Source organism: Onychostruthus taczanowskii, unplaced genomic scaffold (assembly GCF_017590055.1).
Source record: "Onychostruthus taczanowskii isolate IOZ18803 unplaced genomic scaffold, ASM1759005v1 scaffold155, whole genome shotgun sequence".
Lineage (NCBI taxonomy): Eukaryota > Metazoa > Chordata > Aves > Passeriformes > Passeridae > Onychostruthus > Onychostruthus taczanowskii.
In genome coordinates, this window is record NW_024498741.1 from 502,367 (window position 1) to 574,249 (window position 71,883).

The 71,883-nt window shown below is 47.6% G+C and overlaps 1 protein-coding gene and 1 long non-coding RNA gene across 2 annotated transcripts; one reads left to right on the forward strand and one right to left on the reverse strand.

Moving 5' to 3' along the window:
- Positions 1-3,327: 3,327 nt before the first annotated feature.
- On the reverse strand, positions 3,328-33,742 carry ZBTB40 (zinc finger and BTB domain containing 40). The gene is given in 15 exon segments (XM_041399132.1): positions 3,328-3,331; positions 4,605-4,689; positions 7,049-7,137; positions 7,139-7,230; positions 16,462-16,505; positions 16,508-16,603; positions 17,105-17,330; positions 23,608-23,692; positions 23,694-23,739; positions 24,336-24,876; positions 24,878-26,071; positions 26,345-26,617; positions 27,090-27,438; positions 27,533-33,510; positions 33,704-33,742. Coding segments are annotated over 11 exon segments (1,497 nt in total). The 5' UTR covers positions 25,067-26,071; positions 26,345-26,617; positions 27,090-27,438; positions 27,533-33,510; positions 33,704-33,742.
- Positions 33,743-40,717: 6,975 nt separating this feature from the next.
- LOC121333064 lies at positions 40,718-56,097 on the forward strand. The gene is made up of 3 exons (XR_005952237.1): positions 40,718-40,844; positions 55,778-55,912; positions 56,006-56,097. It is a non-coding gene; the product is annotated as an uncharacterized LOC121333064 (long non-coding RNA).
- The last annotated feature ends 15,786 nt before the right edge of the window (positions 56,098-71,883 follow it).

Consider the following 71,883-nt stretch of genomic DNA (forward strand, 5'->3'; position numbering starts at 1 on the left):
TTTTTTTTAAAACAAGACCATGGGGAGGAAAAGCCTTTTTCATAGAGCTCTTGACACATTTCTGATATTTGAGAGTAAGACCAATCTTGACAAACATGATCTTCTAAATGATTGCAGAGAGCTCTGGAAAGCAGATGGCTAGGGAGGAGGTTACAGAGTTGGCTGAAAGAGCCAAACCCTGCCCTTGCATGCACCAGCTGCCAAGAGTGACAGTGCTCTGACTACAGCAGGGTTCAAACAAGAAGCCAAGAGATTCCATGTTGTACCTCCACCAAAGAAACCAATCCTTTACTTGCAGTGCTGAGCATGGTTGGAGATGGATGCAGTTTCTTCTGCAGGGATGCTCTGTGCCTTCCAAGTGCTTTGGTTCACCTAACTTTACCAGATTTTTTTTCAGGTTTTTTTTGCAATAGAGAAGCAAAAGCTGTTGTTTTCCTGTGGATGTGCAAACGGAACATATCTCCACGCAGCACATACATTCTCAGAAATGTAAGGTCTCCTCAGATTTAATAGGAAGCTCACACCTCCCTGACATGAGGCCTGCCATTATCTGTCATATCTCATGCCAAAAGCCACAAGGTCCATAAAGTCACCTGCCATGTGTGGGCCTGGTAAGCAGTGATGTCAGAGCTGAGTAGACTGGCCTCAAAATTAAGATATGGAAATTCAGTGCAAAGATCTGTAGGACGCCAGAAAGAAGCTGGTATCTGGCAATCCTACTCTGGACACGTCATCTAGAATAGATGTTTTTGCCAAGTAAATAACATTTTCCAGGGCTTTTGTTTTTGATGATGCTTCTTGCTTGATTTTATCTCAACCTTGGCTTGAAGCCCTGAAAAGCCACTCAGTGGCAGCAGTCTGCTCTCTTTGATATTGCTGCCAGAGAGGCGGCAGCTGCCAGAGCAGTCACATTGACTCCCCAGGCCCCTCTGCTACACACGCCGAGGTGTCCAGGAGTTCACTCGGGCTGTGCATTCACAGACACATGAATTGTTGGCTCATCTGCTCCAGAGTCATGAGGGCATCAGCCCTGGCCCACACCATGGACACAGAGTCAGGGGGAGTGGGACAAGTGTCTGCAGCATCAGAAGGTGACAGAATCAATGGCAGATAAGAAAGAATCACCCTTTCACTAGAAATCAAAGCCATGACCAGGTAAAAATGCCAGCTGGATTGGTGGCAGCTCTTGGTACGGCTAGAAGAGAGGATGTAGATCTGAACTGGGAATGAATTTTGGATTTGCAGCGTAGCACCTGTTTCAGGAGACCACTGAGGCAAGGAATGGGAGTGGAGCATGTGCTGTCATCCTCCAAGCCCTACAAGTACAGCAGTCATCATGTGTTGAATATAGGTAAAACCTTATAAAATAAGGGCTTTGTTACCCTTGTAAAATCATGGCTCAGACCTGCTACTTTGGCTAAGCAGAAGGGGACTATGGGAAAGTGACTCAGCTGAACTGGAGGTAGAAAAACAATTTATATAACCATTATGTGCTCACATCGTGGCTTATGGTGGTTGGTTGAATTATATTTGCTATACTTCAATGGAACGTAACTGATAATGTCCTAACTGCTTAAAAAGGCCTGGTTTTAGCAATGAAGCAGCTCTCTTTGCACCTGCTGGGGACTCTGCATCATGTTGCTTTGTACAATCGAGATCCTTGGTTTCTTCTACCTGTGCCCTGCTCCCAGTCACCCACTCCCACCTTCCATCCAGCAGCATTTCCTCACTGCTCAAGACCACAGGCAGGCCAACAAGCCCAGGGTTCAGAGGGTGGCCTGCCCCCAGCACATGGGAGACAGGCTTTGCCTGTCCATTCCACACATGAAACAATGGCAAGTGTCAAAGCCATGAGGCTTGTGCTCATTCAAAAAGACTGATGGCCTTGACCCAAATTTGCATATAAAGTAATCAAACCTTCTATCCCTAAAAAATCCCAACACATTAACAGCAAACTGCTTTTTGCTCTAACTCCCCAGCAATCTGATGGCATTTCCACACTTCTTGTCAGCTAAGCAGCTCTGGCACCATGAGACAATAGGAATGGATTGGGCCGGTACTTGGCTAAAAACCCCACTGTGCCCATCCTAGAGGACTCTGCAGTCCAAATAATCTGGATATGCTGAGAAACAGATGAAAATATATATAAGCAAACAGAATAAGCAAGTCACATTTGCATCCTTTCTGGAAGAACACACACCTGCAATTACCTTCCTGACCCTCTGGTATCCTTGTATGCTTGTCATTAAAGCACCAAATTCAGTTAAGCGTTTTTCCTTCAAATAATGGATGCAAAGTTACAACTGGGCTCAGCTGGAAAGCCTCCCACAGCTCAGGGCAGGACTCACATGTGGTTATTGCTCTGCATTCGTTCTGGAGTTAACAAACTTCTGCTGTCAGACCCTCACAGGGAGGTATTTATCTGTAAAGTGCATACAGAGCAAGACCAAATTAAAGCATTCTAAGAAAATTAACTCAGAAAATAGTCTGGGACTACAAACTGCATTGTCATGGTCATCTTTGCACTAGAAGAGTGTGCTCTGCCATGACCTTTCCTCTGCACATCTAATCTGAATCTGCCTTCTGTCAGCTTAAGGCCATTTTGGCCTGGTCTTGTCACTGCTTGCCCTTACAAAAAGTCCCTCTCCAGCCTTCCTGTAGGCCCTCCTTTTTATAAAATACCCAATAAAATATCCGGCACACTCTCACTTCAGCAAGGGGGCACTTCCAAATTTGGATGGCTTCCCCAGCTTAAGCAATGACCCTTGATCTCAGGGGACACTGGGACCTGTCCACCCTTTGAGCCTCAAACCATGCCCACTATGAGAACATCCCATCATGCCTCTTCCACTGCTTCCCTGAGCCCTGCCTACCCCAGAGCCAAGCCCTTCAGGTCCTCTCTTTGCTGGATGGCTTGAAGATCAGCTTGTGATGCCACAGGATGATCTCAATGGCTGTGTTCTCACTGATAGCTGCTGAAGGTGAAAATAAAAAGCAGAGGTATTAAGAACACAAACCCAAGAGGAACCCGAAGCTGAGCTGTTAACAGAAGTGACTTCTTCATGGCACAGAAAACTACCACATTCAAGCTCTGGTTGTACTAACTGCAGCACTGACAGCCAGCATGAGGTACTTGCAGACCTTCCTTCTCACTGTTTGTCCAACTTTGGGCAAGAAGATCAGGTTTTCCAAAGTATGTTGCTGAAAGAGACAGTGACAACTTCAAAAGGCAAGGCATGGTTCTCCCAAGACTCAGGATTTCTTCTCTCCATGGTTATAGAGATTCCAACTTCTGCAGAGAACAGGCACTCCTAGGCACAATTTGCCTCATCTGAGGACAGACACATGAAAATTGGCTGGATGCACGGGGGATCAGAGGCACTGGTTTTTCCAGTCAGAACACAGAGGGGAGAGGGGAGTTCAGATGGAGGCACCTGGCTGCAGGTGAACCCCAGCTCTGTGCTCACAGGGCCAGCACACAAAGTCAGGCTCTGCTGCAGAGACCACCAAACTGACTACTCCTCACACTTGTGTGAGAGTTTGACAACAATTCAGAGGTACAAGCACAGTTTAGGTTTTAAAGCAGGAAAACTGAAGGCCAAGGCTATAGGGAGGAGAGGATGGTGGCTGCACAGAGACCTCTGATCAGCCCTGGGCTCTCAGACTGATGTGCCTCCAGCTGACTGTTACCACAGAATGGTGGCCAGCTCTCAAAGGTTTGCTCATTATAAAACCTGCACACACAGAGCCACAAGCAAAGCAGCTGTGTTTTCCAAAGTGCTTTTCCAGCTATAACTGGAAAAGTTATAGCTGGAAAACACCAAGGACATGGGTGCTGAGAGCCACTGTAAGAAAAGAGGTTACTGGCCAGGGAGGGATGAGGAGTTAGAAAGCAGCTGCTGCCAGCAGCAGGAGAAACTCAGGGAAAGAGTAGGAGGACACTTGTGAGGAAGAAAACTTCTGAGCTGGGTTGTTTCTAGATCTACTTCATGAACAGTTTCAGGGATGCAGATTCCTGCACAGCCATCAGCAGCTGCCAAACAGCAGAGACAGACAAGGACTGCTGCTCCAACACAAGGCAGGTGAAACCACCACCTGCTACTCACAACCTGCTCCATCACCTTGGAGAGACCCTTAGGGAGACACTAACAGGGACGCCATCCACCTGCTTCCTGCATCACACTCAGACACAGAATCCCCGAGAACTACAGAATATTCTGACTTGAAAGGAACAAGGGCATGACCGAGGCTCACCCAGACCCAGCCTGCCCTTGCTCCCACCTGCTGCAGACCTGGCTCACAGTGCAACTGAAGTGGTGACCACTTAGAACCTAAACACATCAGGCATTCCCTCAGCTTGCCGTGAACAAGCATCTCTCCTCAGAGCCCAAATCAGCCACTCTTAGTTGCTAATCTTCAGCTTCATATACATTACCCTGCCTCACTCCCACTACAGAATACTAAGGAATCATTAAACCAAGTCCTGCTGGAGGACTGCCCCAAACCCAGAATGGCAGATAGTAAATCAAGTCCTTAGGAATTCCAGTATTTCCCCCCAGATGGGGATGAAAACTCTGTATCTGCTTGCATAAGTGCAGCAGTACCTCAGTCTGTCTGTCAGGAGCTCCACAAAGCTCTCTTGGTATTGTCACAACACTTTGGCCCTATAATCCTCTGGGCTCCCTTTGCCTGAATTCAGTGAATGGAAAAACAAACAGCTCAGCTTCCAGCACCTTCTCAAAGGGCTTCAAAAGTAGGGGAGACAGGAAAGGTCCAGGCACCCAGTCCTCCCTAGGTCACTAATGCTCAGGGCCATATGCTCAGCACACCCGGATTCACCTTCAAGCAGAGGACGAACATGACAAATCAGAACTTCTCCAATGCAGAGACAATACAGAATATCTTCTACCCCCAAATGCAAACAGAAATGCATCTTCGGAACCCAAATGTCTCCTGAGTATCAGTCCCAGTCTGAGCCCAGAGGAAGAAAGTCTCAGTGCTCAGCAGATGAACATGTGGCCTTGTCTGTGAAGGCAACACCGCCAACACCTCAAGACATTTACCAGCTTCTTCTGATACCCTGGAATCACAAAAACTGACTCTTAACCAGAGTTTCATTGTAGGAGGTCTGTAAGTCAGTGTTTGATCCACTCCACCAAGAAGGAGCTTGGAAATGCCCTGGCTCATGTCCCTCTCATGCTCTTGTATGACTGCCAAACACACCAACATTTTACACTCAGGTGGTCCAAGGTAATCAAGAACTCAGTTGCCCTTGGTTAAAATGTTAAAGGCACACAAACCAGACTTACGATTGCAGAGCAGCTGTAGCACTTTCTTCTCCCTCTTACACAAAAAAAAATTTGCAACTTTAACCTTATTCCTTTCTTCTATCTAATTCTAATCTGGATCTGCTGAGTTTGCCTTGATGAATCAGAAAAGTGATGACTCCAGAAGAAAACCCCAACTCTTTAAAGACACCCCAGCATCAGGACATGTTTTATTCAGATAATGAATAAAGAAGAGTTTTATTCAGGATAATGAAGAGACTTGGGCAAAATCTACTGTGTCTCAAAAGTAATCTAGGATTGTACTTGTCACTTGATAAATAAAATTGGAAATTGGCAAATATATTAATCTGAAAGGGATTTTTTTACCATTGCAGTTACTAAGTTGAAGAAGATGCACAGTTATACTTCAGTGGGAGAAACCAAACCCAAAACCTGTAGTTCATCCCAGACATTCATGCATGATTTTTGTGCTTGTGTCTTTTAATCATTCTGGTTTGGTATCAACCAGAACAATCCATCATTCCCACAGCACTACCTGGGAGAAAAGCAGGAAGCACAGCTTGGGGAAAAAAGGTAAAGTCTCTGGGACCCAGAGAATACACAGTGACATGTAAGAAGAGAAAACTTTCCGGGATGAGAAGGAAGCACTAGCAGGCTGAGGGGATATTCAGTGGAAGAGTCTGAGCTACTATGAACAGCTCCCTGAAAAAAGGCTTCTTGGAGACATCAATCTGATCCTCAGCAAAGCCAAGGGAAATTCACAGATGAAATATTTTCCTTCTTCTCCCATTGGAATGTTTCGGATTTTATGACACAAAAGTGAGTTGTTATGAATACACTCACTGCTCTGCCACCATGCCAAGGTGATCTCGAGAACCAGCACATGCCATGTGCCACAGTGCAGGACCTCCTGCTCCCTATTAGCTGGACAGCATGGGACACCAAAGGTACCACCAGTTAATTCATCAGTTGCCAGCAGAGTCAAATCATCCTCTCTCTCTTCATTTTCATCATAAGAAATATCTGTGCTTCTGTTTGTTCAAACTGCAATTTGAGGAAATTCAGTTCTGTGTAATTAAGTAATGCTCCTCCTTGGAATGGGTATTACCACGAGATAATTAACCATGCTGGGAATCTGGTGTTTTGAGAAAGCAATCATGCTTAACAAATGACAAAGCCAAGTGCCTGTTGGGAATATTTGCTACAGAGGAAATTATCAGCATTATGAGTGCAGTTTTGCTTTCTATTAAATCCTCATTTACATTTCACTGCATGTTAATTTAGTTTTAAATTTTATATGACTTCTGGGTCTCTTGATCTGAATTGTTCAGGGTGTGCCTAAACCCACCTAAACTTGGAAGGTTGTCCCACCAGGCAAAAGATGGGGGCTCCTGAGTCCCTGAGCCATCACAGGCAGGCAGCAAATAATAAAATCCCACCAAAATGAGTAAGAGGAGTCATCCAACAGAATGATGTGTAATGGGGACACTAAGTGTAGGATTTCCATCAGCACACTCTGCTCCACACAGGAGACCATGAGTCAGTGACCAACACAAGCAGAAATGCTACCTGGATCGAGGAAAGAAGCACAGGCCAAATAAATTTTCAACCCCATCTTCCTCAATCACAAGGAATTCCAAGTAAGACACTGTATTTAACATCAGGACATCTCCAGCTTAAGGGAAGTTTTAGGTATTTGTTTTCAAAGGCAGTCACTACCATACAGTAAAGTCACCAGTGGAAGTTTAGTTTACTCCTACCTTTACCATCAGAGACGTTTGCTCTTGCCACCAAGTTGTCTGGCAGAAGCTGGAGTCCAGGGAAGGATGCTTTCACAGCCTCCAGAAGATTCCACTTCCAGGGTTTTCTCTTCATCCACCTTCCTGATCAGATTGTCCATGGCTTCCCTCTGAGAGCTGCCTTCACAGCCATCCAAAGCTACCTGTAACAAAGAAACAGCCACAAAACTGTGACAGCATCCTATGAACTCTTGGATCTGAACAGAGATCAGAAAAACAGCAACAGTACCACAATACTGCACTAGATCCCTACCCACTGGTTACACAATTTAACTGGAAGGGTTGTAGGGTGGCAGTTACAGAACACCCAAACATGGCTGAGGTGTAACAGACATGACACCTTGAAAACAAACCTGGTGGGTTCTTCCACCAAGTCCAGCTCTTGGAAGTGGCTGACAAGCAAAAACTACTTTAAAAAACCCCCAAAAGTAAACTTAAAGAGAGTGTTCAAAACAACATTTCATGTAATATTTTTAGCGAATACTTTTTAAAACTGTCAGTCTCGTTTCACTTGTCTCTGCAATTTTTCTGCTTGCCATCAAAAAATTGATGGCCAGAAGAAAATACTCGTATTATTTAAATAAGCACCCATTAACTGAATTATTATTTCTGTGACAAGGCCACGTGAAACATTTCTTATATGAGATGCAACTGCAGTAGTTTGGAAAAGCTCTACGAAGCCAGTAAAATACCTAGAAGGCTCCTACAAGGGAGAGGCACTTGTCAAATACAGGCTGACCTCCTTTCCACCAGCACTGTGCTCCTGAGCAGAACCTCTGCAGGACACCAGTCCAGCTCCCTGATGTCAATAAGCACTACAGAGTCCTAGCAATAAAATGATTAATATCTGTCCTAAAACTAGTTACATTTTTGCTCCCTTTCCCCTGGTTGGTAAGCTATTCCACAGCCTCATTCCCCTGCTGATTTTTCTAATTTTCAGCTGAAATTTATTCATGGCCAGTGTATGTCTGTTCATGTGCCAATATTATCTTTTAGCTTTAAAAGCCTTTTAAACTCTCTGAGGTGTTTACCATACCCTTCCTCTTTGATTTCATTATAAGAGCATGATCATATTCCCTCTCAGTCTTCATTCCCCTTGTCTTAATAAGGCAGCTCCTCTTATGAAACAGCTTCTACACCCCCCTGGACTTCCCACTGTAGATCTGTCAAGTTCCAGTATGAATTCACCTTTTTTGAACCAGACTGGAATAGAAGTTTTCAAGGAGGTCTTTACTATTAGTTCTTATTACTGCACCCAATGCACACCCTTCACTTCATACCACCACATCAGTCAGTTCTCACTACTCAGCTCTCCAGCCATGGAACTGGAGAATTGGATTAATGGAATATAGAATCATAGAATCATTCAGGCTGGAAAAGCCCTCTAGGATAATCAAGATCAGCCATCAACTAGCACCACCACCATGTTCACCACTAACCCATGTCCTCAAGTTACCACATCCACATATCTTTTAAACCTCTCCATGGATGGTGACTCCACTATCCCTGCCTTGGGCAGCCTATGCCAATGTTTGATAACCTTCACAGTGAAGAAAATTTTCCTAATATCCAATGTAAACCTCTCCTGGCACAACTTGAGGCTATTTCATCTTATCCTGTTACTTGTTACATGGGAGAAGAAACCAACTCCCACCTGGCTTGGACCTCCTTTCAGGGAGTTACAGAGCGTGAGAAGGTCCCTCCTGAGCCTACTTTTCTCCAGGCTGAGCTGCCCCAACTCCCTCAGCCACTCCTTGTGTTCCTTCTCTGAACACTTCAGCTCTTCAGTGACTTTTTTGTTATGAGGGGCCCAAAACTGAACACAGTTCATTCTTGTCTCTCTTGCAAATCCTCCTCTGTGTAGGCAAAAGATTTTGATTGTGCTCATTATCAAGATTTGCTAAACATGCCGTGGTATTTTTGTGTCCATAAGATCAGTGTTAATATTAAGTATCAAGAATTCCACTAGTGACCTTGCTACAAGTTGTGAGTCCTGCCTTCAGCACAACCTGCAGATGTTTACCAAAGAAATGCATCCTTTTTAGCATCACTGTTTCTCCTAGTTTAACAATTTCCGTACATGAAATTCAAATGCTTTGCTCTAGATCTAGACCAAGGCATTTTTACCTCATCAAATAAAGAACCCAGGTCAAGCAGAAGCAATTTAGTGAACACCTGAGAGGGACCAATCTGATTCTTATTTATGCCTCAACATATGTTATGTTCTTATAGAGGCTGTACATGCGCTTGCAACCCTGTCCCCAAGAAGGCTTCGCCTGGCAGCCAGTCAAGGCTCCACGGTCGGACTGTCAGTGACACCGCCCCCGCCACTTTGCCAGCGGGGCAAATGCCCGGAAGGGTGCCCGTGAAGGATGCCCAGAACATGAGACTGTGGGAGGAACGGCAACACAACAGGACCCATTTTCTTTGGGTATCTTGGAGGGAGCGGGGGTTTGCCTGTAGGGTCCGCTCAGCCCTTCTCCCTCCTTCTCGCCTTTCCCTCCCTGTGGTCCTGCTTCCCTGCTTCACCGTTCCCGAAAAACCAGCTTGTCATCGCGACGACCTCGTGCTCTGCTGCCTCCCCAGTGAAGCAGGAGCTGCTGCAGCCAGCTGGCCCGCGTGCTTCCCGGGCCCAGCCTGCCCGCAGCCGCGCCCGCAGCAGCGGTCCGCTTGCCGCTGTGTTTCCTGCGCTGCCGCCGCAGCACAGCCCGGCACTGCGGGGAGCGGCCTGTCGCCGCCGCCTCACCCAGCCGCAGCCATCGCCCACGGCCGCCGCGCCCCGACCCTGAAAACCCGTGGCTGCTCCAGGGGGGTGCCCGTGGCCACGGCAGCCCCCTCTCCCCGACGGAAGGAACAAGCAGTCTGCTACTGCTCGAAATTCATGCCCAGCCCACCACAGGAGCTACGGAGACGCAGCGCGGTTCACAGCACACGCTCTGCCTGCTAAGCTGATGCCGACAGACCACCTGGCTTCTTGCGGTAACGCTGTCCCTGTCTTCTGTTTCTTTCTCCTTCTTTCTTATCCTCTCTCTGCTCCTTTTCCTATCCGCCTTACTAGGAACACTTAACATTTTTTATCAATAAACAATTCTTTGATATACTGCTGCGTTTGTATTTTATTTTTGTCCAAGAAATGTATCAGATGAATCCTCCCCCTTTTATAGCAGAACAGGATGACACCCTTTACTGCATTTGCTCCTTTTTTTTTCTTTTTCTTTTTTTTTTTTTTTTTTTCCCTTACAAGTTTGACCTATATGTGCTCTCCTGCCTGTCCCAAAGAGATCAAATCACTGCCTTTCTCTCCAAAATGTCTGGTCCTGCTCATCAACTGTCGGGACCACTCTTAGCTTGGAGAACAATAAGTAAGCAGCCTTCTGTCACTTGCATGACACGGGTGTCAGTTCTTCCCATCTGTTCACAGAATCACAAGATAGTTATGGTTGGAAGCGACCTCTGGAGATCATTTAGTACAACCCCCCTGCCATGGCAGGATCACCCAAAGCAGGTGACACAGGAACTCATCCAGGGGGATTTGGATTGTCTCCAGAGAGAGACTCCACACCCTCCCTGGGCAGCCTGTTACAGTTGTCTGCCATTCTCAACGAAAAGAAGTTCTTTCTCATGTTGAGGTAGAGCTTCTTATGTTTTATTTTATGGCCATTGCTTCTTGTTCTGTCACTGGGCACCACTGAACAGTCTGGCACCATCCTCCTGGCAACCTCCCTTTGAGATATTTGTGTGCATTAATGATCCATTCTCCATCTTCTACAGACTATCCAGGTCCAGCTCCCACAGTCTCTCCTCAAAAGAGAAATGTTGCAGGCCACTCATCACCTTTGTAGCTTCTGCTGGACCCCCTCCAGTAGCCCCTTGTCCTTCTTGGGCAGAACTGGACACAGCACTCCATATGCTCCTCACCAGGGACAAGTGGAAGGGCAGGATGACCTCCCTTGACCTCCTGGTCACAGTCTTCCCAATGACCCCCAGGATCCCACTGGCCCTCCTGGCTGAGAGGACACACTACCAGCTCATGGACAACTTGTCACCCACCAAGATTCCCAGGGCCTTTTCAGCAGAGCTGCTCTCCAGTAATTCAGCCCCCAAACTGTTCTGTTACTGGAGATTATCCCTCCCTAGATGCAGGACCCCACACTTGCCATTACTGAACCTCATTTGGTTTCTCTCCACCCAGTTCTTCAGCTTATCAAGGTCCTGCTGAAGGGCAGCTCAGCCTTCAGGTATATCAGTCACTCCCTCCAGTTCTGTATGATCAGCAAACCTGCTCAGGGCCCGTCTATCCCTTCATACAGGGCAGTGATAAATAAGTTGAATAAGTGTTGATCCCTGGAGAACGCCACTCACTACAGACCCTCAGCTGGATTCTATTCCACTGTTTACAACCCTCTGCCATTCAGCCAGTTCTTGATCCATCTCACTGTCCATTTATCTAAACCACGTTGCCTGAGCATAGCTTCGAGGATGTTGCGGGAGACTGTATCAAAAGCCTTGATGAAGCTGAGGTAGACACCATCCACTGCTCTCCCCTTGTCAACCCATCCTGCCTTGCCATCATAGAAGGCTTTCAGATTGGTCCTAATGGATTGTTGAGAGATGTCATTTCAGTTGTGATTTTCCTTCACATGCAGGAAATGTGTGTTTCTGTGTTTCTCCTAGATCAGGCTCCAGGCTAAGCCATGAATTTGCAGGTCATCTCCTCTCCTTATTTTTTTTTTTGGTCAGACAGTATCTGCTGTGATGCCCAGCGCCCGATGTGCCACAAGCCTCTCCATAGCTCCACAGTACATTTGTTTGCCTGTCAGACATTTCAGCCATTCCCTGAACATCCTAAAGCTCTTCCTCAAGTTATTCACTCACTCAGGTATATAACCTCTCATATAAGATCCTCTCTCTCTTTCAGGATGCAAACGTCAGACAGTTCCCCTACCTTAAACATAAAAGAAACTAATCCAACAGCTCCTCCTGTGCTCTAATGAGCACCTGAACTCCTTAATTAGTTTCTCTCATTTCTAAAGATCTGTCCTTTTATAGACCAAACTCTGCTAGTGAACCTGCTGATGTGTTTTCCCCTTCAATTCACACCAACCTACCTCTAGATCCCTTAGTCTGAAGTCCTCTTCTGAAAAAACACAAGAAGAGGTACAAGAGCAGCATCCTTTGGGGAGCTCTTGCAGTAACCTACCACTGCTCCCAAACAGAAGAGATGTCCCTGGCAGTGGGAGATGCAGTGGTGATATTATAAGACTTATTTTGACACCACCAGGTGAGACAATTAGAAAACATCCCCCAATTCTGCTTGCAGTAGGATTTTTCCATCCCCAGTGTACCCAGTTAAGATTCCTGCAGTGGCCAACAACCTGCTTGTACTATCCCTAATACTTGTCTGAGCTCTGAAGCAGCTTGGTTTGAGCATCAAGGTTTGCAGGCACTGGAGTCAAAAGGGAGAGAAACCACATAGCTCAGAATACCCAGGTGCCTTCTAGAAGAGAGCCTAAACAGAAGGAAAGGGCTTATGTTTCTACTACCTACTCTAAGACTCTGACTTTCTGGGTTCAGTGCTGTGTTGTGGACTGATCACTCTGAATTCTGAAACTACCTAAGCGGTGTGGTGCACCATGCAGGAGAAGGATGTTTCTACTACCTACTCTAACACTGACTTTCTGGGTTCAGTGCTGTATTGTGGACTGATCACTCTGAACTCTGAAACTACCTAAGCGGTGTGGTGCACCATGCAGGAGAAGTTATCCACTCTTCCTCTGTATCCACTTCATTTCTCTTAAGTGATAACCTGTATTCAAATCCTCTACCCCTTCCCAATTACAGAAACACCAAAAAAGCCACAGAAGTTAAGCACACAAAAAAGAGAAAGGCTAGATTCAAAAGTTATCCAGAAAAAACAGAGATTGACAAAGATGCTTCGTGAAACATCACGTACTGGTTTTCCAGCAAAGAAAATCAAACTTGCTCCATTGTACAGCTCAGACCAGGTACAGAAAGAACCCAGTTGCCAGGAAAAAAGTCTGTTCCATGAGAAACTCATACTTGTCTTGCTGAATAAGTGTGTAGCTAATGACACACAACAGTGAGAAGAAAAACTAAAGCCTCATCTTTATGAACCTCTGGAGAACTAGATTCCATCCCTGCCAGCCTAGAGCTCCAGTGCAACACTGGATGAACCAGATAAGACAAAACCTTCAGAGATGGCTGCTAATTCCATGTTTGCTTTCCCAGTCCTACACCTGAGACACCGGGGATCCCACCTGCATACATGCCATGGGCCCATCATTTTAATCAGTTTAACTTCTGGAATAATTAAACACTTTCCCACTTGTCTGGGGGAGAAGGAGTGGAATTAAACAAATAAACCCCCCCACGGTCAGTCTACACTTGGCAATTTCCTATTGTTTTCTTGTACTGCAGGAGGGCAGAGCTCTGCCCACAGTCTCACTGGAGTGCTCCCCAAATAGATCTGTTATTTGATAGAAACTGTGGGCTGAACCAAGAGTATGAAGGGATCCCATAGAGAGGAGTAGGATTTCATATTCGGAGCAGGGTTTGGGGGCTCTGTAGCAAACGGAGCACACAGTGACTGGCGAGGATGAAAAGAAACACTGCTCCTCCACCAAATGAAGCAGGAGCTCTGCAGTACATGATGATGCAATCACAGGCAGTGTATCCTGTTCCCAAGAAGCAGAATTATAATGGCAGAATGGTTTTGGTTTATTATTGGGGTGTTGTGTTTGGTTTTTTCAAGGTGAAGGGAGAAAAAGAATTGCTGAATTTTAACCACCTAATTCTATGAAGACAAAGAGAAGAGAGTAGGGAAAAGGTGAAGCATTTAAAAGAAAGGCTGTACTGCAACAGGAACAGGCATATATGAAGATCCTAATCTCCCCACCGCTAATGAAGTTCAGCTCCAGACCCCCACATGGGTCTCTGCTGACAGCCACAATGCCCCCAGCAGATGCCAACTTGTTTGCTGAACTTATACCCTGCTCTCTCCTCTGATATCTCCATTCCAAGCTCAGCTGTGTGCTTTCAGATGCAAAAATTCGTCAGTCACCAGTCACACCAGTCACACCCCAGCCCACAAAGACAGGACAGATGCTTCTGTTGGCAATACCTTTTTAGGTACCCTATTCCAATCTGTGTCTGTTCTCAGTGATTCCCCATGCTGGACGTGGTGAGGTGTTGCGGTGTGATGTCATGGCTTGCCTCAGTTACCCAGATCCTTCCCCAGGTGTCAGTCACCTCTCCTTTCCCCCACCCTTGACCCCTGCTGGGCACTGTCTATCAACCCAGAAATTCCAGAAGGCATCGAGTGATTGGCAGGTTCAAAGGATGCTCTCCACTCCCTGGTGGGCCATTGGCCCACCCAGGTGTCCCTCTCACCTGAGATCCCTGTTATGAATAAAAAGTTATCTATTTTTTTTTAAGGTTGCAGAGTTAAAACAAGTTGAACCAGTTGCTGTTAAATTAGCTTCATGTTGCAGCCACCTGTTGTTGAGAGTTCTTCTTCAATTGCCTGTTAATGGTTGGCGATTAGCCATTGCCCCCCTGATGCTTGCCAGGGAGTGACACCAGACCTCGCAGTGAGCAGGGCAGGGGCGTGGCATCAGAGCTAGTATGCAGATGAAAATACATTTCACCAAACTTTGCAGTTTTCCAGGAAAACCCCTAAAAACAACGAACCAACATAGACTTAAGAGACCTAAGTGATGTCTAAGGACAAGGAACTTAATCCAGTACCTGCTAAGAGCCTTTTTACTTCTCACCCTAACCTTAAAGATGTTAACTAGAGAAACAACCTGAAATGTTAAACCAAAAAAAAACGGAATCTCCTAATCTCCCCTGAGGACGGAAGCCCCAGCTCTGCCTGCAGACCATCATCATCATCCTCCTCCTCCATGCCACTCCTGGGAGCAGCAGCGGCGTGGGAGTGACCCGTCAATCTCTCCCCACCTGAGCTGATTCTTTTTAATAAAGGCATTAAAAAGGAGAAAGATCTCCTGCCCCATTTATTCATTTCAACCTCCTCCCCCCATACCTGGTTGGTGGTCCCTGTGTTCCCTCCCCTCCCCCTCTTCCCTGGGTAAAAGGGCAAGAACACCACACGGTCGGAGTTCTGTTGGAGTTGTTGCAAGATTCAGAGGCCATGCAGCCCAAAATAAAAACTCTGGATTAAAAACTCTCCATCAGGACCCACTCCTTCCTTCACCATCACCTTAAAGGTTCCTCCAGCTCAGGAAGGCCTGAGGAATGACCCTCTTCAACAGCAAGCTCCAGCCCGCAAGCACTGGAGCTCAGGGTGTGCCCGGACTTGTCTCCACATGCTCAGCTGCAAGCACAGGTACTGAACAGCGTCTCTGGGGAGAAAACACCACAGGTGCCCCTATTTGGTTCGGCAGCTGGGACCAGACAGACCAAGGCAGTCCTGTTCAGTAATATTGGTAACCTCCAATAGTGAGGGACCATGAGACCTTAACTGAGAAGATTAGGAGCTGGGCAGAAGTTCTCAGCCCACCTGTTGTGGCTCTGGTCAGGCTTACTCAGACAGAAAGCAGAGATCATTCATGCCACTGAGCACACCTTTTCACTCGCTATAATCCTGTGTCAGGGGAGTTCAATGACGTGACAAACCAGGACAGGAAGTCAAGCTGCATCCTGATCACAGCATGTGAGGGCACCCTGTAATTTCCAGCTGCACAGGACACAGCTAGCTCCCCTCAAACACAAAGGAAAGCAGGTTATAGACAGCATTTTGTCCTTTATGACTTCTGCAAATCAGCATACAGAGTGCAGTTTCTTACAGAAAAGGAATGCAACAGTCCTCCCCACCAACTGTTGCCTGCAACACATAAAAAATAAAACCAAATTATTTAGGGGATGTTCTAGTCTTGCAGGAAACTGTGTGGTAAGAGTTGCAAAAATGACATAAAGCTGGGAGACAGCTGAAAGGGAAGCTGATGACCGGGAACTGACAAACAGGTAGCAGAGAGGTGGTTAGTGGTTCTGTTCAAACTCCCCTATAGAGCCTTGTCTTTGTTCCCAAAAAGGGTTTTGCAGGGTATGAGGAGTACTAGGTACCTCCTCTGGCCCAGGCTCCCCTTGCAAGGGTAGTCTGACACTGATCCTGGTCTCCAGGTTGCCTTCACTGCTCAGTTTTCACTATTCCCACAGTACAGCACAAAAGGACCTGAGACCACATACATGTGTAGTTGCTACTGTGCAGAAGGCAGGTGGAAGTGCCAGGTGAGGCTGGCCCATCATCTGGTAAACCATGTGTATGATGCTGCCTTGATGACACACACACACCACCCTATCCACAAAGTCTGCCTATTTCAGATTTTTTTTACCTGTTTCTCTGAAGCAGTCAGGAATCCCTCTTCTACTGCCTCCAAAACTCTGTGATGGGGCTCAGCTGGATCACGCTCTGGATCAGCTCCTCCCTGCAGCACAGCAAGTGAGTGGTCAGCATCCCTTCATTGGCTATGCTTTCTGTGGGGAAAAATATTCAGAAACACAAGAGAAGAAATAAGTCAGTCTGAAGAAACTGACAGGTTCCTGACGCGAGGGAGACTCTCTGAAAGATCTAAGTGAATAACAAAGCTTATCCCAAGTACAAGCAGCAGAGGAAGATCACTTTACTATTCTCTTTAAACTCTGTGAAAGGAAAATGTCTCATTTATCTAGCAGAGCACAAAGCCATAAAGCAAGCTGGAAGTTAACACCAGGTTTGCAAGGCCACTGTTTTGTGTCAAACTCGAGTAAAAAATAAGTTTTCAACCCCAAGCCTCAGCTGTACTCACACTGGCTGCCAGCCATTAATCCAGCCCTCCAGGCAGCAGTGGGGAGAGCTCTGCACAGCTACACCTCCGGCTACAGGCAGAAATGCTCCAGGATCTTGGCCAGCACATGATAAACCTCCCACATCCGGATACAGGGTTTCTCTGTAATGTTGCCCACTCACTTTGCCAGAGGTTGAACCCAATTTCCTACCTGCTTGATGTGAGGCTTCTCCACTGCTCTGTTCCCTCTCCACCAAAGCCACCCTCAGCTCAGGATTCACGTCTTGAAACAGCTTCAGAAAAGACACGAGGGTCTGAGTGTCCAGAGGCCGAGCATCCCTAGTGTCACTATCCTGGGTGTAAGCATCCTTAACTTTGACAAGCCGCTTCTTGAACACTGAATGTTCCTCTCCCTTGGCCAGACAGACAGCCAGAGCCTACAGCAGAAAAGAAATGAAGGAAGGTTTAGAGAGCAGAATCAACTGCCCTACACAGACAGACACAACATGCGGAACCCTGGAGTTTAGGTCAGGGGATAAAAAATTAAACAGGACAAAAAAAATAACCACACACACACACCACTGAATGCAGACTCTGGCCTGTGGCCACCCACCCTGAGAAGCAGGGCAACAAGCCCTGCTGCCAGCCGTTATCCATACAGCAAATCCCACAAACTGGAGCTGGTTCCAGCACCAAATGTTTCTTCATGTCCAACTGCCCGAAGACCACTAAGTGTAAAAGACCTGATAAAGCATGAATTTGACACTGCTACTTTGGAAGGCAAAGCTAGGGCTAGAGACACTGGATCTCGCTGCAGACTTGGACACAAAGCAGAGACCATTTCAAGTGGAACTTTCAGGAATCTCCATTCTCAATTATAACGGAATTCTGTCTTCTAGAGAAAACTCTGGAGAGGAGGCATACAAACTCTGAGTGCCATGGGCTCTCAGCACACCTGGCAATCAAACCCAGAGCTCCAAAGTCTACTTCAGTGACCTGAAACAGCAGAGGCAGACGTGCTTGTACAGTTATGGAAATAAACGGCAAAGAAATAAGCTGGAACTCTTACTCCCATTTCCCCAGAGTCCTTTAATGCTGTAAATATTGCCCCTGAAGACCCATGCTCCCCAGCTCTCCAGGAGAGATGCCAGTCTTTTGGAGCAGGCGGCCTTTATTGGAGACTCCAGGGATTCCATAAAGGTACCTTTGAAGTGGGAAGTTCAGCTTCGCTTCAGGGAGAATGGCCATTTTCTGCTGTCATTGTCATTTTTATTATGATGATAAAAAGCCTGTATGCAACTGCTTGGAGCTGCACCAGGTGGACTGGCTTTTCCTAGCAGGCGTAAATGCTCACACATTAGGGCAGTGTGGCAGTGCAATGACCTATTGCAATGACTCTGCAGAGGGGAAACTGCAGCAGTCCCAGCTCTTCCCACTCACAGCAGTTTGCCTGCCGAACAGAGTGTGGACGTGAAGGGCTCTGGTATAAAGAAAACACAGATGGGCTGAAGAACAAACATAAAGGTAATTTTTAAATGCAAACATAAATTTGTAATGAGTCTTGATGACCAGATCATAACCATCTCAAGGTTTGCATGCCTGGCCCCTTCCAGATCAAAATGAGCATGTAAAACATAAAATATCTCCACTCTCACCACCTTAAAGGTGTTCAGATCCTACCAAATCCATGTTTGTACTAATATGGATGAAAAGTAAATTGCATTGTTGCAAAATATTTTTCAATTTTAGGGGTTTTTAATTAAAATCAGCACAACATTGCTACTCAGAGCCCCAGGTAACATCCCTTCCTCAGCGCATGGATTTGGTTAATAGAAATGAGTTTTCAGTAACTGAAATATTCTGCTATTTACAGGCTCTTTCCAGAAGACATTTCCTTGAACGCGTTGCTCAGTGGGAAAAACAGCCTTTTAGAATTGTTGTGAAAGAGCACACAGTATACTTCAGACTTACATCGAAGCACTAACAATTCCCAAAGATCCTGGGAAAAAATGGAGAAATACTGATACCAGCAGGAATCCCAGCTTCCATTTAGCCATAATGTGCCCCCACATTACAGCCTGATCCACCAGGCTTTCACTGCCTGGGACACTGCAAAACTCTTCATGGCCAATTTGGCACAAATTAGCATACAACCAGCTTCCACATGGGAGGAAGAGACTGCTTTCTTGCACTGGGAAACTGCATTACCAAGACTTGACTTAAGCATGGTCAGAGCTCTGCCACCAAACAGATTCCATGGCACTCCAGAGGTTTGGTCCCCATTGAGGATATCAGTTCTGGTGGCCAAAACACTCCCACCTCAGCACCATGGAACACATCACACACATGGAACAGCCTTCCCAGTTCATTTCAAACATGCCCATGTCCACAGCAGCCCCATGGCAAGCTCTTAACAGGAACCTCTGCAGGTTAAGGATCCAGGAGATAGGTCTCCTGTCTCCATAGCATCTCCACATCTTCCATGTTTTTCCAGAGACCTCAACCGCAAGCGCAAATAATGTACACCCCCCTCCCACAGCAATGTGCAGTGGCCCATAACTGAGACTAAAGAGGGATGTGAGGAGAGAGGGAGGGCACGCAGCACAGTCATTAGCCCAGCTGGCCATTAACTCTTCTCTGCAGGTGGATGTGCACGGTTATGGCTTTTCATGCCTCATCCATGCTCCTGCTCCCACCATGAGAGCACATCCAGCAAAAAGCCACTTTATTGACTATTTCTGAGTGATCTCCTTCAAGCATCAGCTTTAGGGTGAATGCAATCATCCAGAGGGTGGTGGGTAGGGATTTGCAAGAGACAGATTGGGAAGCACCTGCTCAGGGTGGCAGAAAAAGCTGACTCCCTTCAGACCTGAGGGATGCTCAGGTACACTGCAGGAGGTCGTGCATTGTGGGGAAACTTCCACAGCCATGATCATCAGTCCTCTGTAAATGCACACTGCTTCAGGTTTTGATGTACAGAAGGTGATGAAAATATAAAAAAGCAATTGGAAACCTGTTTGGTTAGGGCCTGTTTCACTGCTGGCTCTTCTGTGGCTGCATGGTTATCCAACCTTTGGAAGCTGAGAAGCACTGTTCCATAGGCTGCTGCTGCTCACAGGGTCAGTAGCATGGACAACCCCAGGACTGGCTCCACTTCACCCTCAGAGAAGCCCCCTGGCTGTGACCCCACCATTAAGTCAGTCAACTATCAATCAACTATTGTATTGTGCATGCAATAATCAGAGAAAAACTATGTTCATGTTTTTCCTTCAGAAACCTAAAGGGATTTTTTTTTTTCAAGCCTGCATTTGTACATGCAGGGAGACCCCAGGAAGAATCTGTGGAAAACACTGAACCCCTGCTTGATCCACACAACAAGAACAAAAGCTCAGCCCAAACTTCTACAAAAATACACCAGAACAGAGGAAAAAAAAAGTTCTCTAGCACTGCCACCATGAAAAAAACCACCAAATCCTCACAAGCTCTCTCTTCTAATCAGGATGCAGAAGATAACAGGAAACTTCTTTCTTCTGCCTCATCCAGAAATCCCTGCAGCTGCAAATGAAGGGCGACAATGACTGGACAGGCCCACAGGCAATGGAAATGATCCACAAACACAGTGACATTTATTCTACATGGGAGAATCAACGCTCTCCCTCTTCATCTGAACCTGGTAGTAGAGGGAACAAATGAGCTGTGCAATAATTTGAATTGAGTTTCTCTAAGAGAGCACAGGAAGATAAGACTTGACATTGGCAAAGCTCTTCTATGCTTCCCTAAATTACTGCAATTTCAGTCTTGTTCTTGTTTCCAAGCAGATTTCATCCAAGCCAAAACCAAATTAGATAGGAATAGTTTATGTGAAATATACAGAGAAACTATAAAACAGAAACAACCCCAAAAGTCACATCTCCCTAAACTGAAAAGCAATTCATCTGCATTTTTCAGTCTGGGGAGCAGAACAGAATATCAAACTCAGAGAGAAGCAATAGTTCTCACAAAAGCCAGCCCCGCACCACAAACTTTGTTGGGGAAAACCCCCACAACCAAATGAGTCTCCAGTGGAGGTAGGAGGAAATAGGCAGAAACAATAGAGGGGAGCAGACCAGAGTGCTGCACAGAATAAGATACCATGCAGGGATGAGTTGACCAGCAAAGGAAAATAAATAGAGAGGCATCCAAGGCCAAATTCCACTAAAACCACAGGAACCAGGACAGCCTTGGTGCTAATAGGCAGGCTGACAAAACTCCCCTAAGCTTGTATGCTGCCCAGGCTTTACTACCCGAAATAACCGGTGCTTTCCTAGAGAGATCAGCTGCTTCCAAAAGGCTCCCAAGAAAATAATCCCGAGAAATGGGAGATCTCCCCGCAGCAGGGCAAGCACACCCAGCAAGAACGCTTTCTACACAGAAACAGTCTCACAGGCATCCAGACACACTTTTACTTGCCCCAAGGCACTCGAGACTTCAAACAAATGACTAGGAAAAGAATACAAAGAAAGGGAGGGGGGAAAAAAAGAGAGGAAAAAAAAATCCATTGACATCTACCACTGGCACAACCTCAACCTGAGTTACACATCCCAGTTCAGTTCTTTGGAGCTGAACTTGCACTTCAAGCATGACTTTAAAAATACACTGCTGTGTTTCCCCCCAAAGGAAACACCAGGCTCTGGTGGGGAAAAGCTGCTCTGTGTGCCGGAAACAGACTCAGTGCTAAGGTCCACAGGTCCTGCTGGTCCCAGAGGGGAGCTCAGAGAAGGACAGATCTGGCTGAGCCCTTGCTTATAACAGGCTGCAGCCTGTTCTCCCACTGCCCTGGGGCTGACACTTTTCATGCTTGTCACAGTTGAAAAGTGATTTTTCAAGAAGCCTCAAAGATAATCCATTTCTCATTTATTCAGCACTTATTTTTAGCCGCAGAAAAATTGTCCAGCTACCACTGTGCAGTCAGACACCCAAACCGGCTCTGAGCTCCACAACCTCTCCCTTGCCTCCTCCTGTAACAGCTCATTTGGGAGCACAAAAGGCCAGGAATGGGTCTGAAGTGGTGTAGGAACACCAAACGGCAGCGACGGCACAGCAATAGCAAACAGGGCTGTTGTGCAGTGCAGAAGCTGCAGCTCTCCTGCCTGGGCACTCCGCCAGCTCAGCTCTGCCCTGCCACCAGCAGTAAGGAGAGGCAGGAACAGGGACAGGGCCTGCTAGCATGGGAGCATGGAGCTGCCAAATCCCTTCTGGCAGCACCAGTCACACTGCACAGCACCCACCCCAGCTCGGCTCCATTCGTAAAAGTGTTTTGTAATAACAGGTAAAAGTCTAAACCTGACACACTTACCTGATCATGGTGAAAAACAAACATAGAAAAATCCAATCCTCTGAGCAGGGCACTCAGAGGTGTTTGTCTGCCCAGCTGGGCTTGTGCTTGCTACTGCAAATATAGAACCACATCTCTCTTCTAAAGCCCCCAATACGTTATATTCCACAACATGAGGAGAACCAGCTGCTAAGGGAACACGAGCTTCCCTTCGTGAACATTTAAGGGCTTAGCAGAAAACAATCCTGCACTCCCCAACTCAAGGGAATTCTTCTCCCTGCTGTCACAAGTTTGGGGTTTTTTCTAATAAAGATGTGGTCTTGGGCTTTTATAAGAAGAATGTCACAATGGTAAAAACATACCATGTCCTGTGATCACACTGCTACTGGAGGGACTTGAATCCAGACAGCTTCCAGCCAGCAACTACATGAGAACCTAGAGAGCATGGCAGCCCCCAGCCTAAGGAACAGCACTGCTCCAGAGGTTGAATAACCAGGGAGCCACGGAAGAGCCAGGAGTGAAATAGTAATACTTTTTCCCCTTCAGAAAGGCATGCAGGACAGTTCATGCAGCTTGGTATGAAAAATGCTCTACCAGAAATGGCTGGGCAGAGAACAGCCAGCACAGTCCCATCCTTGCTCTACACTGGCTACAGCTCTTCTGCAGACCCTGCCACTGCACAGCAGTGTGCAGCCAGCACGAGTGCCCACCACAATCATTCACAAGCTCTCTGTCCTCCTGCTCCACTGTCACACCAGTACAGACATCACATTCTGCTTCTGTGTTGCCCTTGAGCTGGAGCAATGGGTGGCATCTGGCTACCACAGCTCAGAGGCCAGAGTACCCTTCAGCATATGCCCAGCAGCACACTCAGTTACCCCCTGCAACAGGAACTGAGCATCGTTTACCAACTCCGACTGCTCTTAAAGCAGCACATTGGCAGGAGAAGCACCATGGGGCAGCACCCAGTTCCCCCTGTCAAGCCCTGTCCCACTCCTCCCCCAGCAGCTCTGCTGTACAGAGAGCAGCAGATGCTTCACAGCAAGACAGTGCCGAGGGCTCAGGAAATCTATTTTGGGATCTCATATGTCAGCCATTTACAAGTCGATACAATTCCTGAAGAAAATGCCAAAAACAGGAGGAGAGAAATCTGTGCTGGAGCTCTTCTACAACACAAGGATGCCTTCAAGGCAGGACATACTTCTTTACCTGCATGCCTGAGCAACTTGCACTTACAGATGCTTCTCTCTAGGGTGTTGCTCAGGTGAGCACATGATGCCCTTCAAACAACCAGGCACCAGTTTCCCATGAAACAATTTCCTAAACAAGGCACAAAATATTACAGCCCTTAGCAGGGTGAAGAAAAAACTTGCATGATTTATGGAAGTAAACACACCTACCACCTTTTGAGAGGCATCAATTTCTCTGCACTCTTTGAGTCTTTTCAGCACAGCCTGGGCATCAGAAAGAGCCTCAGAAAACATTTTCATTTCAAACAAAGAAATCTATTTAATAGCTTTTGCTCTCTGCTGCTGTACGAGAGAAACAAGATTCATTATTTGCTAATTGAATGGATTTGCAGAAAGCATGATGTGATTGAAAGGCATCAGTTTGTAACCAGCCCATTGGCTATAAAAGGAAAACTGTGACTTATAAATCCCTTCTGAAGACATCACACAGCCTGGAGGGAAAACCAACAGTTTATTTAACACCAGTTATAAATGGAACATTTATTTTAAACCCAGTACAGCCTCTGTTTTCCTCCCATGCTGAACAGGAATTTAAAGGATAAGGTAGCATTAGCAAGCAACTCTGTTCACTTGCTGTTAGACAGATTGTCTAATCAGCCCTATGTCCTGCAATAACACAGATCCCACTGCATGGCAATCACATGCCTGGACAATAAAAGTTTTGCTCACTACAGCTCTGGCAAAGCAATTAGCATGAAGCAACTACAAAAGCCAAAGGAAGAAAATCTCTGCACAACAGTGGTTACATTGCTGTTGCTCCCAACCCAGGGCAAACTAAAAAGATTAAACAGAGAGTAAAAATACCCCAAAACAGGCAAATGTGGGCCAACGTGTTGCAAATAAGAGGCAATGCTGTGTCCAGACCCATGACATCTCACCTAAATCCCTTGATCGCCCTTTCCCCTCTGGCAGCTCAGCAAGCTCCTCTTCCACACAGCCACTCCACTCAGCATGGGCAGGCTGGTCAGGGCCAGAGCCTGAATCCTCTTGGAGGGACCTGGAGCCACTTGACATTGTGTCCTGATGAACCCAGGTGAGATACACAGTAAGTTCCTGGCCAGGAGGAGAAACACCTGCTTCCATTTCTGCTTCTACAGAGTAAAGGAGAAACTCTCTGACTGAGGATGATATTTTGCCTTCATCAGGTCTTCCAGACTGGGGCAGGTAATTAGCTTTAGCTTGGTTTCCAGATGAATCTGCTTCCTGGCTGGAGACTCCTTTTACTACCTGGTCCTGGGCAGAACAACTTATGAGATCCCTGAGGAGGTTCTTACAACTAACAGCCACATCAAATATCTGCAGACTATCTGTCACAGAGGTAACTTTGGTGAAATTGTGTTTTCTTAGTGGGAGTTTGCCACTGTACATAATCTCAAGTAAGAGTGGAAACTCCTCAGGTGTTACCACAGAAGCATCAATGGGAGATGGTGTCTGTGCTGTCCAACATGGACTTAAACAGCAGGCTGGCAGGAGCCAAAACCACCTTGTGTGCTCTAAAATGCACATTCCCAATGAAGATGGTGCAGACACAGAAGTGCTGCTCCTTGAAGAGAGTGTACAACTGGGGCAGCAACTGCCAGCCATAACTGGAAGCTCCTACTGGCCTCATCTTGCCTTGGTCTCCACACTGCTTTTACAAAGCCCAAATAATGAAAAGTAAATGGATCCTGGCAACATTTCTATCTACAAGACAGAAAGAGTAAGAAAATTACTTTTCAGTTTGCAAATTTTAGTAGTTTACTATGCTTCAATTCTTTGGTTATAGCAAGATCCTCATTCTGAACTCACACTCCTCAAATTCAGCAACTTAATCTGACACCTGAGTAGTCTAGATAGTGTTCAAACCTAAATGAGCAGATATAGACTGAGTACTGAGTCAGAGGGGCTATAAAAAGGGAGTAGAGCCTCCCTGGTGTGCCATACATCTCACAGAGATGTGAGTGCCCATCAGATCAGGCACTGCAGTGCCAGGCTGTGCTTGCAGCCAGGGGCTGGAGCTGATTCAGGAGCTGGTTTCTGAAAGGGCAGGTGGGGAAGCTGTTGCAGCATGTGTCTGACTGCCGGTGCTCTCTGACCCAGGTGGCAGTGGAGCAGCCGGAGATGGATCAGCAACAACACCCCGAGGGATCTACAGGGCGCATGGGGAAACCTTCTGTTCTCAGGAGCTTGACGATGCTGTGGTCGAGTGGCACAGCAACAAGGAAGGGACAGGTACAGCTGAAGTGCCAAAACTGAAGATATTTATTAAATAAATAAAAGGGTGCAAACAAGGGTGCAAAACAAAACATAAAGAGGCTGCTTCAGAAGACCCTGAAGTGGGGCCGACATGCATATATATAGTCTCTCATAGAATGCAGTCTCTCAGAATGTTCCAGAAGCCTTCTAGCCAATCATGGGCTGTTGATCTGGATGGCTACTCCCAATTGGTCCCAGAGTCCTTTGCAAGTCCTTTGCTCCTCACCATAAGCTGCCTGGATGCCATCAGTTGTGGCTTCTTCTTTCTTGAGGCCTGATGTTGGTTGTCTGGGGTGTGGCTGTGTGGCCAGTCCTTCCATCTCCCATTCTGTTCTCAGGGTCAGTAGCTTCAGGGACGTGGCGGGGCAGAATGCAAAAGCTGGGAAAAGAAGTCTGTTAAATATTGTACAATCAAAACTAAAATTTATATGATTGTTACCCTATTGAAACGAAAAATAAGATCTTAGCATCCTGACAATGTAACAAAACAACAACACAAAAATTGCATCACAAAATAAATTAATTAAATTTAAGAAAAATTCTAGAGGGGAGTGGGGGTTGATTATTTTGATCTTAAAGTGTTGATGTAATGGTTTTAGGGTCTTCTTTGGCAGCTTTTAAATGAAAGCAAGACTTGAAATTGAAAGCTTACATCCCCTCTCTTCTCTGCTGGTCCCCGTGAAACCTCGCTCCCGAGTACCAAAGCCCACGGTGCTCTAGGGCCTCACATTGGTAGTCTCTCTGCACCATCCTCAATACCCCATGTTTGCTGGGAGGTTGACGCTCTTCTGTGCCCCACGCTGGGTGCCTGCATTCTCCACTGCTTATTGCAGCCCGTCTCCAGCTGCTCCGCCGCTAGCCAGGTCAGAGAGAGTCAGACGCCTGCCGCAACAGGAAGCAGGGCATGAAGACCTGTTCAGACCATCTACCAAATACAAAGGAGAATCTGAGGTGTTAGTTTGAACCTGCAAAGCACTAAGTGATTTGGGACCAGTTCATTTTCTCCCCCAAATCACTGGTAAGATGAGCAGGGCCATGTGAACATTAGAGACAGGGCTCTGCTTGCAGCCCAGGGCCTTCAGCACCCCCTTCTCAGCACACCATGGTCTCAGCTCATCGATTTAAGAGTCTTTTCCCCTAAAATGTAATTTTTGGGAGAAGTCCATAATTCTAATCCCATCTACCAGAGCTCCCCTTTAACCTCCATGCCTCCCCACCCCACTGCAGGAAGGAGAACAGATAGGACATCTGCTAAGAGAATTTTTATCAGTGGGTCATCTGGAGTTTTTATCTAAGATAGACAAGATAAAGACATTACTGCCTTGCCCACACACTAGGATGCCTAACACTGGCATGTCAGGCAAAATGGAGCAGTATGAGCATTAGAGAAAGAGCACCTGGATGGACATGAATTACATGACCTTCAACACTTAACATCTTCGCACTCAGCTTCCGGCTCTCTTGGAGATAACATGACTAGTACAGCCTATCACCAGGGTACGAGCTTTAACAGCCAATGCACATACACCAATTTCAAAGCTCTGCCTCGCATGAAATCAGGATCAGAGCAACTCCCAGTTTGTACCAAATGACATCATAAGCAGATGCTAGGTGCAGGCTGAAATGACATCTCACTTCTTGAAGGCATCAACTTCTCTGGAACTCAGCTTTTGTGGGAAGCAGGACTTCCTGTCCACAGGCAGGCAGGACCCCAACTGTCGTTCTGCATGGCACTGTCTGTGGTGGCTGTGGGAAGACAGAGAATAGAAGAACAGAAGAGAGTAGTGACATCTCCTCATCCCAGAGCTACAGAAGGCTGAACAAGAAGGTTGGTAGATACCAGAAATGCAGGAGAGCTCTCCTGTGCAGCCAAGAGCTTCCTCAGGCTTTGAAGATGAAGTGCTATGAAACTTGTTTTTCAAGCACCAGGAGAAGATCACAGATGGTTTTGCCATCACCTCAAAGCAGAGGTGTTACGCTCCTCAGTACTTCTCAGTACTTCTGAAGCAAGAGCATGGTATTGGTGGGTCCTTCTCTGGAAGGCAGAAAAACCTGAGTAGGCTGATAGCCCACCCTCCTGCCCCACAGAGCCAGAGCTTCTTCAGGCACATCACTACCAAAGCCTGGTTGATCTGCACCTCATCTTTCCAAATATCAGATCCACCCCCTCCCCCATGCACAGGGCCAACCACCTGTACTTCCAGTCGATCCAACATGCAGGCTCTGCTCTCCTCCCACACCATTTTGAATCACAAGGAACCAAGCTGCCATCATCAGAGTTGCTGCTGGTCGTGGGAGAAGAGACAGACACGATTCTTTTGCCAGACTCCATGTAATAACGGTTTTAGTCCACCCACTCCTTCCCCAGAGGACTTCAACTGGAAGTCCTTCAGATGAGTTGAAACTGAGTCTGCTGGTTAAATAATAATAGCTACAGCTCTTCCTACAAATTGATAAGCAGGAAAAATCGTTGTCCTGGAAGAGACGTCTGCTCACTTTGCCATGAATAGCCTCCTGCATGAAGCTTATTGCTTGCACTGTGGCAAGCTGGAGGAAGCAGCAGCACCGTCTGCTCCCTCTATTCCTGGCAGGAATATAGAAGACATATTTGGTCATGAGAGCTCAAAACAGTGAAACTCTAAGCAGCCTACCAGCATGTCCCCTTCTTCATTACAGCAACTCAGAGCACTGGAAAATGTGTCCTGAGTAATTAGCACAGACATATTTTTTCAAATACATTTTATTTCTTTAATTTTTTATAGGGATCCAAACCATCCAGTACCATCAAAGAGAACAGGCATTTATAACAAGGGGTGTTGGCCAAGACCAGCCCCAAGACATTTGCACCCTATTCAGAGGGCCCAAGAGCCAGAAGGGACCACCATCAGCAATCTGACTGCTCATCCATCACTGCCTGCCAGACTTCCAGGCTCAGTAACTTGGGTTTGGCTAATGTCTCTCTTCCAGTAAGAAACCGAGTCATGATAACTGATTTTTAAGTGGAGTACCCTCCACCACCACACAGTTAAATTACGTCTTGTTTCTCACCCGAGTTTGTGTGACTATGTCTCCCAGCCATCATCTAGATGACTTTTGGGAGATTTGGCTGGGGGACTAGGCAGAACTGGGAATCTCTCTCTGACAGCAGGTAACTGATACTTCAGCAGTGATGTATGCTGACAGAGCCTACATTGTCTGCCTCTGCCAACACCACTGGTAGGAAAAAGCCAATAGTCACTTCAGCTTAAAGCTGCTTCTCTGACTCCTCTTGGGAGTCAGCTCCACTGGGGACTCCAAACTTAAGGTAAAACATGGCTTAAGCAGACTGTTCCTGGGTTGTCTGACACCTGAGCCACATAAGAACTGCCCTCTTACGAAATACCAGTCACTGGAGTTAGAAAGTGAAAAAGGAGACAGGGCATTTGCCCAACCAAGCTGCACAACAGGCCTTGCAAAATTAATCCTTGGAGGGGACATCTTAAGCCTCATCCTGTCAGCTTTCCAGGGGAAACACCAAGGTGGCTTAGGAGTTTTCCTTCCACTGACTTCCAATGAAACTGTGAGATCAATCCATTTAAGGCAAATTTTCAACAGTGCCCACAATTTCTAAGGCTCTACTTGACAACATGTTGATAAATGCCCCCCGTCGCCCTTAAGCAACCGTTGTCATCTGCAACTGCTCTCAGGACACCCACTTCAGCAAAGATGACCCTTTTTCTTCTGAACCGCAGAAGTATAGGAGGTGCAGAACATGTCTGCAGAAAACATCACCCTCCACTGTCCAGTTTCAGCTCTTTATGCCTTTTTTCCATTTATTTCTGTCCTCCCACACCTCCATAGTTTGAGGCTTTCATGTTGTTTTCTTTAAACTACATTAGAACAGGAAAAAGATCTCTTGATAGCAACAACCTTTCTTTCTTGGGGGAAGTTGAAGGAAGAATGAAGGAGGAAAGGGGCTACCCAATTCTATCCACAGAACTGAAAATCGTGCCCAAATTAAATCACTTCTCTTCATTATTCATATAATTACTTGCATCTAGATCCAACGGACTCAAAAGCCATGCACAACACCAGGTTGATCAAAAGATAATTGAAATTTAGGACCAAGCACTTTAGCAATTAGACTCTACAGAGACAGGTACTCCAAAGGTGCAAGGATGAGACCATTCCTCCCTCACAGTTTCTGCTGCCACTTTACCCACACCTTCGGAACATCCATCACAAGGCACAGAAAGAATTGTAAGGCCCCTAAGGTTTAAGCAAAAGGATTCTGTATATCCCTTACTATATAATTAAGGACTTTTACAAGGTGTGGTCAACGCAGCTGCTGTCATTAGTAACTTAGCAAAAGCTCTTCCTGTATCCATCTCAGTGGCTAGCTTGAGGATGTATTCCATGCCTGAAATTCTCACTATAGATGCACATGGAGTAGGCTTTTTGTAGCTTAAAAAAAAAAAACTAAACAAAAAAATAAAACCCCAACATCTATTGCCTCCCTGCCAAATGATGAAGCTGTCCAAGCATACTAGATCCATGTGGCACAGACCCACAGCCTATTGCTCTGCTGCAGCCATGCAGAGACAGGGAACTTGCAGTGCTCACATGGATAATGAAGATGTATAAAATCATCCTGTAAACCCAGTGCAAAACTAGAAGACAGGGAGTCCTAAGCAAGCTCTAAAAACCTAAAACTAAGAAGGCAGGGGAAAAAAGTGGACAGAAAGAGATAAGCAAAATGGAATAATCCAACTTTTCTGTCCCCAGTTAATGCCACTTCTGTTGGAGCTGATCAGAGGGGCTCACAGGAGCACTCCCACAACCCTCCTGTTCCCCACACTCAGCTCTCTGCTTGGGGAGCTAAAATTCAAAGCGGTCATTGCAAGAGAGTGGTAGCCAGCCCAGAAAGGCTCCCTACCCTGTGAGAAGAGCTCACCACATCCCAGCCCATTTGCACTCAATCAAAGGCTCATTTCACAATCCTCACGGAAATCAGTGAATGAAGTAGGACAGAAAGCTAGGATATATCTCTTGTGTTGCTCAGGCCTGCAGTCCCTTGGGCATGACAGTGGCCTCTGAGTGAGGGGGCAATGTTCTGTTTTTAGCTTTGGGGAGTTAAGAGCAGTGGCAGCCTTAAATCACAATCTGAATACTTTCTGTGCCTGTTTACCAGTTTCCTGTTTTCTTGTTACCAAGATGATGATCTTACACTGAGGGTTATTGAAAAGCCAGAAAATCAAGGACTGCAATTCCATTTTCTTATCTCTCCCCAGAAAGTAATTCAGCCTTTGAAGTGCTGAAAGAGGCTGAGGGGTCATTACTTGTCTCTGGGGTGCTCCAAAGGGACAGAGAAGGCAGCTCACCCAGAGGATAATGTGAAATCTAGCACAAGGAACCAGGATACACCAATTTGTTTTTCAATCTATTTTGTTGCAGTTCAGAGCATCAGCACAGACTAGTAACAGAGGAAAATAAGCAACACTTTGACTAAACTCAGCATTCCACAGTCTCTAAAGGTAGCAGAATCTACCACTCAAACCCCACACATTTTGGCTGGCTGTCTGCACTGATGCTCTGAATAGAAATACAATAGATCAAAAAACAAACAGATCTGCTACAACTCTTAAAGGCAAGATTTCTTCAAACCAAGAGCTGCCCCAAAAAGCAAGCAATATCATGCAGTGGAAAACCAGCACAAACCCAAAGAAACAACCACAGTTTGCTCCAGTCACTGCTCAGCCACGGATCACCATGCCCAAGAACACCAGAAGTGCTAATTATATTTTGCCGGTTCCCTTAACATCCTCAAAAAACAAAAGCTGGGCATCTGAACTGCTTTTTGTCAGGTAGGTTTACATCACAGATGATGGTGTGTTGCAATTGCTTAATGACTTACTAAGAAAAACACTACACTACTTTGACCAGTTTTTGTGACCCATTTTGCAACACCAGAAGTACAGGAGCCATTTGTTCCCATGGCCAAGGGCAGGCATGGCTCTACACACCCTTAAGGCACCTTGATGCAAAGGCCTTTAAAATTATACTTCTCAAGCATGGTTACCCCAAAATGGGTCTGATTCCCTCAGACTTCTTAGTAAGTACACAGAATTACTGGGAGCTGAGTCTATCAAGATACCTGGATTTGCATCACTGTCACCTCCTGCATCAGGCTATCAGAGAGTCCTAAAACTCCACTAAGAAAAACGGACTTTCAACAACTCTTCAAACGAGTGCAGCTGCTCCAAAACAGCAGAGGAAGATGCAGCATTGTGAAAGCCAAGTAGGGTTTGCCCCACAAAGCCAACATGCCTCCTCCATCTCCTGGAAGAATTTTGTAACTGCTGAGCTGCTTTTTGAGGGACAACAGGGACACTTTGGGCACTTTCTTTAAGTGGTATGTCCAGACAGTTACAATATACTGGAAAGAGAGGAAATAAGAGTGAGTAAGTAGGGCACAGAGGCTGGGAAAGGACCTCTCTGTTCTGGTCCATACTCCAACAGGTTGTTCCTGCACCACCCTGTCTTTGAACCAGAGTGTAAACCCAAATTCCCCCTCAAACACAAGACACCTGGCATATCTCAACCAGAACCCTGCAGAACCCTGCAGTCTTATGTTATGTCTGGCTCATAAATCAGGTGTGTCAGCCTTCCTGACCAGCACAGTAGAGGAAACTAACTGCCCCCAAGCCTCACCTCACTGCAGCTTCTCCCTCTGCAGGGAGGAGGTGGGTCCTGGTAAGGACCCACCACAGCACCTCTAACATATCCCACTGATTTGGGGACAGGGACAGCCCTGAGGCTCTCTTCTCCCTGCTCCCCTGCAGCAGCTCAATCGAGCTGGAGATCACAGAGGAAATCAAATGAGACTCCTCATTTTTTTGATGTAGTGAAAAAAAATCTGTTCATTTGTCTCTTGATGCGTCAGTCTTGATGGATCATCTCAAAGAACAGATGCGATTAGTGGGCCAAAGCAAGGAGAGGAATCTGCTGTGACCAAAGCACAAGATAAACCCCTCCCATGCATACCTTTAAAAAACTTCCTGGAGGGTCACACCTGCCCAAGCAGGGGCACAACCCTAATGCACAAGTAATGTAACACCTTTAGAGGGTAATGGAACCCAGCAGAGAGGCTTTGGCTCACTGGTAGAGACAACATTTCAGAGGAAACTTCTTTTATGTGTAGGTTTCAAAGAAAGGCCCCTGCCATAAGGCAAAGATGGCAGGACATGGGGAGTGTTTAAAATGAGAAAGACTGCGTTTTTTGGGCACTAGAGGAGCTCTTATAAGGCTGACTTCGATTTAACATGGGTGGGGTGTGGGGGTCCCCGCATCCGGCCAGGTTGAATACAGAGGCACCCTTCGGACCCCCTCAACCTCCTCATCCGCCTGACAGGCTTCATAGGGGCTGGTCCCTTTCTGCGGGTAGGGGAGGCACCCACCCGTCCCGTCCCCCGGCTCTCCGGTACGAGGCGAAGCGTCCCATCCCCTCCGCGCGTACCGAGGAGGGGCAACGAGGGGTGGCTAGAGCCGGGACAGCCAGGCGGCGTCGGGGGTGAGTCGAGCCGCCCCGACCGCCCGTTGCCGAGCGGGCCCGGCCGGCTCCGCCATGGTTTTACCTTTACTGGGTACGGCGCGGCAGGCGCGACGGACACGGCGGGTGGCGGCGGCAGCGGGAACAATAAAGCTTCAACAACAGCCGTCCCTGTCCAGCCCGCTCCCCCCTCACGGTGCCGCCATCTTAGGGCCGCGGCAGGGCCTCCCGCCGCCTCCGCCCTGCTGTCTTCCAGTCGAATTTTATGTCCCCTGGCTGAATTTTCTCACCTTTTGTAAACGTAAAGGATGTAGTCAGATAACTTCTACAACAGAAGCTGCTTAATGAAGAAAATAACTCTGTGTTTCGAGCATTGCGCAAGGTTACGTCACCGAAATTAAATATGCATTAGGTAGGCGGAGAATATGTGTTAGATAGGCAGGTTCGTGTGAATGTTACTGCATAAAAGATACGGCCTTTTACCCGTTGGTGTACTTGATTTGTGGAAACCTCCGCCTTACACCATGTGCAGATTAAACGATGTCTCCTGAACTAGACGTTGTGTCTGTGTTTAGGGAGCTCCTTAAATCGGTAACACCGGCGCCCCGCCCCCTGGCAGCCTTGAGGAACCTGCTGGCCATGGTGACTGCTGTCACACCCCCACCTCCCGCCCGCACGACTCTGCCGCTCAGGGGGCTGCCCAAGGAGGCAGTGGAGTCACTGTTTCTGGAACTATTTAAGGAAACACTGGACACTGTGCTTATTGCCATGGTCTAGTTGACAAGGTGGTGTTAGGTCATAGGTTGGACTCAGTCTCTGAGGCATGTGATTCTGTAATAAAAGATCACCTTCCTGGGTTAGAGCCGGGGCTCGTTCCCTGAGGGAGGTGGTAGTGTTGGCCGGGCACAGGCTGTGGGCAAGCAGCCAGCAGTGAGGGGCTTTGAGGCTGAGGCAGCAGGAGACATGCCTACCTCAGGGTCACTTGCCCTTGGCCTGGGCCAAGGGAATGCTTGGGCACTGCTGGACCTTCCAGCCCACACTCTGGGGTGCTGGCTGTAGGACGTGGGGAAGGTGGACACAGGCCTGGCTGTTGGTCCTGATCTGCTGCTTTATCACCTGCTTGCCCAGTTTCCAGCCTTTGGCTCCCTCTGCATGCTGCAGGCACAGCTCCCTGTGCCTTCCTGGCAGCATCTCACCATGGTGTGCTGGGGAGGACACCTGAGGCACCAGGGTCACCTGGGTCAGCAGGTCTAGAATTGGGGTGCTGAAGGGTGTGTGTCACAGGCAGGGACCCTGGGATGTGTGGCTGCCCCGAGGATATGCAAATAGCTAAGAAGCCCCCTGATGTTGAATGCCACCATGCTTGCCCATGTTTTGTGCATGTCAGCCGTGTGTCAGTCTGTGTGCACAGTCTGCAACAGGATGCAGGGTAGGATCAGGCTGTTCTCACAGCCCATGTGCCGGCATCCTGCTCTTGGGGCAGGGATGACAAGACCCTGATCCGTATTTCTGTCATAGCAGGGGTGTTCCTTGTTCCTTCCCAAGACCCCAGTCTATATTTCTGCCATAGCAGGGGTGCTCCTTGTTCCTCCCCAAGACCCTGATCTGTATTTCTGCCATGGCAGAGGTACTCCTTGTTACTCCTTGAGACCCCTATCTGTATTTCTGCTGTTGCAGGAGAGCTCCTTGCTCCTCCCGGAGACCTCGCTGTGTTTCTGTTCTCTGTCCCTCTGTCGGTAACCTGACCCAGCCCGTGGCTCACAAAGGGCCTCCGGCGGCATTTTTTTCAGCAGCTCTGAGAGCTTCCAGATGGCCCCAGTGAGTGGGACTGGCCCTGCTACCAGCAGCCAGTGCAGCGAAGGCCACCGAGTGTCCCGGGTGGCCTCCCTAAGCCACAGCTGTATGGAGACCATGCCCTGGCCGGCTCAGAGAGACTCTTCTCTCGCGTGCTAGTCGAGCAGGCATTCACTGCTCTCTGTATGTTTGCAGACCTGAAAGCTGCTGGTCCCTCTGTGCTCGGCTCTAACAGAGCTCTGGGGAAGTTTTATCTGATTCGTGTCATTGGAGAAGCAGAAAGATTTTGGCTGAAATTTATATGAAAAATAAAAAAAAAAAAACCATGCTATCTCACCTGGCAGTATGTGGAGTAGCAAGGTAGTTTCCATTCCCATTCCCAGGCCTGGAAGGGTGTTGTCTGCTCCATCTATTGATAGATTGCAGAGGAGAGCCAATGAACTGACTCATTTGCATAAATAAATGCTAATTGCGAGATAAGTGTGAAGAGTGATATCCTGGTCTGTGTGTGACCTGGTGACCAGCAGCAGGCAGGTAGTAGGGCCTAGGTCTGTGGGTCCTGGCAACTGCCAAGCCCTGTCCTCAGGGAAGAAGATGAAATTCTGAGGCTGGCATGTAGTCAAGCAGATCAGCTTGCAGACAAATGGGTATTAATTAGAAACCCACAATTTCATGATGAGACCTATTCTGCTCTGGGGCCTCAATACTCTTCCAGGGAAATGCCTCTTGGTGAGCCTGTCAGCCAGAGTGGCATGGCAGCTATTCTGCAGTTACAATAGAAATGGCATCACAGCAGCAGGTTTCAAGGTCACTTTTGGTGAATGCAACAAAAACAGGAGAGGCTGTTTTCTTGTGGAAGTGTGGAGAGAGGTTCATGGGGACCTGCTCAGATTATGGTCCTTTGCCAGTCTCCTGCACTGAGTTGTCTTTACTACAGCTGTCAATTGGTGCTTCCTGAGTTTTCTCCTGAGTGCTCCTATTCTATGTATTGAAGAGATCCCTGTGAGAGATCTGGACCTAGATCTGGTTATTTTTATCCCCAGGCTGGTGATCAAAGTAAGGTGTTACCTTGAAGTCACCAGTGATATCACCAGCAAGGTGATACCTTGAGAAGTCACCAGTGGCTCTTGCTCTATGGCTGCTGACAGCAACTAACCTGGAGATGATACTCCAGCTGTGAGAATTACTTACTCCAGGCTGCTGGGGGAGAGGCTGGCATTTGCCAAAGAGTATTGATGAAGGGCAGTGGCTGCTACACTAGAAGCAGCATCCCCATCACTGTCAGATCTACACTTGCTGCGGGGCCATCTCATACTGTCTGAGGCAAACTGAGCCACAGTAGAGCAGGAGCTGTGTGTTGCAATAGGTGCTTTCTCTGCAGAAGCAAAACTTTTCCTGCAAGGCCATCCTTGATGGCAGAGAAGAGTCCTGATGTCTCTGATACCTTGGAAATTGTTCCTTATGCAAGCAACTTGCAGCTCTGGCACTGAAATGGGTAAGGTTTTTGCTACAGGTTTGTGAGCCTGCCTATCTGGCGTTGTGATACTACTTCCTACTAGCACCTGGAGCAGGCACCTGTGGGAACAGCTTGTTGCCCGAATTAGAGATAAGAAGAAGATGAGTGTTCCTGCTCAGATCAAGGCAATGCAGCAAAAAGTCAAAAAGGGGTGGCTCTTTGCTGAAACCAGCTCTGGAACTGAAATTGGTGTTTGTTGGGTGGTGTCTGTGATTACAGGGGCCTAATGGGATGACAGCAGCCTGCTGGAAGAGAAGCTGTGGTCTTCTACCTTGGAGGGGATGGCTGGTGGTGTGTGAAGGTGACAGGACAGTGGCGTGATGAGTAGCAATGGAAGAGAACACACATGCCTTCACAGAAGCCACACAGACTTTTCTCCAAAGGCTGGGGTAAGGTGGTCAGAGGCACCATGACAGTCTGTCTACAGGGACAAAAACAGACTCAGAAGTTCCTGTCCCCATCATCCTGTTTCTATGCCCTCTGCTGCTTGACTCAATGGGATTTGTGTCCATGAAGAGGTTTCCAGAGTAGCTTTGTCAATTCCCAGCACAGTAACATTCAGTTGTCCCTTGAAAACATGTTAATTCTTGTACAGCAAGTCCTGGTGAGTGGAGCTGTACTATTGAGTGCTTTCTTTCCGCAAAGTGTAGGACTGCAGGATAAAGCTCTACCAGGTGACTCTCCAAGGAACCCACAGGGAAAAAGACCTGAGCAAGGTGAGCTGGTTTTGAGTTCAACATCCTGCCAGGAATCACATGTGTGTCCCACAAAGGAGTGCAGGTGACCATGTACCATGTCTCCAGCTACCATTCTCACATTCAGCAGGCAGAAGTCCCACAGATCCAAACAGGCTTTATCTCCTGTCCCTTGAAAGAGCCCCTCTTGCTGAGACACCCAGTTCACTGAAGAAGTGAGAACAGCCCTGCATAGCTCTGCCAAAACAGCCTCCACACAGCTTGGAAAGCTCACGGCAGGGAGTCAGATGGGGTGAAACCCAACCTCCCCTCTGGAGCTGGGACACTGAGATGCAGTCCTCTCCTCTCCAGAGGTCATGTCTTCTGAAGGAATGGATCCAGGAGGTCTGGCTGGGTAGGATCACTCCAGTGGCCAAATCCAAACTATGCACAAGCTTGTCACGTGTGCATCTTTTCCAGGCAGCACAGACATTAAATCTGTTTCTGATGCTCTTGGAGCATCTCTTGGTGACAGATGGGCTATCGGCACAGATCTACCCATTCGAGGAAAAGAAGTAGGAAAAGACACAGACATTTCACCGTAGCTCAGGCAGGGACATGAGTGAGCCACACTTACGGTCATGCAATCACATCTCTCCCCTCCATGTTCATAAGTCTCCTCTGCCTCGCAGCCTGGGTGGTAGCAAGCTCCATCCCTGGCTTGCGGCTTCTCCTTTGAGCACTTGAGGGCACTGTTGGAGTTTGGAAAGAGGCAGATTCCTGAGGTGAAAGATTTGTTTTGTGTTGTACCATGCAGAGGCATATCAGTTTTGTGGCTTCTGTTCTCAGGGGTTTGTAGCTTTGGCCTGAATGCTCAGTCTTGGGCAAAACCTTTCACAGAAAATATCAAGTCATGTGGACTTCTTTTATCTTCATTTTTTTTCTGTAAATATTTCTCCCATCTTTTTAACCCCAAGGTTTCTCTCATGAGGGTCAGATCTCAGGGAAAAGGCTGGGCTGCACAATGAGTTCTTGAGGGGGAGCAGAGAGTTTGATCACATAGAATCATGCTTCACCTGCACAGATGGTTTGATTTTCAAAAGCACTGTTCATGTGAGGACGTGCAGCCTGTCTATGTGTGAACACAAATCTCCTCGCTCCTGGTGTTGCTCTCCATGAAAGGCAGCAGCACAGGCTGTGCTGGGGGTCAGCGCTGCACTGGCTCTGAAGGGTTGCATACAGCTCTCTGCTGGGAGCCTGTGCCAGAATAATTATTTACATGTGCTGGCATAAAGGAATTGCTAATGGAGCGGAACACCATGCACGACCCCTTTGAGTTGTCCCACAGGACACACTGGGAGTTACCAAGCAAAGCACACTCTTCATGTACCAGACCAGATTTCCTTCCACCCCAGTCCTCCTCCTTCCTGCCACTGGAGCAGCTGGTTCATGGCAGAGGAGTTTCTGCCCTCCTTTGCATCATCCCCTTGCCTTTGCCAGCACATTCCAGGCTTGCACTCAGAGACTGTAAGCTGCCCTGTTATTCTATCTGAATTGCCCTCAAAACTGAGTTGGATGGTGTCTTGGAGAAGGGAAGTCCCTGCTCCCATTAAGAAGCAGAGACTGTAAATGTGTTTGAAATATTTCTCTTCTGTGTTTCTCCAGCCAAAGTGAAGTTTCCCTGAAGAGATAGGCTGTTGGCAGCCAGACTGACTTTGTAATGCCTTCTTGTAGTTCCTAGTCCATCAACTACCTTGATTACTTGACTTGATTACTTTTTCTTGCAGTGCTTCCCAGGAGAGACCATCTCCATGGCATTTGCCATTCCTGCTCCTTTCTGTGGGGGAAGAAGTCTTATGTCCATCTTCCCACAGGACACTGAACTGTATTCACTCTGTTGCTGAATGTGATGGTCCAGTTTGAGCAGAACATGTTGAGATCTGGCTTTCTAAAGGCCATCTTCTGTTTCTCCACCAGATTCTGGTTTTTGTGGCCTCTAGAAAGTCTAGTTCCCAGGCTCTCTGGCTGCTATTGCAGCTATCACATATCTGTGGTCCATTACTAAATGCGATCAGGTTTCTTTCAGTCTTTCCACAGACAGGTTGGAGTTTCAGGAGGCTGCAGAGATTCCTTTCAGGATGGGGCATAGCACTTGTCTTCAGCTAAGCATCAATATCCAGCCCTGGCACCACTCCAGGCATGCCTTCATCTTCCACTCAGCATGCTTAGGCATCCGTGCATGATGTCAGCTCTCTAGTCCCCTGCCTATTAATGCCTGGCCTCTTTTAAGCAAAATCCCACCTTAAATGTGGCACAGAGCTCACCTCTTACCTGCTACTGGCAGCTGTTGGTACCTGTCGCATTGATTTTTTTGTGATCTCACCAACATTGCTGTATAAATTATTGTCCTGCCTCAGTACCAATGTTTGTTGGGATCTTTGAAACATCCCTTGGGCCTCTCCTGCCAGCCACACCAGTACTATCACAAGCTAACAGACTGAAGATCCATCTGTGTGTGGTGAAAGGGATACCCAACTCAACTTGAACTCTTTCCTCTTTCCAAGACTCCTCACAAGGGGCTTCACGGTGAGCAGGGATGGCTCAGCATCTGTGCTACAGTGAGCTGGGCCATTCTCCCTCACCAGAGGTTGCAGTCAACAGCTCCTGTTCTATGTCAGCACAACCTCCCTCCTCCCTGTCGCCACTCTTAGGAGAGCAGCAAACTCCTAGCTTGGCAGGATCCCCGCTCCAAGATCTGCAAGTTGCAGACTGCCCTGGGCACTGAGCACATGCACTTCTTCCACTGCTTTATTCTTTTTGCAGGCTCTTGCTGCTGCAGAGCTCCCTGCTTCAGAACCAAGTATCTATTTCTTCTCCCATGCCTTGGCTTTAGGTAAAAAACAGTATCTCCGTACACTCATTTTTTCTGGTGACAGCCCCCATCAACACCTCTCTCAGCTGTTCTAGTGCTTCAAACACCATTCCTGGGCTGAAGAGTCTGTTCTTCCAGAAATTGTATCCCCATTTAGATAATAAAGTGTTTTCATTTTCCTGCCTTTGCTCTGGGTGGCCAGCTCTTCTCGCAGTCTGTGTTTCCTTCCATGCATGTGCCTGGGTTTGTCTGTGATCCAGCATCCCCGGTGGTCTGGGTCCCTATGTGTTGTTCATTTGCTCTGTTTCTAGGTGCTGATTTGTTTTCCTATTAATCTCCCTCTCTCCCTTGCTTAGCTCTCCCTAGACTGACTGCTGCCAACATATTTCATGTATCCTGTGCTGCGTAATAATCCAAGGGAAGGGGACTTCATGCCTGTACCCTGGGACTCTGTAAGAGCTATTTCCAGAGGTGGCAGGTGCTGGCAGGGCTCCAGCCATGCATTCCCTTGCTGATTTAGTTGCTCTCCCTCCAAACTACCCCCCATGGCACATGTCCCTCTGCACGTCCCAACCTAGTTGTTGCATGGACCATGTTCCTACTGGGACAGAGCACTGCCAATCCCTTTTTGGTCCTCAGCACAGGGAGGAGGTTGCACACCAGTGCCGGCTGCTGGCTGGGAGTGGAGAGCATGCTCAGCTTGCCTGTGACCATGTTTGCTTTTTCTGCTGGAGGAACAGAGGATTGAATCACCCTGATGGTTCCAAGGTAATGTCATGATTTGGATCAGAAGCTCCTCTCTGGGCAGCAGTGTTGAGCTGCAGAACAGAGAAGGGCTTGATCATGGAATCACAGAATGGTTTGGGTTGGAAGGGACCTTAAAGCTCATTCTGTTCCACTCCCCTTCCATGGGCAGGAACTACCCCACATTGCTCCAAGCTCTGTCTAGCCTTGCCTTGAACACTTCCAGGGATGTGACAGCCACAGCTTCTCTGGGCACCCAGTGCCAGGGCCTCACCACCCTCACAAGCTTCCTATCATCCAACCAAAATCTATCCTCCTTCAGCTTAAAGCCATTCCATCTTGTCCTGTCAAAGGGGATGTTCTCCATCACTCAGCCACATAGGTGAATTTGTTCCCTGTGCACCTGCCTGGGGAGCATCAGGCCTCCAGACCTCCATCACAGAGGAGTAGTGCCTCAAACACTTCACAAGGGTCCTTTCTTGTGGACCAGGACCTGTCCTGTTATAGGATGAATGGAGGCCAAGTGGGAGAGGTCCCGATGGGTGGCATCTAGTGAGGTCCATGCCGAACTGATGCAATATGCACCCCATATATTGTCCCTTGCCTATCCCAGTCTGAATGCCATTTTGTGAAGTGGTGTTGCAGAGGAAGCTTTATTTAAAAATCAGTTTATGGGGTTGCTGATGATCATCTTTCCATCCTCAACCACAGTGCTGTCCCTGCCGCCTGCTGACTCCTTTGTGTGGGCTAAAGATCGAGTCCTAGAGATGACTTAAGGGCAGGGAAGGGGTAAATATAACCCCTCTCTGCTTTCTACAGCAGTCACAGTCAGCTGGATGGGAACAGTGCCAGGGATGGCAAGGCATGAGAGAGAGGAGAGAAATTAGTAAAATCATCTTTGTCCCCCAAGAAAACATGCTCCTGGTAAGGGGAAAGCTGACCTAAAACCTGGACGTGGGAGGATGAAGTCAGTCTCCTGTGTCCATGGTAACCACCCACTCCTTCTACTATCGCAGAGGAGCCCCCAGCTCTTTCTGATGTGGGAAACCAGCCAGCCTCACAGGGCAACTTTATCCTGACTGGGTTGGCATTGAATTCCTTCCAAAGTTCATTATGTTTTCATGTGGGAAATTCAGGATCTCTGTGAGCTGCTGCTGCCCAGCAGCCTCCCTGAACAGTCCAGACCTCCTCCTCAGGCTGCTCCAGTGCATCGTCCTCCCCTGGGAACAGCCAAAATGATGGACACTGTCCGTGACCACAGGTCGGGGCTTCAGCAACCCTGCCCAACCTGGGTGCGAGATAAATCACCAGGGCATGGAAGTCACCACATTTATAAATATTGATCCTGTCTTTGGGGAAGTTCACCATTTTGGATCAGGAGGTTTTTCTAAATAGCATTAAATAGAGGTGCTGGAATTATTCTTGGCTCTGTCAACAGCACAGATTTGTATGGCTGCCCTGTGTGTGGGTCTGAGTGCTCTGGCCTGAGCCCACTCCCTACTCCTGCTTGTCTCCCTCGGGCCTTCAGGCCTTGGAGTTATTTATTTTGGGATCTCTCCCAGCAGGGCAGACATGGAAAAGTTCTGTCTGTCACAGAGCTCTTTGCAAGGGAAGTGTTATAGGCCTTTGGCTGTTTTAGCTCTGTCCCCACACACTGGGGACAGGTTGTGCATGACCACCCACTCCTGCACAGCTGGCCCAGGGCAGCGCTAACAATGTGCTGGCTATATGCTGTGTTGTCTTCTAATATGCAAGACCCAGCAACAGTCACCCTCTGGGAAAAATTCCATTGTACCTCACAGGCACCTGCACCACCTGGAAAAATGGAGGGGAGACTCAGAAATGGGGCGGTGAAAGGTTTCCAGCAAGCTTGCGAGGCTCCAGGTGGGTTATGTGGATTAAGCATTTCTTATTGAGCCTGTGGGTCAACCTCTGCAGGTCTTTTACTCCAGGATGAAGAATGGCAAATGTTTTGGTTGCCTGGAACACTGCTCTTGGATGTGACAGGTCACTAGGTGAAAAGAAGAGACCTAGATTTAGCCTGATCTCCTGGGATGGGAACCTCCAGAAAGAGAAAGTGGTTCAGTCATGGTAAAATGGTTTCAAATTCAACTCAATTTCAAAATTTCAAATTAATGTAATCCCTCAGCAAGCATTGGTGGACATCTCTCTAGCAACAGTTGCTTAAATATGTGGGTAAGACTGCCGTGTCTGGGGGCACAGTACAGATCAGAGAGATAACCATAATGGGTCAGCAGAAGAAACCAAACCTGTGCTCATTTATCTGGGCAGCTTGGGAGGGTGCTGTGAACCAGAGGTCATACTGTCTACAGATGTTCAGAGATGTTTTGCTGTTTGACCTGACCTAGCAGCTGAGAATATTTCTTCCTGAGACTGACCTATAGGAGTGGACAGGCATAGGGACAGCAGACCAGATGGATGGTGAGCATTTGATCATCCCCCCAGGAAAGCCTCCAGCCTAGCCAGGCCCCAGGAGCAGTGCCAAGCTTCTCAATGTTACTGCAGTCTGATGAGGATTTTGAGTAGTAAAGTGTCAGGCAGTGTCAGGGCTGGCAGATGCCAGGACAGCACAGGGAGCTCAGGTAACTATAAGCATCCCAGAGATCCCACTGCTGAACTCAAATCAGCTTGGTATGAGCCAGCCTGTCCTCTCTCCTCAGCACAGTGGGTTTGCTGCTCCAACAAATGCTGGGAACACAGACAGAGGCCCCATTCCTGAGACCAGAAGGGACAAATGAAGGGCCAATCATGCACTCTCTTGACTTGTAGTGGATCCTTTTCTTTAGTCCCAAGGGAAGAACTGTTTCTCACAACAAGCACAGGGACCTGTTGGAAGGACACCTTCCTGGATAACTGTGCATCTCTTAGATGGTGAGAGATCTCTGGTGAGATGCACAGGTGCACTGGAAATCCTAAGGGAAGATGAACCACACTTACTAGGCAGCCAGAGCAAGTTCTGGGCTGGCACATACATATACTGGTCACTCCTTTCTTCCTGAGCTCTGCCCCTTTTGCCACCCGGGCAAGGCTCTGCATCCTTTCCTGAGGAGGAAGGCAAATTGCTCTGTGTCCCCACATGCCCCATTCCAGAGGGGAGAGCAGAAAGACCAGTCTGCAGCACCAGGCAGCACAAACCAGGGGCTCCACTGGTGATGTGTGTGGCCAGCCTGGAGCAGGGCACACCTCAGACTGGAGTCCTGGGCTGAGGCTGTGCAGCTGCAAGTGGGAACAGTCAGACAGCACCTGTCCCAGGCAGCTTTCTCCTGGAAGCTATCACTGGAAGCTGAAGTGGGGGTCTTGAGCTCCCCTGCCCTGCCCAGGGAGCAGGTAGCCAGTAGAGGCTATATCTGCGTGCAGAGGACACAGCAGCCAAACCATGAGCCCATTTGTAATTTGTCAGACACTTTTGTGATCCGTGGTGCTGCCGCTGCTGACCTGTGCAGGGCTGAGTGTCCTTGCCCCAGGGAGAGGATCCCCATGGGTGGGGGTCTTTTGAGTTGGCAGAACAGACTAACTTGTGGCAATGGAAATTCAGCCTTGGAGTGAGTCAGATACATGAGTCAGCAGGTCCCAAAGCACAGGCTGCACTCAGCCTTGTGCAGGGAGAGGTCAGCATACTGCTTGTGCTGTGCAGGGTCTGCATGGGGACAGTGAGGGCAGGCCTGGGTCTATCCACAGGGGACACAGAAGTGTCCGAGCAGGGAAACAGGCCAGGGGGGTACCTCCTCACCTGCCATGCTCTGCTCCATGGGGTCAGTGGCCATGGCAAAAGGGCTTTGCAGGAGTTATGACCCTGGTGAGCAAGACATCTTCTGCCTTGGCAGGGGAGAGCCCCAGGTCTGTGCTTACCTGCTATGGCTGAGCGTGCAGGACAGAGCACTTGATGGGAAGAGTCCCTTCACTGCAGTCCCTGTGCCATGGTCCCTGCACTTTGCAGTGGTTCCTCTCTGGTGCTTGCATACCTGTTTTTTTCCAAAGAGCAGGATCTGCCCTCTCCGGCCCCATGGTGCCCTCCATGCACTGTGCTGGGTGCAATGGACAGGGGCCTGATGGTCATCTGTGTCCAGCCACCAGAATTCACACTGGAGAGCTGCCACTGTGGATACCAGGCTCAGAAGCCAAGTGCAAGCTCTACCTGGTTTTGACAGGGGAGGGACCATACTAGCATGAGACCAGGACAAAGCAGGGGTTGTGGGAAGAACATAAAGCCAGTGAAATGCTTAGCTTGATGCCATTCTCAAGATGACCATACCCCATCATCTGTGCTTTTGCAGAAGCTGAAGCAGATGTAATGTGGCCGGGAATTGTTTTTCATTCATTCTCTTGGCACTGAGCATTTCAGGAGAACAGAAACTTTATAAATAAATGTGCACCCTCTGTCCCAAAGCCCATCTTAAAGGACCATCACAACCACACTTACAGTGTGCTGATGAGCCAGAGCTCTGTCCTTTAACCCTGACCCTGGAAAAACATCTTCCTTTGATACAGTTTAACCTTGGTAGTGAGCCTTGGGATCTTCAGACAACTCTGGAAGAAGGGTGAGACACACAACCATTGTCCTACAAATGCTTCAAGACCACATGCAGCCCAGTGTTAAATAAATGCATGTTTATGGTAAACCACCAGGGACACTGGCCTGTGAGATATTTGATCTAAGGTTGCTGTCATAATTTTGCTGTTCCTCACCTTGAGGTTAAAGCACAAAAACCTTTTCTTTCTGCAGAGCTGAGAGAATTCCTGACATTTGCTGTAGCAGTAGGTCACTTGCATCTGCAACTACTAATGCAGGTTTCTGGAACAAGAGCAATACCTTATAAAGAAACTATACATTCAGAACTACTGTAGCCAACCCTACAAACAAGGCATTTGATATTTTTAGGATATATTTTCAAGCAGCTGAATGTTCACTCACCTCAGTTGGAGCCCAAGAGAAGATCCTCCAGATTTCCTCTGAAGTTAAACAGAGGATAGAAACAAACCTGAAGGCTCAAATTTTCATATACTAAGAGTGGTTCAATTAATAATTAAAATTCTCAAGAGGCTGGATGGGTTGTCTTGGGAAAAGTACTGAAAAGGTTGGGATTCATCAGTCTGAAGAGAAGAAAACCGGGAGGGATGTGACTGAAGTGACGAAGGGGAGTGAATCAGGTGAAATTGAAATCAGTCTCAAGGCCAAGAGCTAGAGGCAGTCAGTGGCACTAGTAGGCTATCACTCTGAAACAGAGAAAAGGAAAGATTTCTTCATGCAGTGAGTAAAATCTCAAGAATTTGCTGCCACGAGAGGCTGTCAGCATGGGTGGAAAGGGATTAGACCAGCTAATGAAGAGCAGGTCTTTAAGGGAATATCAGAGGGAACAGTCAGACATATGCCTTCTGCTGTCCCAAGCCCATGAATGCTGTGACCATGAATGTCCCAGTGACCATGAATGCTGAAGTAGGAGGTGCTTAGACAGCAGAAGGCTCCCCCAAAAGAGCATCTCCTATTGCCTTTGCTAGTTGCAGGCAACACCAGCTGTAACTCTGACCCAGTGAGGTTCCTATTCATTCCCTTTCCTGTTCCAATTTTCTTTTGCAGGATTTTTCCATTAGTTAGCACTCAGCTAATGGGGCATCTCAGCAACAGGACTGAGCCCATGGGGATTATCTCCACCCTCATCATGGTGAGGACAAGCTCCTATTGATAGGGATGGAACAGATGGGAAGCGTGTGCTGTGCCTGGGTCCAGGCAGTGAGACCATCCACACTCAGCTACAAACATGTAACGCCCTTGGCAGCTCGATCCTTGCCTGCACAGCCATGAACTGCCTGTGCCTTGTGCTGGAGCCAGAGCCTTGCTGTGCTTCTGTTCTGGAGATGCAAGGCCAGGATGGGCCCCAAGCATGTCCTGAGAAAGAAAGTGCGGGCAATGGTTAAAGTTGTCCTGGTCCAGACAAGATCTGTACCAGTATGGGTCCAATGGGGATATACCATTGTTGCACAAATCCTGCACACCCATCAGCAGAGCTGTGTACCACATACCATACAGACTCATGCAGGACATGCGGTTTTAGTTTTTTCTCTTCAGGGTCTTTTGAGAGGCAAATAACCCATCTGCTTTTCCAATATATTTCTCCTAAATTATTTGGACTACTTTGGATGGGACTTGGAGAAACCTGGTCTACTAGAAGGTGTCCCTGCCCATGGCAGAAGGTTGAAATAAGAGGGTCTTTAAAGTCCCATCCAGCATAAACCATTCTGTGATTCTGTGAGTCTCCTGAACAGGAGGCATGGTGTGATGTTCAGACAGACCTAGGACATCATAATAATGAACCATCTTCCCAGCCAAGTGAACACCTGTCTCGCTTCAAGTGCTCCATGACAAGAAAGTGCTCATAAGGTTATGTGGGAAGCAACTAGGGATGGGTAAAATGGGTTTGGTTTGATGAGGAAGAAGGTTCTGTCTTCATCTCTCAGTTTCCAACATATTCCTAGTTTACGGATGAGTAATTTAGATAATTTTAAGTCCTTCCCAGGGCACAGAAACTTGTGTGTAAGGATACAGCTGTGTTTCTTCACATCTGTATCAGGATTCAGGACTCCTCACAACCTCAGTAACATGTTTAGGTGAAACTTGTCTGCAGCAGTGAGCTGAGGGGTGCAGTTCAAGCCCAGGATTTCAGTTTGACCAAAACATCCACTCTGGTTCCAGGCATGAGATGCATTTCAAAACGTGATTGGTCAGGGATAAAATCTGCCATTGTTCAGTGATACAAAGCTGCTGATGAATTTCCCTCTCTTCTGAATCCTTCCCAGGTGATCTCAGTTCCTGGCCATGACTCCCTCAGTCGGGAGTCTTGGTCAAGTAACTTGGACAAACAATATTTAGCCTCAAACTATTGTGAGAATATTTTTTGCTTATTTGCTGTTCATTCACCACACTGCCTGACTGGGTTCCTTGGCCACATGTGGTGGCTTCTGATCATGGATTGGGTGGCCTGAATCCTCACAAAGAAAAGGAAGGTGGATGCAGCCGGCACAGAAGTGTGTTTTTTCTGTCCTCCAGCCAGTGCCAGCATCCACAGTTGCTGTTTGCATCAGCCTTTATGCTGGGCAGAGCACGAGAAAGGTGGCCAGCTTGGCTGCCATGTGGGGAGCCTGCAATTTAAGTCACATGTCAGATGCCACGTGCCTGCCATGATGCTTATCTGAGTCCTCCCACATCAGAGAAAGGGTGTTTGAGATGCAAAGACCACCTACACAAACCTTCATCTGACTGACCAGAAGATACCTCTGTGGCAGTGCTGTAACCTTCTTAGAACCACAAGACACACAGAGGAGGGACCCCATCCCCACTGAGCAGAGCTACATTGTTTGTATGCTGTGATTGTTGTAATATCATCCAGCAATGCCCTGAGACTTCCTGCAGTATCTCCCAGTCTCCCTATTTCAGAAACTCTGATTTGTTATGATGCCACAGAAGGTGCCTGGAGAAGTGATGAGTCCACTGACTCCTCCAGGGCCAAAGCAGCTCATAAAAGGCTTCTACTGTCCCAGCTGCAGCCCAGCAGTTTTTATCACCACACTCATGAAAGATGTATTTCTCCCTTCTAAGGGTAGGAGGATATAATGCCCAAATGAAAATATGATTAACCCTTCTAATAAAATTTGGAAGAGGGAATTCCTGAGCAAAGTGTGTCCTGGGCATCTGCAGGACCCAACAACCCCTCTGCTGACCCTTGAGCAGACAATGTCAAGAGAAGTTCAGGCTGAACTCGTTTAATATTTTCATTAAGAAATTTTATTTTCAGTTTTGTTCTGAAAAGCCTAACCTGTTGTGTTCCTAGAATGAGGTATGGTTCTGTTGTTCTAGATCTTCCTTTTAGAAGAATTGCAGAAATTTTCAAATGAGGCAACCCAATGAGTTTGGGAGTAATGAAACCTGGGTGCTGCCTCGCAGAAGTGCCTGGGAAATTAATTGTATTGCTTGCTGAGGGAAAGGAGGACTCTCCCTCCCAAGGGTCATTAGCCAGGATCCTCTCCAAAGCTGACGCTCTGCACATTCATTAAATCCTGCCCTTGATACCTTCCTGTTATCAACCTTGTGAAGCTGGGCTGAGACATGTAACCAATTCACTCCTGTAAGCTGGGCTGAGTGCGAGAAGGAGCAACTGAGCTGCCACAAGTCCCAGCCATGGCATTCCTGTTTCACCAAGTTTTGTTCTATACAACTTCCCAGAAGCTTTCTCCTAATGAAAGTATATTTCCAAAATATATTTTTAAAATATCAGTCAGCTGCAGAAAGGTATTCATTCACATTTGCCAGGTTTTGAATAAGCACCCAGGAACACTGCATTAATGGAAAAGAAGAAAGTATTACAAGGAAGGTTCAATAGCAGATACTTTACAGTATCAGGCAGGACTTTGGTGCACAGGAAGAGCAGCTTTGTGCTTTTCTACCTTTGCCAATGTCAGCGGGAGGTAAGCCTGGCCCTGCCACCATCTCAGCCTGATGAAGGTGGAATATCTCTCTCATACCACCATAGGTCATTTCAGGTTTTCTTAGCTGAAAATTCACATTTTTAACTTCACCAAGACCAAAAGCTTATGATTCAGTTCACATCCACAGAAAAGTGGCCAGTCTACATTCCAAGGCTGTATGCGATGAAGAGTTTACCACATCTCTTGCCTCCTTGTTCCAATGGTCAGTTATTCCCACTGTTAAAGAGTTCCTTTATCTCAAGCCCAACAACCACCAGCTTTGCTTTCCAATCCCTGGATCTTTTTCTGTCTTTGTCTGCCCTCTTAAAGAGCCTTTGCACTGAAAGTATTCCCCCACATCAGTTCTCACAGACCACAATTAAATCACCTCTTAAAAACTAGATAAAATAAACAGATCATGTTCCATTTGTCTCTCACTGAGAATGTTTTCTAGCCCTGGGATAATTTTCTTATATTTTCCTGAGTTTTTTCCAAGTTTTCAGTGTCACTCTCAAGCATAAGCAGTAGACCTGAATGTGCCATTTAGCTGATGATGTCACTAAAATCACATGCAGGAGCAGTGCCACCTCCATGATATTCCGTTTGTGCATGTCAAGGTCCCATCTAGCCTAGTGGCAGTGTGACTGTTCTTGGGTTTCAGCTGAAGCCTGAACCCTCATAGGTGTCCCTGTTCTCCCTGTTCCATCATGCCAGAGCGGCCTGAACATCTCATTTCAAGCCATCATTAAATGTTGACTGAAGTGTCCCTGATTTTCTGTATTCCAGTCCCTGTGAACCCCTCATCCCTCCAGCTTGATTTCTTCCCATACCACCAAGTATCTCTCTGTGTTTTTCTTTAGATAAGGTTTTATCCCATCCCAGACAACCATTCTGTGCTGTCAGTAATCCTATAAACAGGCTATTCCCATGATGTTCTTGTTCTTGCAGCATACTAGTTGCTTCCAAGAGAGAAAGAAAATCCGTGATATCCCTTTGCAGTACAGACCAGGTGATTTCTGTAGCATTAAGTTAGGTATTTCTAAAATGGGAATGTTTTAGGAAGCAACACAGGCAGTCCAATGTTGTCATTCTGGGAAGGGCATCATGGGCTTGGCAGAGACAGTGTATCCCACTCTGAAAAATCAAAGTACTGAAAGGAACTGAAAGGACCTTCCATTTGGAGGGATCCACATTTCTTCTCAGGCTGCAGAGAATCCCAGGGAGCTGCTAGACTAGACAGCAGAGTAAGGCAAAGCCAAATGACAAAGTCAAATTTTTCAATTAGCAAGCAAGAGTAACAGAATTAGGGAATCACAGAATATCCTGAGCTGGAAGGCACCCACAGGGATCATGGAGTCCAACCCCTGGACCTACATAGACACCCCAACAATCCCACCCTGTGCCTGAGAGCATTGTCCAAATGCTGTTGGTGCTCTGGCAGCCTTGGGGCCGTGACCCTTCCCTGGGGAGCCTGGGCAGTGCTCCACCACCCTCTGGGGGAAGGTCCTGTCACTGTAACCAGAGAGCAGAGATCAGCAACAGCCCCTCCACTGACACTTGTGAGGAAGATGTAGATTGTTTCCTCAGGAAATTGTAGAGTCAATGAAATGCAGCCTTCCAATCCCCCAAAATTCTTGGTCCACCATTCATGCATGTACCCTTTAGGAGAGCTTAGGATCCTCCTGCAGCCCCAGGATGGTTGGAGCCAGGGCAGCAGCATTGCTGTGCACCCCACCCTGGGCACTGTGGCTGTGGTTGCCCCTCGTTCCCCCCCAGGTGCTCAAACTTTCCTCCAGCTCCCCTCACTACATGTGTCACAGGAATCCTTCCCATCTCACTGTTAAGGCTCTTAGTTAACAACGTGTTTAAGAGGTTTTGGTGCCTCTTAATAATGCACTTAGAAATATCTTTTATGTTAAGAGGTGAACTTAATGAAGTACTTTGCCAAGGGAGGAGCATGGAAACGTCAGCTGGATTGTACCTGTTTGTGCTGTATTGCTGAGGGCACAGTGTCAAGCCCAAGCCTTGTGAAGCCAGAGGCAACCTGCAAGATTTCAGCAGAGAAGCTGGATGGGGTCCAGAGCCACCAGTCTGAGCCCAGAGCCCTTCACTGTCTCCCTGCAAATCCCACTTGGCTCTGCATGTGGTCAGGAGAGGGGTGGGCTGAGGCTGTGTGAATTGAGGCTGTGTGAACTGTTTGGTGGACCATAAATGGCATTGTTTCATCCATGAACAGCACAAGGCAGCCTGTGCCCCATGTCCTCTGATGGCCAGCCTGGGCAGAGGCTGGTGGATTTCTGATGAAATAGTTTAAAAAGAGTATTTGAAGGAAGGGGACAGTGAAGTCAGCTGACAAAAAGGAATATTGTTCCCAGACATTTTCCATTAAGGATAATGGAATGGGGAACTACCACAAGTTGTGAGGCACCCAGTTCAGAGTAAACCCAGACCTTCTTCACAGGGCAGAGAGGAGGACCCCAGCATGGGTTCCACATGGGTATCAGCTAAAGAGGTGGCAGTCTGGACACCTCTGACCAGCTCAGACCAAGGGATGTGGTCTCAGGAGCTGAGAAAGGCTTTATTTTCAGAGGAACAGGCTCACAGAGGGTTCTCTTTGGGGATAAGATGAATCCCTGGTTCTTTCCTGGCACCATCTCATCAGAGCTGTGCTATCCCCAAGCACCAGAAAGATGCATTCAGCTCCTGCTGCTTGTTTGACTGTACTAAAACATCCTGCACCTCTCACTGCTCCCACCATCCATCCACAATAATCCAGCAATTGCCAAGCAAAGGAAATAACCAACTCTGGAGCAGCTGTGTCTCAGATGGCAAAAGCTGGTGAGAGGCTCTTCTAGCTTTTCTGGATGACTTTTGTACCTGTATTTCTTTCACTCCTTTGCTAAGTACCAGTTCCTGACCCAGAACCTGGCCTTTGGGGCCCAGGCCACCCTGCAGCCCCCACACCAATACAAACAAGCCCTGCAAGGAGGAGAACCTGGCAAGAAGACTGGGAAATATTGTCACTTCAGCTGAGGTCACTCTGCACCCCATCTTCTACCCAAGAGACCTCAAATGAAGGCACTGGAAAATAACACTGGAACAAATTCAGATGTTACTCTCCAGCCTGTCATTACCCTGAGTCAGATGGAGACAAGTGAAGAGCCTCTACCCAGGCTAGATTGTAATTGGAGTGATGGAAAAGACCATTAGGTCATCTGGGCCATCTATCCCCGCCAACACACGCCTGTTCTCTGCTTCATGTTATCTAGTGCTGAGCTTGGAGTGAGTCAAGTGATGCAGCTTCCAGTTTCCCATGGGAGACTTCTCCTAATAAAACTAATAGCTGAGATGGAAACATTTCATGATATCCTGCCTAAATAGGCTGTTGCTCACATTCATCCCATTACTCTTGCTGATCATCCCTCTGGAAGCACATCCCTCCTTGGTGTTCATGCCCATCACCCTCCTGCTGACAGTTACAGTCAGATTTTCCATGGGTTGCCATCTAGACAAGCTTCATTTTACTGTTTGGTGGTAATGACTCCAGACTCAAGGCTGCAAATAACTTTCTTTGTCCTTGGAGCCTTTGGACCCCTCCTAAGAAACTAGATTCCCCAGATATTCTGCAAAGGGAAATATTCTGAAGAGTTTTTTGTAGCAAATTAAGGCTTAGAGAGATGGACCATTGAGTCAAGTTTCTCATGACAATTCTTCGTCTTTTGTTCTGATCTAGTTTTCCTTCTTTAAAACTTATTCTTTGATTTCTCCAGGGATCTTCATTTTGTTTCCACACTTAATTAGAGCTTGAAGCCCCAACAAGGCACATGTTGCCACTTGGAGGAATGCTCCAGGTGCCAGGTGACTTAAAGGTATTCAGTTTGTAAAGAGACTCTGTCATTTTCTTGCAAGGTAGAAGACAGAAAAAAGGGAAATAGGTAAGTCTATAGGTTGATGCATTTAGGAGCAAGAGATGTAGCCATGAAACTTTCTAAAGGTTTCAGTGCACACAGCCCGGGTCCTTCCCTTCCCCGTGAATAAGAGGCTTATAAAAATAAGTGGGTTTCAGGGTTGTGTAAGCCCCATGGTAGAGCAGTTCTCCAACATTAGATGCTTCAAGAGTGGGGAATCCCCTTGGTCCCTGGCAACCTCAGTGTGGTATGTGCTCCTTGCCCACCTGGTGCTGCTCAGTCCTTGCAGGTGAGCGGAAAACCCTCTGTTCCTTGTGGCTTCCTCCAAGGACACAACTGGAAGCATCCTGGCTGCAGTGAAGAGTATGGAGAGGAAGGGCCAGCATGAGTCAGAGACACACACAGGGTGTGTCATATAACAGGATTTTCCTCAGAATTTGACCTGGTTTTCAAAATACTTCTTACCATTAGCTTCTGACAAAAAACCTTGCCATGCAAAATCCTGCCATGCCGCATCAATGCCACCAGCCTGAAAGGCCACTGTCCCTGAGGGGAGCAGTGTCTTGCAGGGAGCAGAATGAGCTACAATCCAAGATGAAGCCTCTGTGTAGGACACATAAACAGAGCTGTGCCTGCAACAGGAAATTAATTTAAATTTAGAAGAAATAATTTTTTCCCTTGGTTGAATGAGATGGGAGATCCTCCTCCTGTTCTTCATTAAGCAACAAAGGGTGAAACCAACAGCAAATTGTGTGCAAACCACCCAACTGCGGCCCTGAACTCCTGAAACATCTTTATTCACTTAATCTGGGATTCAGGAAATTCTCATCCAAGCCAGTTTTATTGGGTGGTTTGCATTGAGCTCTCAGCCTCCCAATCAGTAACAGATGAACAATTTTGCATAACATTTTTCTCCTGGATTTTTGGCTCTGCTCCTCCTTTCTAGCTGCTGAGCTGATGAAGCAGGCTTGTTGTTCACCCTTTCGGAGACATCAGTCTTGTTCTGGTTCTGGGAATGGACACAGGCTGCCCTGGGTCCTGATCAATGCCAAGTCCTACCTTTCTGGATTCACCTCCATTGGTGGCTCATCTCTCCATCTCCTCTGTCCCCATCTCCTTCCTAATTCCTTCTTCCTACTGCTTGCAGGGCTGGCATCAGGTACTGAGCCCTTAAAAAACAGCCCAAACCAGGTCCCAGCTGCTGAAGAGCAGCAGTAGATGCTGATAAACTGCAGAAGCCTGATGTATGGGCATCTGCTGAAAGGACACAACAGGCACAGCTCCAGCTGTGGCTGGAGCTGCATGAACAGGAGGGTTGCTCTGGAGGATGATCTGCCCCTCAGCCCTTCTCCAGGCTGGTGACTGCTCAGCTTGTTTTCATTGTTCTCTTCTGGGCAGAGATGTTGTGACTGGGAGCAGAGCACAGATGGGGTTCTCTGCCACTGGGATGTCTCCAGCACTAGTGTCTGTGTTGGTCCATTACCCCATGCTTGTGAGGGTCATCTTGGCTGTGGAACATGCTGTGCCTGCAGACCTGCTGTGCAGTGTGAGAACACATATGCCAGAAGTGGTGGGGATGAGTCGGTGTATGCACCCACACTCATCCCTGTGGCCAAGGTGGTGCCAGTCCACAGGGCTCCGCTGCCCCACTGGGAATGCGCAGTATTTGGACCACTGAGAGAAAGGAAAAGGGTGAAACCCTGGAAAAAAGGGGCCTGGAGAAATCCCAGCTCTTTGGCAAGGGACTGTTTTATGTGTGTACTCCATGGCCATGCACGTGTGTTACTTGTCAGCATCTCTCTGCCTCCACCCCTGTGCCTTGGCTGCCCAGAGCTGCCAGGACTCAGCTGGCAGCCACTCAGGAAATGAAATAGGTGCTATGTCCCTGCCTTGTGCCCCCTCATGGGTGGGCTCCCTCACCTGTCCATCATACCCCTCACCCTTGCAGACCCTCTGGCAGCTGATTTCACAGGAGGATGTTGCTGCCTTGATGTTTCAGCACTGCCAGTTCCCAGAATAACTGGGTCCCAGAGCTGGGGAAAAACACTTTGCTCAGCTGATGTGTTTGCTCAGACGCTTGAGCACAGGCTTTTAATATTATAATGCCTCTGAGATCTGGGACTTAGAGGGGGATTTGCTGCCATGTGCCTGACAAAGAGGAGTGACCTCAGCGACACCAGAGAGCAGAGAGTATATAAAACCTTTCTGGGCTCTGTGTAGGAGTGCCTCTTTGGCTGCTCTCAGCTCCATCTGCTCTCTCCACACATGGATGTCCCTGACAGTCCCTCTTGGGTGGAGGGAAGACCGGGCAGGAGATGAGTGCTCACACAAATGGGCTTCACATTATTTGCAGAGCTCCCAGTTTAATGCCCTGAATTTTAACACAAGAGTGATTCCCCTCATTCCAGCAGGTCTGCACCTTCTCTTTTCCATCCTTTTTCCCCTCCATCCTCCAACCTATCTGCATGAACTGCTTTCCCCATGCACTGGCTCTCCAAGGGTGAAGGTGCTCCCTTCCCCCTCTCTCCTCTTGCCCACAGGGACCTGATTCTGACTCTGTTTTTTACCCAGGTCTCTCCTAAGTGGTTGGGTGATCACCACTGTTGCAAAGCTGGAACTGCATCAAATCAACATGTCAAAGATCATATTAGACATTCCTTCACTCACCCTATGAAATATTGGCCATTTTCTGACACATGGAGAAAAGTAAGTTGCAAACCCAATGGGAAAGGCAGGAAAAACAGTCATTAATAACTGTACTTAATTACAAACTAATTTCTTGAAAAATGTGTTTGAAAGCAGCTGGCAACAAGTTGAACTGTGTGGAAAGTTTGAAGAACACCAGACCAGACATTAATAAGTCAACAGCCTCCAGAAAAGGTCAAGCTCTGGAAATATTTAAAGGCCCCTTAATAAAATGAATTTTAGTTCCAATGCTGAATTAAAACTTCATTGCAAATCCCCAGAAAATAGAGCTCACTCCCCCCAGACATGCTGCACATGTTTGAGGGAGACTTGCTTTCTAAAAAGCCACAAGCTCCCTATGAGGCTCCCCCAAACATCTCTTCTAGTGACCTCCTTCTGGCTGGAAATGCCACACCAGCATTTTCTATCAAGGGCTATTGTTAGACCAGCCTGTCAAAACTATCAACAGGTGTCTGTAGTGCAGCATAACCTCTCTAGAAGCCTGGTGCCATTGGTGAAATCTCATCTGAAAACTACCCTTGGACATGGAGAGGGATGATCTCTTGGGAAGACCTGAAGAGATGCTGTGACCATACACAGTGTTAACAGTTATAGTTTTGGAAGGGACTACACATTTCTTGCTTCCAGCAGCCCAACAACATCACTGTTACACTGTTCCTGTTGGTTTAACTGAACTCTGAAACACAAGAATATGGACAGGTAGGGCTCATGGTGTGAGTCCCTGCGGTTCTGGTAGGAGCAAGGATCTTTCCCTTTGCCACACCAGGAATCATGTCCTAGGGGTTGGAAGCTCTTCACCAAACAAAAAAATCTCAAGGAGAAAAAGAAAGAAAAATATCTGTCTGTAAAGGGTGACACTCACCCAAGAGGCATTGAACAAAGCCAATTCTAGCAGACGCATTCTATGCTCCTGTGTTTGCAATATTTCATTGTTCCTTGGTTGTTTGTACTCCAACCCTTGTCCTTATTCTGGCCTTCTTCAAGAGCACCCCTCAGCAGGTACTCTGCAGGAGAACCTGTGTGAGAGCACTGGAAATGTCTTGACACTTATAATCAGAGGGGCACATATACCAGTCACCTTCCTTGTGGAAAGACACATACCACCGATTCATCACAGCCACTATCACCTCCCATATAAAGATACCCCTGCTTATCTTGTGTGGCATTGCCCCAAAAGCATGGATCCAGGTGGGCATGCGAAGAGCATTCCTGGTCCTGAGGTGTGGGAGCCACATGCTGAGCCTTCACACAAAGTACCCACTGCTTACCCATCCTGTTTGCTACTCCTCTCTGCTGCAGTCTGCTTAATGACAGGAATCTCCCCAGGAAGTGGGGCTGGGACAAGCCAGGAGCTCACTGGTGGATAGTTTTTGGCAGCACAGAATATCTCTGAACATACGTCATGCATATTTGACTGAGTGTAAGCTGGTACCTCTGAGCTCTCCCACTTCTGCTGGCTCATCTGCCCACCTAGTTCTGGGGCAATTGCAAAATCCAGACCCTCCCATGCTCCTCAGCCACTTCCAGAGCAGCTGGCAGGAAACAGGAGCTTCCAGGTCTGCAGGGGGTTGTGAATAGCTTGGTTTCAGAAATAGCAAAGTGTTTGGACTGCAGGTATTCCAAAACAAAACATCTCAGTAGCTTTTCTTATTTGAAAGGTTTCATGACATTTGTGTCCAAATCAGACAAAGGAATTTTCCTATGATTTCAAACTTTTCAGGGGAGGCACTTCTACCATGTGATGGCAAAATATTGCCAGTGCCAACAATCACAGAATCAGAGAATGGTTTTGTTGGAAGGCACTTTAAAACCTCATATCATTCCATCCCCTTGCCATGGGCAAGGACACCTTCCACTAGACTTGAATGCTCCAAGCCCTCTGCACTTCCTAGAACACTTCCAGGAATGGGAAATCCACAACCTCTCTTTTCAAGGTGTTGGCAAGGCTTTGGAGCCACAGGAACCACATGTCTGACCACCAAAACATTGCTCTGTTCTTCTTTTCTCCTCCTGGCACATCTTCTGCAGGAGAGGAATACAGGTGCAGTATCATATTCCATCACTTAACAGAGAGGTAGGAAACAGCAAAACAAAATTCCCGAGCCTTTCACACAAGTGGCAGTGTTTTTCAATAGAAATTGTGAGTTACCCTTTTCTAATCCTGGCCTTGGACTGGTTTGCTGGAGCTGGAAGAATTGTTTCTGTCCTCCACTTGCTATTCAAAGGTGCTTGATCCATCTTTGAAGTATCTGCAGAAAGTTACTGGAGAGGCCAAGCTCCAAATCCAGACCTGAAGGTTGCATGGAGCGAACAGAGAGGATGGGTTTGTCTGGAGTTCATTTCAGAAGTTTCCTTTCCTTCTGCCCCACATCATCTCAGCCCTCCTCTTTTATCCAGGAGATGGCACAGCAGCTGGGGAGACACCAGGACCAGCTAGGTGGTCTACATGCTTGGAAATCTTGCTTTCAGATCAACTATCCCCTTATGCCAGACAGAGTTTGATCGGCTCATTGATCAATTTTGGGGGACACATTACAAGAAAAGAGGGAGAAAGAGAGAGAAGCCAAGGAAAAGAGATGCTGGAACTACACAGGAGAAATTCTGGTAGTGAGAATGGGCTCAAGTCTCTGGGGATCCAAGGCAACAAAGTAGTGACACATTTTGTCTTTTTTGGGGTAATTTTTTGGTTCAGACAGAAATGGCACACTGGCATCTGGCCATCTTCAAACAAGCCCTAAGATCCAAGGGGCTTCACCAAAGCAGAGCACAGCACACCCATGGGGAAATCCTGTGTCTGATGACACAAGTGAAGGTGACTTCAGAAGAAACATGAAGTGTCTTTACAGGAATTGCTGTAGACTCACATCCTTGGCCTCCATCATGTTTACAGCTGAGGTACAGATCTCATCTCACATTCACCTGGAGAAGAGCTGTACTGCTCCGTGCCATGACTAGAGGCTATATTGACATAAATGCCTGCATTCCTCCAGCCAGAGGAGTCCTTCCTTGGTACAACCTTGTTGTATCTTCATAGAAGATTATGGCATTGGAGCTCATTGGAGCAGAAGCAGGGGAGAAGAGGAGGGTGGAGGTGAGGGAATGGCGGGGGGGGAGAGGACAGGACAGGACAGGACCCTGTTAGCTGTTGTTATGTCAGGAACAATACTGCGCACAAACTGTTGCCTCTGGTCCTGCCTGAATGGCTGCACAATACACCACAAAAGCCATCAAGGATGTCCACCCTGCAGGGATATGCTGCTTTTCAGGTGCTCCAGGGCTCCAGGGAAAGTGTTGCTGCTTTAACAGCCCACATCAGAGGCTTAATTCCCCTTAATGTTTTCCACCTGGAGAGACTAGGAGACAGCAGAGACCACAAGGTCTTGGGAAATCACCTCTTTGTCTTCCTCTAGCCTCAGTAGTGGATAGAGGCAGGAATGGGAATGCATGGGCTCACGGACAGAGGGCTAAGACATCCTGCTGCAACATCGCCAGCTATTTTTGTGAGTCTGTCCCTGACCCACAAGGCAAGCACTGGTAGCCAGTGTTCTGCTGCCAGGCACTGTGTTTATGAATCAACTGTTCAGTATTTTATGACTTGGGCTGAGCTGATCAGTCCCCTGCAGCTGGACTGCCTGGCTGGGGTGAGTCACCTCCCTGCCCATGGGTCCTGCTGGTTGCAGGGTGACAAATGGCAAATGGCCATGAGGTAACAGCTCTTGAGGGCTTTTCATGCAAAGCCAGCTTTCTCAAGCCTTACTCCAGAGTCCAAAACTCAGAACTAATGGGAAATGCTGCAGGCAGCCTGCAAAGAGCTCTGCAGTACCACAAACAGCCCAGGCTGCAGAAAGACATCACCGACACCAGCTGATATCAGGCAAAAAACCTCCTGGACCTCGCCTTCAGCAGTGGAAAGTGAATCCGCTTTCTGGGAAAGGAGATGATCTCTGGGCTCTGTCAGGGAGCCTGCCCTTGACATCTTGGTATCAGCTGGCACAGACCCAGCTCAGTCCTGTGGGCTGCCACCCAGAAAAGCCAGTGTGCCATGTCCCCGCCTCCTCTGCCCAAGGCCAGTACAGAGCATCCATGGGGCTGCCAAATGTCTCCTTCACCTTGACCCTGAATCCCTGCTCCCCACTGGGCAGTGAATGCTCTCAGCTGTCAGTGTAGCAGAACCGGGTGAGCAGTAAGTCAAGGGCTTGGAAGTTTTTCCTGTGTGCAATGATTCATGGCTCATGTTTGTCAGTAGATGGGACTGTTTGGAGAAGATCCAAGTCATCATGAAACATTTACAAATCCCAGACGTTTTGTGGATTTCACCACAAATTATCTTCTGTCCAACACAGCCAACCCACACGTTCATCGACATTTCTGAGCTGCAGTTTATTAATCCTCTGTTTCCAGCAATGGTGTGAAGATAGCAATGGCCAGCAAGACTGGAGTTGTCCAGCCACTGGAGTTGCGCCAGCTGGACAGGAGAAGGGTAGTGGTTGAAAGCCCAATGACCCCTCTGTTCTCCATGACTCCTCCACCTCACCTTGCTCAGCAGTCAAAGGAATATGGATCAAGAATTCCCTGGAGGAGAAGGAAGAAAAGACTCTTTCTAAGAGGGCAAAGACCATGCCAGCTCCTTTAAAAGACCTATCTGAGAGTATCTATGGAGAAGTGTAGTAGAAACATAAAGTCAAAATGAGGGGTCACACCCTAGGAAAAAGTGTCAAAATAGGGTAGAAGAGTATCAGGCATTGATGGCACCAAGGCCATTTAGATTGCAGCACACCTGTACATAGTTTTTCAGGACCCACATACTGGGAAAATAAACAGCAGCCCAAAATAACAGCATAAAATTAAGGACAGACTATGCCCAGGGAAAAGGAGTCTAAAGGAGTGTTTAAAAAAATGAGGTAAAAGTGATGTCCATGGGACCCACATGAAAACACAGTTCAGCTCCTAAATGTATGCAAAGCCAGTGCGTGGGCAATAGCTGAGAGCCCAGGAGATGTGAGGACTCACCCGCTGGCATCCCTTCTCCTCTCTTGTTTGAATGCTGGACATTTGTCCAGGTGGGTGTGAGACACTGAGTGTCTGAAAACAGCTTTGTTTGAAATAAAATAACCTTTTCCTTCACCTTTCCTTCTCACAGATGTGGTAAAATATGTGAGAATATGGGAAAACACGTGAGGAGATCTGTGGAAATATTTGCATGTGTGGTAGGGGCAAGTCTCAGCTTGCTATTCTGAAGGGGGCAAAAACCCATCCTTTTTAATGGCATTTTGGGCTGATCCTTCAAAGAAGGTACAGATCCCACTTAACCTGAAGTTTTGGGATGTAACTGAGTAGATTTTTTTCTCTCCCTACTTCACACTGCAGGCTGTCCCTCCATTACAAGGTGGAAAGGAAATCCAGCATGCTGGAGAATTGTTCATGGTCTCTCTACTTACAGTGACTCTCTGGGACAGGACACAGCTCAGCTTCCCTGCTCATTGAGCATAGGAAACAGATCCATGAAGGTCATGGAAAGCTGTTCATACCTCTCTGACAAAGTGAGGTCCTGGGGAAATCTCTCATTATTCACCAGGCAATGAAGGCAAGAAGGTGGACCTCTGAGGAGGACTGGTCCTGAAAAGGTTCATTTGAGAGGAACAATCCCCTTCAGGCTGATGCTGGGATGCTGGTAGTGTTCAGGTAACAGCAGTCCCCAGCCTTACTATGCCCAGGTATCTCCAGCTGGTTCATTCTGTCTGATTCAGATTTTCCCTCTTGCAACAGCCAATGCCTCTGGCAGTAGCTACGGCTAACACTGCCAAGATGTTCTGCTGTGCATCCTTGTGGCGTGACTCTTGGCTGTCTCCAGCCTTCAGTTTTGGAGCTGAAAGTCTATTCCTGATATTTTAATGTCTATCAGCTCCTACACCTCCAGGTAGAAATTAACTGCCGCCCTCCACAAGAGCCCGTGGTGAAGCCTGAAACCAGACAGTACCACACATGGTGGCAGGTGCAAAGCCTGGCCCATATCTGGACAGGAAAGCATTGGCTTGCTTTGGCCATCCCTCCCTTCCACACTGTGTCCACCTCCACCCACTGTGGCGATGCCAGGTTTTACACCTGTGCAGTGGAAGCACTGCCAGGACCCGGTGAGTTGAGCCCAGGGTGCCTCTTCATGCCATGAACAGGCAGCAGGTCACACTGCACCTTTTGGTGCCAAACACTGAGGAATTCCATGCCAGCCAGTGACCAAGGTGTCCCCAGGTGTTAAACAGACACTTACCAGAACTGAATCTCAGGGCTGCCATCCCATAGCTGAAAGCCAAGACTTTCAGACTGCAGCCAGACTCTGTCAGGACCCTCATAAGGTCATGCTGATTCCAGCTAATAAGATGGTGCAAATCATGAGAAAAATAGTAAATTACATAATCCAAACTCCTGGGTATCTTAGGCCTTTGATATTTGCCTTGTTTTTTCTATATTAGGGCTAATAATTTGGCTCAAGCTTCTCTTCCAGATAGCAACGCTACTGGATTGCACCAGCACTGCTTCATTGAAGAAAATCCTTGCCTCACTGCTCAGTCGGGATTTCATGGTGCTGACAGCAGGGCCATTAATAATGAACCCATTTTTTTGATGTATTTTTAACACAGAATGATTTACCAGGACTTTCACAACTGTTTTGACAGTAAGCTTCCCTCGGAGCAGTGTGGGAAGCTGCAGGAAGAACCAAGTCCCAAAACTGGCAGGAGGAAGAGATGGGACAATCTTGTCAAGCCTATCCAGGGCAGGGGACTGCCATATCACAGGGGGACAGGGCAAAAGGGAAGACAGTCTCACCCTTCAAAAAAGGGACAGTGTGGCTGTGAGAGAAATTTAAATGACCGTGTTCCCTCAACACAAGTCCCAGGATATCCTTACTGAATAGAGGACAGGGGCTGGATGTTTCTCTGGAGCACCCTCATTTGTCAAGCACAGTAATCATAGTAAAACTACATAAGAAGTGTTGGCTAGGAGATGAATCTCCTGATCCAGGCTTTAAAATGGCTCTTTGGGGTTAGCAGGAAAGCGGCTTGCTTGCACCATAGATGGATTTTCCTCAGCCTCCCTCCAACTGGCCACTCCCTCACACAGCTCTGGGGAAACCAGTGTAGCCCCTCTGTCTCTTGCCCCCCACACCAGCACAAGGGTGAGCCCAGCCCCCATCTTCCCGGTGAATGAACTCAAAAAAACTTAAAGCTCAGTTATTTCTTTTCTCCCATTCTCAGAGTCCTTCTGAATATCTGTTCCAGCTCCTCAGGCTCTGGGGATTTGGCTCTGGCAAATAAGCTCAGGCAGGCAGGAGCTGACTGTTACATGACCCTTCTTGTAATTTTCTGGAAATCTCGTCTGTAGGATAAACAGACCAATGTTAACCTTTATATAGTAAATAAAACTCCAGTGAATGTGGCCACTTATCATTTCTAAAAGATGCATTTTTACTCCTAATATTAACACATTTTTAAAGAAATATTTCTTTGGTAAAAGCCAAAAAAATATTTGTTTCCTGTTTCAGTAAATAGACACCATGGCAGAGCAATTCCATCTGATACTTACTCCCTGCTCCATACAGCTGATCCCCCTTTATCTCTGTTTACTGCAGAGATACTATTAAATACCTTCAGCCACTCCTGCTTGCAGATTTCCAGAGAGCCCATATCCTGTTTATAGCATCTCTGCCAAGGCTGCTTATGGGGGAGCTCCAAACAGGAGAGAGAAAAGGTTGAGGGGGACATGCTGAAAGAAGGAGGTGGAGAGATGTCTGCTGCCACCTCCAAGCACATTCCACTGAGAGGGAATATTTTAATGTCTATCAGCTCCTACACCTCCCCAATGTGGGTAGATAATGAGCAACAGAGAATCTCAAAATCAGAAAGGTTTGGGTTGGGAGGAACCTTAAAGCCCATCCCATCCCAGCCCCTGCCATGGGAAGGGACACCTTCAGGTGTCTCAGGTTGCTTCAAGCCCCATCCAGCCTGGCCTTGGACACTTCCAGGGATGGGGAATCCACAACCTCTCTGGGCAACCTTGTGCCAGGGTTTCATCACCTTCACAGTGAAAAATTTCTTCAGTCTTTAATATAGCCAAATATATCCTCCAGTCATCCCGAATGCATCCAGGGAATGCCTGGATGAGGTCTCTAGAGCAACAGGGCTGTGTTGGTGATGGAGGGACCTGCTCTAGGCTGTGGCTGCTGCAGTGCTGTCCATTCCCATAGCCATTCCTGCACTACTCACCAGCTTTCCATATCAGAAATTCCTACAGCCACTGTGAAGCCCCTGATGCAACCCCTGCTTTGAGCTTGGATCCTGGGGCTCTCAGAGAAGCAGGGAAGTCTTTGGAGCCTGATTTATTTTGCTCTTCCCAGCTGTTGTGTCCAGATGGAGCAAGGCTCTTCCGTTCCATTTGGAAAGGTCTGCACCCACTCAGCCGTCTGCACGCTGCTGTTGGGGATCCGTGTGGCCATGAACTGTGTGAACTGTGCCAGGGTGCAGTTGCAACATCTGCACACCTCTGGGAAAGATCTCCCATGATGCCTACTGGGGACTTCAGCCCTTTATCCCTTCATTAGACACTCACAGTGATTTTTCACTTTCCCTCAACCTAAAATGGATCTGTGTTTTTTTAAGCCACGTGTTTTCTCTGCAAGAGAGTTTATGAGAGCAATAAAAGGCAGAATGATGATTAAGGGAGACAGGAAAGGGTTTGCACATCTTGCTGAGAGCAATCTTGGTTTTGTTTTTGGGCCAATCTGCCTGACATGTGATGTTTCACGTCACATCTGGCTTGCAATTCAGATGGAATGCAAATGCTTCCAGCATCAACTTGGTCTTCTGTAATGGACTGAACCTCTTTGGGCACCACCAGGGGCTTGTGGGACACTAGGTATGTGGAGGATGACTTGTCCTTGTGCTTTTGCAGGAGGATGACTGAGAAGCCTGAACCTCACAGAAAGGTTTGTCAGGAATTGGAGAGGCTGCCCAGAGCAGCTGTAGAATTACTACCCCTGGAAGTGCTCAAAAAATATGTGGATATAGCATCTGGGGACATGGTTTAGCAGTGGACCTGTCAGTGCTGTGTTAATGGTTGGAAATGGTGCAGAGATTTTCCAGCCTGAATGATGCCATGATACTGTGAAGCCAGCTGAAGCCAACATGCACACTGAGTTTCACAGGATCAGAGTCAAGGAGGCAGTTTGCTGTAATGCTCTGCACTGCACAGTCTTTGTTTAGGTGTCTGGATCAAGAGATGGATTTGCGAAGCTAGAATATCCTGTGGTGGACAGGGAAGCTGGGGAGGAGGCCAGGGCAGCTTCCCAATATCCCACACTGGGAGTGTTGGACCAGAAACAATTGATGAGCAAGGCAGAGTCTCCAAGGCACAGGAGAAGAGGACTTTCCTGATATGGAAAGTCCTCTTCTCCTCTCCGTGGAAGTCCTCCCCTCCTGGGTGGATTGCTCACATCACATTTGACAGTCCCTGGCTGAAAAGCAGAAGTGTTGTAGGGTCTCTGAGCTGAGTAATTTGCATCCTATGGGGTCTGTGTATACACTTCAGGTGCTGCTGGATGAGGGAACTTCTGTGACTGCTTCCAACTTGGTATCTCTTGGGAAAGGAAAGAGCAAAGATAGTATGAAGACCAACAGCCTCTCCAGTGCTTCCTCAGTGGATACCTCACAAAATGAGTTATCCTCCATCCCTCACAAACCCAATTTCAGTGCTGAGATTACCCCTTACCTCTCAGCCCAACCTGTCTGACGTACAAGTCAGTCTTGGTGTGACCATCCACTCCATAGGAGAACAACAGTCACTCCAGCAGGCCTGGCACAGTCAGCAGCTCAGAGACAGGAGCCCAGATGCAGAGCCAGTCCTAAAACCTTCACAGTTCAAGCCTCACCACTGCACTGAGCTGAGCAAGGCTTGCAGACTTGAGAGAACCATCCCATCCAGAAGTCTGGCAGACCTGGAGCCACAATCCCGGCTGGCAGCCACCTGCCCAGAGCTATGTTCTTCTCCACCCCCCAAGACAAGTGGGTTTTGTTCGGGGTGTGTGCAGGATGTGGCTCGGTGACCCCTCTGGGCAAGAGGCAGCTGCTCTGCCACTGCTTCCCCAGCCACGGCCGGGCTGTGAGGCAGAAAGCCCTCTTTGTGCTGGGGAAGGTGTCAGGTACTCTCTGTGCAGGAGCTGAATTGGAGCTTTTCATCGGGTGAGAGGCTTGCCAGCTGAGGAATGCTGTCTCCGGGCTGGAGCTGACAGGGAGCTGCCTGCGCTGGGCTTGGCGGGACCCGATGAAGCCCACAGCCTGCCCGCCCCGACCAGGGGCTGTCTGTGGACTGAGGGCAGCAGGAGCAGTGTCCCCTCAGTGGGGACACAGGGATGGAGTTATTTATAATTTAGCGAGTGCAGAACCCTCAGCGGAGAGAAGTTGCCTTGCTGTCCTGGTCGGTGCATCTTGGGCAGGATGTGGCAACCCAAACATGCCAGCCCAGGCTACACCCAAGCTGGGGATGCATCAGAGGTGCAACGTGCCTGCAAGTCCTCAGCAGAAGGCCTGCAGCATCCAGGCAGCCCAAGGGGACATCCCAGAGAGACATGCTTTAGGGAATAGTTTCTCACCACAGCGCACAGAGGATGCTTTTGCAATGGATGCTTTTAAGACACACATTTCAGCCCAGGAGTACAACTGTGCTTTCAAGTTTACTCTGGTTTGAAAAGTTGGAGAATCTGCAGTATTGGGGGAATCTACAGTATTTGGGGGAATCTGCAGTATTTGTCTGCTGCTTCAAGCCCCATTTTAATGTCTATTTTGGAGGCAAGGAATCCATAACCCATCTGACAAAACAGCTTTGACTTCTAAATTAAGCTTCTGTGTAGCTCAAAATTGACTGTAATGTCTGTTATTAAAAGGGACATTTCCCCCACAATAACTGCAACTGCTGTACAAAGGATTTGGGTTCTAGTTCAGGCAGAGATGACTGATATGAACCAGACAGCAATACACAGAGTTATGGCTACTGCCTGGGTTGTTTATTTGGGGTTTTTTAACAGATGTTTTGTCATTTCTGCCGCAAAGTGGCATGGAGGTTTTACCTCAAGAGATGCCAGTGATGAGCCATTAACTTCCAGTGATCACCACGCTATTAGCCAGAGTCACTGGGGAAAATGCTGCCTCCAAAACTGCTGGAGGCTGCTCAGTGTGAGAAAGTGGGAACTTCAAAATAAATAAATGAGGAAAGTTCTTTTAAAGGGCCCTAAAGGCAAATTCATTTCAGGCCGTAGCTTTAATAGGTAAGCTGTGGATGTGCCCATCAATGAGGCTCTGAAGGCTGCACAACTTAAGAGAAAAAGCAGAAATGCCCAGGTGGGAAAGAAAATCAACAACATTTGCTGAAATGACAGGGTTTCATTGCGTATTTGAGCTGGATGGGGCACTTCAGAAAAAGAAAATCCAGTCTTAATACAGGCAATAGAAACAATATAAAGCATGCCAGAGTATACCTAACACAGGAATTAGGATGGGATTTCATCAGAGCAAATGGCAAAAAATTTTATCAAATAAAAAGGTACAAAAATAAACAATGAAAATATATAAGAATACATAAAATCTGATGTTTGTGAGTAGGCAGAATCCTGTGAGGGAAACACAGGGTGATGGCAAAAAGTAGGAATGGGAAGTGGAGGGGTTTCTTTGGATTGTTCAGGCCCATGGAAGGTGGGGGTAGAAAGCTATTCTGGATCAGCTCATTTCAGGTTTTAAAATGAGCAATGGGGATATCAGAAGAAGATGCTGGAATAAATTGACATGCTGAAGAGCAATAAGTCACTGAGCGCCGATGAGGCATCCAAGACTTGTGTAGGAACATAAGAATGAAATGACTGACATACTGACAGAAATATGCACACAAAGATCTGTGCTCAGCAGCAATCAAAAATAACCAGGGAAATGATAGGACGTGACAGGGATGGGAATGGGTGGAATCTGGAATACATTATAAAGCCATCACAGAGCCAGCAGGGTGCCCTTCTCCTGAGCTGCGCCCTCTCCTGAGGTCCTGTCCTGCCCCACCCCATGGGCTATGGGGGAGTAGAGGGACAGAAAGGCTGGGAGACAACAGCAGTAGAGTACACCAGGTACACCAGGAGGCAGGCTGGTTTGGTGGGGCAAGCAGACGAGGAGGAGATTTTGGGAGAGGAGGAGATCAGTTGCCAGGATACCCACGCAACTGAGAGTATTACCCAAGTGAAAAGAAGTAAAAAGAGGTGAGTATCTTCCACCTCATCTTCTTCTGTTGCCCAGAAATGAGGTGTCAGGGAGTAACTCACACAGGAGGCTGTGGGACACTGATGTGCTGCAGTGCAGCAGTTCTTGTCTTAGCAGCAATTTGTACGAGCTCATGTGGCCTCACACAGACACCACAGCTTGTCCAGTGTTCCAAGTGCAAGAGAAGATTGCAAACCATTTGACTCCTTTGGTCTGCTGACAAGGAGGAAGATGTCCTCCTCACACATCAACTGCAAGGCCCTGGAAGATCTCTTTAAGACAACACTAGGGCTCAGGGGGTGCAGGAGGAGCGGTGCACGCAGCAGGGTAGTGTGACCTATAGGGCAGGGTGCTGAGGAAACATTTCCCTCCTAGGAGGAAGAGAAAGATGGGAAGGCAGTAGGAGAGAGGAGAGGAATTCACTTTGGGTCTGTCTTTTTTGATTAGTGTTTTTACTCATGTCTGAACTGGCTGAAGGCCTTTTATAGCCTTTTCCAGTCCTAGAGGATCTGTTCATGGTGGTATCCCAGCATCATTGTCCACACTCTGTCTTGGTCATTTGTGTGCCCAGAGAGATGAAGCAGGGGACAAAACAAGTAGATGATCATAATTCCTACCACTCATCTTATATGGCGACTTGGCCTTGTCAGGGCTGGAGGTGTCTTACCTCACTTTTGCTCTGGTCTTGGAAGCAGTTCCTGCTCGCAGACCAGCCAGCACAGCTTCCCTGGGTGTCAAGGCGCAGTGATGGAGAGGGTCTCCAGCAGATGATGATTCATGGTTGATGGTTTTAGCCAGAGCTGGATTGAATCAACTCCTCTCTCCCATGGCTCTGCCAGGTCTCATGGCCCAGGGATGGGAGGAGAGAGGAGAAGTAATGAAATTTCCCATTCAGAATCGAGTGGGATTTATAGCTGTTGTGATAACCTCAGCCATTAGTGAGGCTCACACAAGAAACCATGCTGATTTCCAAATTCTGATTTACTAAACAACAAAATGAAAAGTCGACATAAATCACTTCTGCTCTCACAAGTGGCAGCTGTGGGGAGCCTGCCACAGGGATATATGAGGGCTGGTGCCCGATTGTCTTGGCTGTGGAGTCTCCTCTGAGCTCTGCCCAGCCCAGGCGCTTGCATGGAAGTCTGGGCACATCCACCTTGCCCTGCCATGACATGCAGCAGCCACTCCTGGGGCACGGGCACAGAGCCAAACTGATGGTATCAGGGCAGTGGCTCCATATTGGAGCAGTGGCTCCAGTAGGTCCAGGCAGGGTATTGACAAACTCTGGGACAAGTCACCAGAGTGGAGCACCAGATGGGATTTTTCCATGGCTTATCTAGGTAAAGCCATAGCCATGCCAAGCCAGTGCTAGAGAGAGTCCTGCTGCTGGTGGGAGGCTGGTTTGGAGACCCTATATCCCCTTCCACCAGCCTGTTGAGATCCTGGATTTACAGTGGAACATTTCCCCCAGGCATTGCTGAATCAGCCTAGAATGTTTCTGCTTTCTTTTACATGCAGCCCCTTCAGTCTAAGGATGCTATCAGCATCCTTTCCAAGAAGATACACCTGCCTTCCCAAACCAGTTGTCAATGTTCTTAACCTAAGAAATATCAGTGTTTTCCAATGTTACTACTAAATGTGACATGGGAGTTTATAAAAAGAAAAAAATTAAAACCTCATGAACTTACATGGCAACAAGGTATGTGACGGTGTGTCCTATGGCAGCAGGGCATGGATGGTGTTGCATGCACCAAACCAATGTCAAGCTCCTGAGAACCTGAACGGCTCTCAGGACATGCATGGAGTGAGGCAGGACAATGTTTGGTGTAACTGTACATTTCAGGATCATATTCCAAGTGAAGGGGAACAATGGGGCAGATCACAAAAAATCGTTACTATTGCAAAATCATCATTATTAGTAAAGCACATCCAATGTCCTCTGACTTTTGATAGGAAAACCTGGACATGTATTGCTCTGTCTTACCATAAAAGACAGCAGAAGGGCCAAGTTGTTTGTGCAACAGCCCTAACCTGTAAGGTTAGAATTAAATTGATGAGAAGGGAAACAGGCAAGTTGAACACACTGATATATATGTATGGACATATCATATAGCAGAGAGAAGTTACTATCCTGATAAGATAAAGTGAAGAGAACCTGACACACTGCCAACACCAAATGGTACTGAGGAAGTTTCAAATAGTTGAATGTGCTAAGTACTAAGGACAGAAAGAAATAATATTAATTTGCAAAATGAAAATACACAGCAAGCCTCTACAGAAATAAAAGGAGGTTTGTTGGGGAAGAACTAGGCAACTGTCAGCTCAGGAAAATGCAGTATCTAAGGCAGAGAAGTAAATAGAAGATGCTTGGACTCAGTACAATTCACTGACCTCTTGGAGATCCATCACTGCTGCAGGCAGCAGGAAGGGAGACTGAACATGGCTCCAGGGGGATTTGGTGTCCCAGGTCTGTGACTCCCTGAATTCCACAGTGGGGTCATGTTCCCAGCATCAGCCTCAACCTGGGAAACAAGTAAAAACACTGGACAAGACCCCTAAAATAGGACTTAATAATTTCATTCCTCATGTATGTCCCTGCAATTGTTCCTGGAAGAAGCTCATTGCCTAAATTTGCTGGGATCCTTTCTATGTGCCTGTGATTGGAGAGTGTCATCTGTAAGATGAAAAACTGCATTGCACTAGGAGATTAGCTAGACTTACCTTGCTGGTAAGTAGCAAACTAGCCTGCAGACCCCAATATCATACTGAATCTGGTTCCACAAAATGTGTCCCTACAGAGACTTCCATAGAATTCAAATATTTCATCCTTGTTCACAGGTTAGGCTGGAGGATGTGTTGCTCTTTGCTGAGCAGTGGAGTGCGCACTGCACAGTGACGATTGCTTTGAGGCTTGCACAGAAGAAAATGTTGTTTCTGGATAAATAATCCCATCACATAACCCACAGCACATGTTCAGCATCCAATGAGCAGAGTTTCAGCAGCTGGCTCATTTTCATCAGTGCACAGCATTGCATCATCCAAAGCACAATCATGGCACTTGAGACTCAAGAGACATCATGGTGCTGACCCTGAATTATTGGACCAGGGTTACTGGCTATTGATTTTGGAGTTAGTCTTACAGAGTCCTCAGCCTTTAAGGTACTGTAGAACTCAGCATGACAAAATGTATGGGGCAAAGCACTGCCCTAAGGCTGAGGCACTGAGCAGGTCTCTGTGTTTGATACCACATGTGCAGGGGCACCTCTCCAGGACTGCCCTCAGACACTCTGGTGGTCCCTTGTCTGTGCTCCAGTGCAGGCTACACCTTCATTCCCACAGTATGCCAGGACTGGTTACCAATCCAGCTTTGCTGTGATCACAGGAAGAAAATTCCCCTGAGACTGAAAAATTTTGGCATTAAATTCTGCCCAGATAATCACTGTCTAGGACACAGAAACACTGAGGTCCTGCAGAGTCCTCCGAGACATCCAGGTCATCAGGGGATCTTGCTGTATCTTGCCGGGCCTAACAGGAGTGGATTGTCTGCCCCAGGATGAGCTCCGTCTTCCTGCCTGATTATTAAAGTCTGGTCAAAAAAATCAAAACAATTTTGTCTCCCAGCAAACTCTCCTGCAACAGTTTACTGTAGTGAGGACTCCCCAACTCTCATGACAAAGTTCCAGAGCA